Source organism: Triticum dicoccoides, chromosome 1A, assembly GCF_002162155.2.
Source record: "Triticum dicoccoides isolate Atlit2015 ecotype Zavitan chromosome 1A, WEW_v2.0, whole genome shotgun sequence".
NCBI classification, from domain to species: domain Eukaryota; kingdom Viridiplantae; phylum Streptophyta; class Magnoliopsida; order Poales; family Poaceae; genus Triticum; species Triticum dicoccoides.
In genome coordinates this window covers 260,954,753-261,026,841 of record NC_041380.1, presented here as the reverse complement: position 1 = coordinate 261,026,841, position 72,089 = coordinate 260,954,753, and the positions used below count along the sequence as shown (strand labels likewise).

Below are 72,089 nucleotides of genomic sequence, written 5' to 3'. Positions count from 1 at the left end.
GATTCTAAATCGCAAACCGGATACGTTTTTACATTAAACGGTGGAGCTGTCAGTTGGTGCAGTTCTAAACAAAGCGTTGGGATCTACATGTGAAGCGGAGTATATAGCTGCTTCAGAAGCAGCAAATGAAGGAGTCTGGATGAAGGAGTTCATATCCGATCTAGGTGTCATACCTAGTGCATCGGGTCCAATGAAAATCTTTTGTGACAATACTGGCACAATTGCCTTGGCAAAGGAATCCAGATTTCACAAGAGAACCAAGCACATCAAAAGACGCTTCAATTCCATCCGGGATCTAGTCCAGGTGGGAGACATAGAGATTTGCAAGATACATACGGATCTGAATGTTGCAGACCCGTTGACTAAACCTCTTCCACGAGCAAAACATGATCAACACCAAGGCTCCATGGGTGTTAGAATCATTACTGTGTAATCTAGATTATTGACTCTAGTGCAAGTGGGAGACTGAAGGAAATATGCCCTAGAGGCAATAATAAAGTTATTATTTATTTCCTTATATCATGATAAATGTTTATTATTCATGCTAGAATTGTATTAACCGGAAACATAATACATGTGTGAATACATAGACAAATAGAGTGTCACTAGTATGCCTCTACTTGACTAGCTCGTTAATCAAAGATGGTTATGTTTCCTAACCATAAACAAAGAGTTGTTATCTGATTAACGGGATCACATCATTAGGTGAATGATCTGATTGACATGACCCATTCCATTAGCTTAGCACCAAATCGTTTAGTATGGTGCTATTGCTTTCTTCATGACTTATACATGTTCCTATGACTATGAGATTATGCAACTCCCGTTTGCCGGAGGAACACTTTGTGTGCTACCAAACGTCACAACGTAAATGGGTGATTATAAAGGTGCTCTACAGGTGTCTCCAAAGGTACATGTTGGGTTGGCGTATTTCGAGATTAGGATTTGTCACTCCGATTGTCGGAGAGGTATCTCTGGCCCCTCTCGGTATACACATCACATAAGCCTTGCAAGCATTGCAACTAATGAGTTAGTTGTGAGATGATGTATTATGGAACGAGTAAAGAGACTTGCCGGTAACGAGATTGAACTAGGTATGGGATACCGACGATCGAATCTCGGGCAAGTAACATACCGATGACAAAGGGAACAACGTATGTTGTTATGCGGTCTGACCGATAAAAGATCTTCGTAGAATATGTAGGAGCCAATATGAGCATCCAGGTTCCGCTATTGGTTATTGACCGGAGACGTGTCTCGGTCATGTCTACATTGTTCTCGAACCCGTAGGGTCCGCACGCTTAAGGTTTCGATGACAGTTATATTATGAGTTTATGAGTTTTGATGTACCGAAGTTAGTTCGGAGTCCCGGATGTGATCACAGACATGACGAGGAGTCTCGAAATGGTCGAGACATAAAGATTGATATATTGGACGCCTATATTCGGACACCGGAAGTGTTCCGGGGAAGTTTCGGATAAAACCGGAGCACCGGGGGGTTACCGGAACCCTCCGGGGGGTTAATGGGCCTCATGGGCCTAAAGTGGAGAAGAGGAGGGGCTGTCAGGGCAGGCCGCGCGCCCCCTCTCCCCCTAGTCCGAATTGGACAAGGAGGGAGGGGCGGCGCCCCCCTTTTCCTTCTCTCCTTCCCCCTCTCCTACTTGGACAAGGAAAGGGAGGGGAGTCCTACTCCCAGTAGGAGTAGGACTCCTCCTGCGCGCCTCCTACTAGGGCCGGCCGCACCCCCCCTTGGATCCTTTATATACGGAGGCAAGGGGCACCCCTAGACACACAAGTTGATCCACGTAATCATATTCTTAGCCGTGTGCGGTGCCCCCTTCCACCATAGTCCTTGATAATATTGTAGCGGTGCTTAGGCGAAGCCCTGCGACAGTAGTACATCAAGATCGTCACCACACCGTCATGCTGACGGAACTCTTCCCCGACACTTTGCTGGATCGGAGTCCGGGGATCGTCATCGAGCTGAACGTGTGCTAGAACTCGGAGGTGTCGTAGTTTCGGTGCTTGATCGGTCGGGCCGTGAAGACGTACGACTACATCAACCAAGTTAATGCTTCCGTTGTCGATCTACAAGGGTACGTAGATCACACTCTCCTCCTCTCGTTGCTATGCATCACCATGATCTTGCGTGTGCGTAGGAAATTTTTTGAAATTACTACGAAACCCAACAAGAAGTGGTCGTGGCAGGATCCGCTACCACGGTAGAGGATTCAGCTGGTTTCGCTGGATAGGTCGGCTGGTGAAAGAAGGGAAGATGATTGTGACAAGAGGAACTAGTGGACGGCGTGGGTGAGTTGGGATCTAATTGTTGATGCTCGGAAAAGGGAAAAATGTTTTCGGCGAATGTTACATGACGAGACACATGAACACGGCCACTAACAAGATCTAGACAACGATAACCCTTGTGCTCGTCAGAAAAACCTAGATGGACACACGGGGTAGAGCGCGGGGAAAGTTTGTTAGGAGAAGTGGAGTAGGAGTTTGGGAAACAAAGACAACCGAAGATGCGAACGTCGGAGTAATTTGGATGAGAGAGAAATAAAGAGAAGTAAGTAGTTTGTGGGTTAACTTTGGATGGACGAATATTGAGTAAATATGTGGTCGTGTGGAGGGCCTCAGCCCAGAACTTCGGAGGCATAGAAGATTGAACAACCAGAGTGCAAATGATGTCATTAAGAGTATGAAGAGAATGCTCGGCTTTGCCATTTTGAGGGGAGGTATAAGGACAGGAGAAGCGCAAGAGAATTCCATATCGCAGAAAGAAATTTCGATTTTTAAAGTTGTCAAATTCACGACCATTATCACATTGGATGAATCTTATAGGGAGGAAAAAGTGGACCGAGACATAGCGCTGAAAGTTAAGGAATATATTATGAACGTCGGATTTGTTACGTAAAGGAAAAGTCCAAACATAATGAGTAAAATCATCAAGAATCACGATATAATACTTAAAACCAGATACAGTTTCTATGGGTGATGTCCAGAGATCACAATGAAGTAATTCAAAAGGAGAAGTGCTAGAGGATTGAGAGGAACTAAAGGGAAGGCGAACATGTTTGCCCAATTGACATGACTGACACATAGAAGAATTATGAGAGTCTCTATGACAAGGTATTGAAAATTCACTAAGAAATGTGGATAACACATTTTTATTGGGATGGCCGAGACGTTGGTGCCATAGATCAACAGAGGCCACCGTAGATGTTGGAGGAGCAGCGATCGGAGCACCATGGAGAGAATATAAATCACCGGAGCTATTGAATCGAGCGATCTCGGCTTTGGTCAGGTAGTCCTTCATAGACAAACCAAAGGGGTCAAACTCAACAGAAACATGATTATCAGTGGTGATTTGGCGTACAGAAATCAGATTTTAAATAAGAGCAGGAGCTACAAGAACATCACGAAGAAGCAAATGCTTAATTGGGGATTGGATTTGAGCCTGATCGACACAGTAAATACGAATAGAAGATCCATCACCGAGAGTAATAGAGGGAAAAGACGAATGTGTGCAAGAAGAAAGCAAATTAGTCGATGCAGACATGTGACGAGAAGCACCAGAATCGAAAATCCAATCCGTACCTGAGTTCCCTTGTGCAGCAAAGTTGTTCATGGCTTGTAGAAAAGCAGCTTGGTCCCAACTCGGAGTAGAAGTAGAGGCCGGTGTAGGCATGGGAGCTTGCGGGTGTGGTGGCGTCGGCAGTAGGGGCGGCATCGGCGTAAAGAGAGAGACACCATCATTCTACCGCTGCATGTAGGGGGACGATGGAGCGCCATAGGATGCATACGGACTGGTGTTGTAGATAGGTGGTGTGTAGAGGGAGCAGCATGGTAGGCGGCCGTCGGCTGTCGAGGCGTGAGGATGGGTGCGCCGGTGTGAGGGGCGAGCACCGGGCTGCCAGCCACCGGTATAGGCAGGCGGGGCACCATATGGCGTAGGGGCGGACCATGGCATAGGCCACGCCTGGACTAGCCCTGTCCATGGATCAAGAGATGGGCGCCATCTGGGCGGCGGTGGTGGTGCAGTTGATGAAGCCGGGGGCGGTGGTGGTGCAGTTGGTGGAGCCGGGGGCGGAGCAGGAGCGGGCATCGTGCGGAACTGCGGCGGCCTAGGGTTTTTGCCCCGGTAGTTGGGACTTGGACGCCAGCCGGATGGTTGAGGAGGTGTTGTTGGTGGAGGTGGCCGTGGCGGCGTCGACGCAGGCGGGCGAGGAGAAGCAATGAGGACCCGAGGACGGGAGTCCTTCGTAGTTAGGGCACGATCGGCCCATTGGAGCATCGAGTGAACCTCGGCGAAGGAGGGACGCGGATGCATCATAGGAATGAAGGAGGTCTTCTTCTCGAACCGCTCGCTAAGCCCAACGAGGAGGACGTTGATGAGCTGGCGATCGTCGATCGGATCACCAAGTTCGCGGAGTTCATCCGCGATCACCTTGAGGCGTTGGCAGTAGACGCCGACTGGTGAATCACCTTGCACCGTATTCCAAAGCTCGGTGTGGAGATTGTTGGCGCGAGCATCGACGTTGTCCTGGAAGAGCTGACGAAGGGCCGCCCGTAGATCGGCGGCGGAGGCACCGTCACAGTGGACGAGATTGAAGATCTCTGTGGAGACTCACATGTAGATCCATTAAATAATGGCGAGATCATCCTTGACCCATTGCAGATCATGAAGTTCAGGAAGAGAGTCGTCGGCAACGTGAGAGCGGAGACTGCATCGCCCAAGGTGTACGTCGACGTAGTAGTTGTGAGCAGCGAGGTCTAGGGTTACGGGGATGTAGGGGCTAATATCGGAGATGATGTCGGTGAAGGAGATGGAAGGGGGTATTGGTGGAGGTAGAGCTAGAGTAGATGTAGAGGCAAAGGAGGCCATGGTCGCGGCGACCTTGGCGGCGACGATGGTGGCGCGCCGCTCGAAGTAGCCGGGCGACGGCAGCGGTGGCAGGGCTGGCGGGTTAGCCATACCCTAGGATCGAAAGTCTGATACCATGTAGAATTATATTGAATAATTATTGATGCAATATTGTGCCGGTACAAGAAGTATATATAAGAGCTAACCCGCACCTAACCTAGCCTTATTACAAACCGAGTAGGAATCATAATCCTAATACAAGTTGTATTCTAACACATAGTCCTTTTCTTTCGAAGCTTTGGCCATGAAGCAGAAGGCTGGACACTCGTTGTCGCTCAAATGATTCTCGAAGAAGTTCATTGTTGGGCCAGAAGCACATGCTATGCCAGCCATTCTAAAGTCCAAATAATCCTCAGATTCAACAACTTCTTCGGAGTCGGATGATTCTTCTTCATCAGAGTCCATCTCCTTGCCGATGTACCCTTGGCCTTGAGAGAGGTGTTCTCGTGGTTGGACGAAGACTTGGAGGGTTTCGTGAGGAAGATCTTGACGAGGACTTGGAGTAACTGTCCTTCTTCTTGAAGAACTTCTTTGATTTCTTCTCATCATCCGAGTCGTAGTTCTTGCCCTTCCCTTTTCCATGGTTGCTGTTTCCCGAGTCAAATCTTCCACTCGCACGTATTTCAGCTCCAATCATCCGAGTCGTAGTTCTTTCCCTTCCCTTTTCCATGGTTGTTGTTTCCCGAGTCAAATCTTCCACTCGCACGTATTTCAGCTCCAATCCCAAGATTTTCCGGTGCCGCTTCCGGATGGCGAGACATGTGTTCAATTGTATTCGGGAGGGAGTGGTAGCATATGATGATTACTTTATGTGACGGTATGCTATCCAGGCAGAACAATGTGCCGGCCGGTTGGGCGCACTGCCCACGCAAACAGAGAAGAGGTCGGTCGTCGCCCCTTTGGCCGACCCAGACGGATGAAAAGCGGACAAAAACCGTGTCCATTTGCGGTCAGGCATTGGAGCTGGCAAAAAATTAAAGTTCTGGAATTGTCCTAAGTCAATCCATTAAAGTTTGACGAAGTCTATATAAAAAGTATGTCAACAACTACAAAACCGAAATTACCTCATTAGATTAATTATGGAATATATTTTCATATATGTATGCATGTATTTGATTTTATATAATTATTATATACTACATCCGTTTCTAAATATTTGTCTTTCTAGAGATTTCAACAAGTGACTACATACGGAGCAAAATAAGTGAATCTACTTTCTAAAATATGTCTATATACATCCATATGTGGTAGTCTATTTAAAATCTCTAAGGGTGTGTTTGGTTCGGGAACGAAGTGTAATGGAATGCCATGGTTTCATTCTAGTGTAATGAGTTTGTTCCATTCTCATGTTTGGTGCGGATAATTCAAAGGAATGAAATGGTTGCATATTGATGTTTGGTTTGATGGATGGAATGGAATGGATTTGTAAATGCCCATCTATACATGGAGATAAACATTTTTACTTTTTAAATCGGTGCCAAAGTTTCACGTAAAACAAAGTCATTGTACATTTAACTTTTTCTTTTCTGGATAAGCAGTTCCTGCAACTGAAGTTTGCCTCGCAGAACTGAACCGGGACAACAAAACTGCAGTATGCCTCGCTGAACAGGGGTGTGAGAATCACCGAACCGGACTCAAGCAATTTTTGTTTGAGCATCAATGAATAGAATCCATCCATCCACGCAACGAACAGGGGTGTGAGATACAAGAATCGAATTCAACCACAAGATAAACAACAGCTACAAGAGAAGAAAAACAACAGCCGAGCGTGGCGACCGGCTGGATAAGCGGCTTGGCCTTGGCGTCCCCACGCGCGACCACAGCCGGCTTCTCCGTCGAGCACGGCGGCGCGGCGCTTTTCTGACGTGTGGCTCCGCTATTGCCCTGTTGCAAGATCGACACGAACCCGCTCGCCCGCCACGCGTGGTTCAGAGGAGAGGGAGACTGTGCTTCAGAGGAGGATGAGACGAGGGAGCCGGCGTTGTAGATCGAAGGAAGAAGGCCAGTGGCGCAGACCGGAGAAGGAGGGCCGGCGGCGCAAATCGCGGGAGAGGAGAGATGGGGAGAGGAATCGTACGAGAGAGATGGGCAATTTGATTATTTGCCACCCCTTACTTGGTACATTGACTATTTGCCACTTTTTATTTTGTATTTAATCTGATGACACTCTTTACCTGGGTGTTTATTATTTGAGAGAAGTGCATATTACACCCCTCAATTCTAGCCCTAGTCTAATATACACCCCCCAATTTCAATACCGTCTAGTTTACACCCCCAACTCTCAAAACCAGCTGGAATTTAACCCTCCCCTCCCTGTTGACCGGTTTTGACCCAGTTGACTAGGTGAACAGTAAATTCAAAAGGAATATTTTTTAAAAAAATCATTCTTTTAACCGGGTGAACAGTAAATTTAGAAAAGTTTTAAATAAAAATAAACTCAAGTGTCCAAACAAGTTGAAAATTGGCGCGGACATCACGCACTGAAAATCGTCCATGCAAAAATAATTCAGATTTTTTTCAAAAATTTAGTATTTTCTTGAATTTACTAATCACCCGTTAAAAAATCAAAACTGTTTGTTGAATTTTATTTCCAACTTTTTTTTAATTTACTGTTCACCATTGAAAAAACAAAATTATTTTCTGAATTTTTTTAGGTACTGTTCAGCAAGTCAATAGGTAAAAAATCAACTGGGTCAAAACCGGTCAACGGGGAGGCGAGGGTTGAGTTCTGGCCGGTTTTGAGAGTTGGGGCTGTAAAGTAGACGGTATTGGAGTTGGGGGATGTATATTAAAATAGGGCTAGAGTTAAGGGGTGTAATATGCTATTCTCTCTTGTTATTTTGCCCTCTGTCATATGGGTCCCGTAGAAAAAGACATACTTGCTCTTACATCTCGATTGACCAGGAACAGAGGAGCTCGTTCTTATCCCCTCTCCAGCACGAACGACAACCCCGGCGGCTACTGGACGACATCGACGATGGCGGCCCTGGGGATACTCGACGGCGGCGGCCCTGGTGAGTCCCTCTCCCCCTCCCTCTTTCCTGCTCCCTCCCTCTCTTGCGCTCATCTCCCCGGCGGCGCCCCTAGGGTTAGGGTAACCATTAGGCGGAGCAGCGGCGGCCGGCCCTAGGGTTAGGGCAGGTGGCGAGGCGGCTTCTGGCTTGGTTGTGGCCGTGGTGTGCCACCGCTGCTTTGTGTGCTTCTGTTGCCGCAGCTATGTGCTGTACACGAGCAAGTTGACCCTGTTGATGTTCTAAGTCATTCTGTACACGAGCTGCTTACTTGCTGTTGTATATCTCATGATGTTTGCTTGATTTCTTGCTGTTACAGGCCACATAACTCAGATGAGCTAGGTGTTGGAGATGGCTGAATCAGAGAGGGGTGAGCACGTTGTTGCAGACGGCTTCGACTTTCCTCCTTTGTTTGTTCCCAAGCCGAGGTGAGAAAGCAAAGTAGCTTATTTTTTGTGCTCATCTGAATGCACGTTAGTGAACAAACGCTAACTCCATCGTATGTTGTTTGTTATTGGTCATTATCGAGTAGGCCGCATTGGCCGCCGCTGGTGTACACATTAACTATTAGAGTAGCTCCTTATGTCTACAAGCTTGATGATGGAAGCGAGCAAGTTGTTGACAAGCATGACGTTGTGTTTGATTTTAACATTTCCGGTATGTCATGGGTTAGCTTCAATGAAGCTGTGGCACAACATATCAAAATGGGGATTGGCCAAGAGGTGCGGTTGTTTGCATTAGACACCGTTGAGAGCACTGTTGATCTTGTACTTAATGGTCAACAACTGAGTTCGCACTTTATTGGCAATCATTGGGATTTTGAGGCTAAGAAATCGTTTCTGTTAGCTGAGGTTGTTACATTGGAGGCACCGATTGCAAAGAAAGTAGGAAAGAAGAGGGCTCCAAAAAGCCAACTGCCCCAACAAATCCCATAAAACCACCAGCTCCTAAAAAACCAGCTGCCCCCAAAAAGCCAAGTGCTCCTAGAAAACCCAAAAACCCACCAGCTCCCAAAAAGCCAAGTGTTGCTAGTAAGAAGGCAACAACAAACACTTCTGTAGAATGCAATGCTAGCTCATCTATGCTTGTTGATAATTCAAACTTGTCAGCTTTTGAGTTGGCACAGACAATGGGGAGTTAGTATAAAGTTTTTCCAGATGATATGGAGTTTTCACCGGATGATGTTGACCACCCAGCTACAATGCAATTTCAAAGTGTTTGTGATGTGGTTGATAGTAGTGAGAGATGTGAGTCCTCTGTGCTTACTCAGGAAGAACCACCCATAGATTGGAGCTTGATTGAGATAGATCCTCCCATATGTGATGACAATATGTGCGATCCTCTTGGTATTAATGATGTCGACATTCTCATAACCGAAGAGAATATGTGTGATATTCTTGGTATCAACGATGAGGCGGTCCCCGAGCCACCACCTTCTCCACCTAGTGAGGAAGTTTACATGACCGATGAGGAGGATCGTCAGCTTTTCATTGAGGCTACCATTCCTGTTGATGATAGTGTGCCACCAGAGGAGGAGATTGCATATGACAAAGAGAACCCGCAGATGTATCTTGGTGCTTTGTTTCCTTCAATGAAAGATTTTAGGATGGCTATCAGACAATATGCAATTAAAAGGGAAATTGACATTTGGGGATATAAGACTGATAAGAAAAGATATCTTGGCAAATGTAGAGCCAAGGGTTATCCATGGAGGATTACATCTAGAATAAGGACTGATGGACAAAGCATAAGGGTACTAATGTTTTATTTAAGGATTGTTATTGTTGTTGTTTTTTCTATGTTTTTCATAAGTTTTTCCTATGTTGTGATGTGTTTCTTCTTGTATTGCAGGTTACCAAGATTTCCGTGAAGCACAAGTGCTCCTCTACTGGTAGAATAAAAAGCAGCATGACATCTCAAGGATGGGTAGCACAGAGGACTGTACCCATTATACAGAGTGACCCTACTATTTGATGCAAAGAGCTGTTGGGGCATTTGGAAGATACATATGGCACAACCATTGAGTATCATACAGTGTGGAAAGGCAAAGATATAGCACAGAAAGAGATATATGGTAGCATGAGGCAGAGTTTTCAATATTTGTTTAACTTCAAAGCAGAAGTTGAGAAGAGATCCCCAGGCGGCATTGTAGAGGTGGATATGAAGATGGTTCACGGTATTGTTCGCTTTAATCGAATCTTTATGGCTCTTAAACCTTGCATTGATGGCTTTAAAGCTGGTTGTAGACCACATCTTAGTATAGATTCAACTGCACTCACCAGTAAATGGAGAGGTCATTTAGCAGCTTGTACAACATTAGATGGGCATAATTGGATGTACCCTCTAGCATTTGCATTCATTGATGGTGAAACTGATGAAAATTGGACATGGTTCATGTCACAACTAAACAGGGCATTAGGTTATGTTTCCCCTCTAGCTATATGCACAGATGCATGTAAAGGTTTAGAGAATGCAGTAAAAAAAAATATTCCCTCGTGCAGATCAAAGAGAGTGTTTTAGGCATCTCATGGCTAACTTCTCTAAAAAGTTCCAAGGAGATGTGTTTGGCATAATGTGGCCAGCTGCTAGGGCATATAGGCCACAAGTTTTTAACTACCACATGAATAAAATCCTAGCAGAAGCACCTGATGTGCATGAGTATCTCTCAAGGTACCATAGCTTAAAATGGATGAGATGCATGTTTGACCCCTCAATTAAATGTTATTACATCAATAATAACCTTGCCGAGTCTTTTAATGGCTGGATTGAAGATTACAAAGAGTTGCCACCTGATGAGCTAGCTGACACTCTTAGAGAGCTAGTCATGAAACTTCGTGAGAAAAGGAGAGAGATTGGAAGAAACTGAAAGGAAAAATTATTCCAGCCATCATCCAATAAATTCATAATAGGACAAGGGGACTTAAACATTTGAAAGTTGGGAAATCTGGAGTTGCAAGTTGTGAGGTGAGGGATACAAGTAAATACAACTTGCGACATGTTGTGAAAACTACCCAAAGCGAGTGCACGTGCTTGGAGTGGCAGCACACATGGAAGCCTTGTGAGCATGCACTTGCTTTCTTGCTAGATAGAAGGAACCCCAAATGGGAGGATTATGTGCATGACTATTTCTCTCTAGAGAAGTTTTGGGCAGCATATGCTGGAGAGGTTGAGCCATTGACAGATAGGTCTCAATGGCCACATGTACAATTTCCATTTGACATGGAGGCTCCATTAGACAAGAAAAGAGGTGTTGGAAGGCCTAGAAAAAACAGGTACAAGAGCTTCCTCGAAGGTGGAGATGGTGGTCCTAAAAAGAAGAAAGAACCAAAACAGCTAGGCAGCAAGAATAGATGCAAAAGATGCCACATTTTAGGCCACCGGCAGTCCACCTGTCCGCTGAATGGACCAAGGCCAAGGTACGTTTAATGATCTATGTTTATTTCATCACTTGTAATGATCAATGTTTATTTCGTCACTTATTTTACTGTGTACTACCTTGTGCAGGAAAAGAAAGAAGAGAGCACCAAGATATCCAGTTGATGATGATGCCTCAGCACCGGAACCTGAAGTTGCATCCCAACAACCTGAAGTTGTCACTCCCAATAGGCACATGATCACCATGCACAAAGTCTTTAAGGCAGTCCCAAACCAGTGACAAGAAGGTAACACATCCACATACTACAACAATGTCTATTTTAACTTGCACTTATTACATTTCTCGATACATGCAGCATGTTGGCTTCGGCGTTGGCTGATGAGGCAACACATGCAGCACCACAACTTGATGTGGCTGTCACTCCAACCAGGCACATGATCACTATGCCACAGAGTCTCCAAGGAAGTCCCAATCCAGTCACAAGAAGGATGTTGGCCATGGCATTGGCTGATGAGGCGTCGCAGCAACCTACCCCAACCGTGGAGGACACCATGATAACATATGACATGGCCTCAAGCTCGAAAGCTAGAAAGTTGACCCCAAAGAGAAGGAAGTACTAGTATTGTGCTTGATCTTCTCTATGCTTTTGGTTGTAATATGACAAACTTAGCATCCTTTACTTTGGATATAACATGGCAGCAACTATTGTGTTATGCTTTTGGTTGTAACATGGCAGTTACAATGGCCTCCTGCTTTTGGTTGTAAAACATGGCAGAAATTATGGCCTTATGGTAGATGGTGTATGATCATGTTAAACTGCTTTATTTTGCTATATTGTCTTGATATTGTGTCATGGTGTATGAATATGTTCATCTGGAAATATATGTTTGAATTTTCTGTTCTGTGCATACATATCTTGAAAAGTGAAATAACAAGCAAAATGCTGTCCAAATTGAGCCAATATGCTGCCTAAAATTTGAACTTTTTTTCAAACAACCCAGAAAAAATTGAAAATATTACAGTAAATCATTCATATATGTTTGACTAATCTGAGAAAGTTTCATGCAATTTGGATCATTGGTTCAACGGGAAAATGCATCTCAACTTTCAGATTAACTAGTTTGACCACATTTTGACCGAAATTTAAAAGTTGTCAGAAAAAATTGAAAAAAATACAGTAAATCATTCATATATGTGTGACTAATCTGAGAAAGTTTCATGCAATTTGGATCATTGGTTCAACGAATCTATGCATTTCAACTAGTTTGAGCAAATTTGGACCAAAACTTGACGAGGAGCAGCAGCGAAAGGAGACTCCAGTGGTAGGGGCAGCAGCGGCAGGGTAGAAGATGGATGAGGGGAGCAAGAGGGGGCGGCAGCAACATGGCAGCAAGGGCCAGCGAGGAGCAGCAAGGGCCGGCAAGGAGCAGCAGGAAGGTGCAGGAGAGGAGGGAGGTACAGGAGTACGAGTTCATCATGTGTTATGTTTGGATCAGAGAGGTACAAGGGTATAATAGTCCTCTATTTTGTTCACTTATGTTGTCTATTATTTACAAAGTTTGTTTTGTGTTGAAAAGTGGCAAACGATCAAAGTCCAAACAAAGAAGTGTCACCAGATCAATTACAAAGTAAGGAGTGGCAAATTATCAAAGTCCAAAGTAAGGGGTGGCAAAAAATCAAATCGCCCGAGAGAGATAGGGTTGCGCGAGCGCGAGGAGAAGAGCGGTTCGGCGTGGTCCGCTCGATTTGGAGGTCTCACTCCGTTCCGGATTTGGCCTGAATATTCGGTTCGTGGGAACGAGGGGATGATTGTTCCACTTGATAACCGAACGCGAGAATGAGGCCTTAGAATGGATTAAACCCGTGACATTCCGGCCCATGACTGCAACCAAGCACATCCTAAAAAAACAAATATTTAGGAACAAAGGGAGAATATATTTCTATAGATTTGATTAAACTTTAAAAAGCTTATAATTTATACCCCATTCATTCCCAAATATAAGTCTTTTTAGAGATTCCACGAAATAACTACATTCTACATACAGAGCAAAATAAATGAATCTATACTCTAAAATATGTCTACATATATCCCTATGTTGTAGTCCATTTAAAATGTCTAAAAAGACTTATATTTAAGAACGGAGGGAGTAAAATATAAAAATATCAAGACTTTAATTATTTTGAAACAAAGGGAGTAGTAGTAGAGTATATACAGAGGAAAAAAAGAGTTCTAGGACTCATTCGGTTTGGAGGATTTCATAACGTAGGAATTAGGACTAGTATAAGAATTTTACAGGATGGCACTTGCCACCCTAAAGAAATGACTCGCCTCATTCCTATGCGCAAAATAAGTTTTGAGGCCCCCTTTGGTTTAGAAGAATCTTGTAGAAATTTCATAGGATATGATTTCTATAGGAAAAATTTCTTTAGAGCCCATTGGTTTGTAGGAATGGAACCCTATTTCTATGGAGGAATTATTTCTATCCTCCACATTTTATAGGAAAATAAACATTAGCCTAGACTCAATAAAAAAAAATCCTATAATGTGAATCAAAGGGCATCTTCTTTCCTATTCCTACTCATAGGGTTTGAGATACATGTCATCTCATTTCCTATGACTTTTCTATTCCTATGATTTTTCTACCCTATGAACCAAAGGATGTCTGAGTGGATGTGTAATTTCCTTCAAAAACACAGAAAATGAATAGTATTTCTATGAAATTTCTATACACATTTTCTACAAACCGAACGTATTACAATTTTTTTTTCTCCAAGATCCTTGTTCCTATGTGTTTCTATGAAAATCCTCCAAACCGCCCTAATCAGGTCCCCAACCGAGCCGAACGTGACCGCCACGGCGCTACCTCCGCACCGGCAAGACTCGACCTAAAACCCTAAACCCAGCGCCCCCATATATACGCAACGCACACAGAAATTTGACGACTTCCCTTCCCCCCAACCGCCGTTGCCGGTGTCGCTGCCGCCCGACATGTCGCTCGACCGGAGCTTCTCCACCTCCGCCGCCCTCTCGCGCCTCCTCGCCCGCTGCCCCGCGCTCGGCGCCGACCCGTGCCTCCTCGCCCTCGCGTCTGCGCCCGCCGCACCTACCTGGGACGACGTCGCCGCAGCGCTCGCCGAGCCGCTCCTCCACCCACGCTACACCGTCCCCATCATCGGCTGCTTCCGTCCACTCGCGCCCGCACTCGTCGACCACGCCTCTGAGCTCCTCCGCACCGCAGCGCCCGCCCTCCTCGTCGACAGTGTATCCAGCCAGGAGGAGGAGGTCGGGGAGGGGGATACCCGCGTCGTTGAGTTCTACCTCTCCAGGGGAAGGGGCTTGCGGCTGCACGAGCTCGCGTGCCTCGCGCTCTCCCGGGCCCTCGACCTTGCCCCCCACTTGATTCGGTAAACTGGCTGTCGTTTCCCACGCCACTCTCGCATGATTCAATGGAATTTAAATTTCGAGTGCTACAATCAACGTGTTTATCTGTTTGCACATCTGTATTTCGGTACAAAAAATTGACTCGTCATTTAGTTCGTTATTACTCAAGTCACCGCAACACTGACCTTCTATTAGGTATGGACACACCAAAATTTCCATGCCACTAGAAATGTTTGCATTCGTTTAATGGGTCGAGTCACACAGAAGGTTTAACTTTCAATGCTTTGTACTCAGTATAAACGTCTTTTCTGTAGAATTTTGACGATGTGTGGAATCTGGCAAATCGTTTTCAGTTTTGACCTTTGAGTTCATCTGAGTCAGGCTCTGTATCAAATTGTCTTCAGTGTTCATTTGAGTTAGATTCTGTATTTGTTTATATTTTGTGGTATAATATCCCATATCGTGTACTCTGGGACCAGGTCTATTTCAACATACACGAACCCATTGACCTCCCATGTTCCTTGGGAGCGTCGCATTACATTTGACTTTACAGTTATCAGAAAAGTTAGGGGTTGCGTCACACAAAGTTCTGCATTGACACTGAGAAAGTATGTGAAGTGATATGCCATTTGCTGAGGCTATCTACAATCCTGTTAAAAGGCAACTGCTAAACACTGAAGGGCAATGGAAATCAATTTGTAGATATTCGCAGTTTGATAAATTATATTAGTGGTATCTCTTGCATTTATATAGGGAAAACAAAAATAGCTACCTTTGTGTCGTACACTACTACATTAATGAGGAAATAATGTAGAAAAGAGGTTGGCGTCACTGGTTTGAAGGAAGAATGACCCTTTGAAGAGGGTGGCAGATGGTTCTTGCTGAGGTAAAGAGGAACTACATCAAGGAGAGGCGGTCTAGACTAATAATTCATCTAATTTTCTTAATTGTAACAGGACGAGTCCTTAGTTATCTCCAATAACCAATGCAATGTTATCAAAATAGTTAATGCATCTAACATCAGGTCTTAGCTAACAATAACGATGCGGTCATTTTGATCTGCCAGTTGGACAATTTTTGCTTGACCAGGATCATTGTGTATGGTATGTCCATGCTGTCCTCAGAGTTGAATGTGCGTGAAAATTTGCTGCTTCCTTTTGTGTCACTGTCTGTGTCCTGGTTATTTCCTTTAGCAACGACCCTTGGTATTCACAACAATTAACATAGATTTATGTATGATTCAATGATTTTCATGCGGAATTTACCCTAAATGATTTCTGGTGGATCTGCTGTCTATGTTTGGCTAGTTAAACTTCATTCAGCGCTGTTGCCCCATCCTGCCATTAGCCGTTTAGCCTGGAAAGTGACATGGACAGAGGTCTTCATGAAATTCCATTTCTTCCACATATATACTTTGAAAAATATGATCAAAATCTCCTCTAAAATCTCCTCTGGTCAGAATTGAGGCAATACCACGTGTACTGTCCATGCCTGTATATAGTGAGTATGGACAATAGTTACTGCATTTGACAGTCTCTCTGGGTAGGTATTTAATGGTTCACTTAAATCTTGGAATTACATGTAGCAAGTCCAAGTCACACAGAAAAACTTTATGGCAGGCTTTATTAGTTATTTTATCTTGAGAAATCTGTAAAGCTACAGTTCACTAGTCTCAGATAGGATCAAGAATTCAAGCATGCTTACACAGGTATTGTAATTTTCAGGCAGGACTGTCAGTTTACAAGGCGTTTGCATATTCTTGGATCATCAATTTTACTACTGAAATATGTATTATATTGTACAAAACAGTACCATTCAATTTGTATATGAAAGACGTTTCTAATAGTATACTTTCGGTGGCATATAACTCACATTTCGTTGATCAAAATGATCTAGGAATACACGTGTGCCTTAACAAACCAAAAAGGAGGGAGTATGTTGTGATATTATTTCACTTGGTGCTAGAGTTATTTATTACTCCCTCCGTTCCTAAATATTTGTCTTTTTAAAGATTTCAAATGGACTACCACATATGGATGTATATAGACATATTTTAGAGTGTAGATTCACTCATTTTGCTCCGTATGTAGTCACTTGTTGAAATCTCTAGAAAGACAAATATTTAGGAGCGGAGGGAGTACATCCTAAGGACTAGTGATAAATTCATTCTATTGAAAAGTAGCATGCAGTGATTTAGTGGTCTACTTCTCAGCAAATCACATAAGCCCATCAGAGAGAACTAATGGATTAGAATTCACAAGACGTATTTGGTTTATTGGTTTGATAAATTTTATAATAACTGCTGTTCACTTATTATAAATTTCATCTTCCACAGTTACATTAACTATTTCGTGCAATCATGGCATGTAAGTGATGATGAGCTGCTCTATGTTATATAATTAGCTAAAAACTGTTATTTTTGCAGACGCGTATTAAAGTATTTCAAGTTCTCTCCACCGCCATTCCAGAGACTTCTTTGTGAAGGTGTTTCATCGTTTACTAAGGTATTAATATTCATGTGGTAAATTTGAAGCCCATGTTTTTTCTCCTTTCTGCAAAATTACCTCAGCAACTTATTTGCTTGTTCACATAATGTTACTCCCTCTGATCCATATTAATTGTCGCCTATTTAGTACAAGTACAAAGTTGTACTAAATCAGTGACAAAGTAACATTATTTTGATGAATGCAGTGTGTTAATGTGAGTTTAAAAAGTGGCAAGGTAGTGTTGCTAAAATATTTATACATTCTGTGGAGACATAATGCGATTTTTGTGCTGCATTTCTTTTTTTTTTGCATGTGGCATTACTAGCCTTTTTCTCTAGGCGCGTCTTCCGCAAAGTTCATACTAATAAACCATTTTTATCAGTGCGGTGACATGATTATTGTTATTTGCTTTCAGGGATTACATCTGTTCCTTGATGCCACCCAAGTATCATACCGGTTTCTAGAATTGGAACCCAGGGTATTTTGTGAACAATGGGACTGGTCTTGCTTTTTGGACCTTGTAAATGGTACAACTGATTATAGGCTAGCGGACGACTCACTTCATAGTGTTGTATTGGATTTAAGATGGTGTGCAATACAAATACTCGTGGTGGTTTTTAAAGCAAGTGATATGGGCAATGCAAGTTTTGGTCTTGGGGCGGATGATGCATTTACATGTTTACTGAGGTTCCTTTTCACACTCTGTTTTAATATTGTTTTCTCTTGATGTCGACTTCCATGTCTCAATGGTACACTTATTGATCTTGTAGATGGAAGGAGTTTTGCACGGACACTTCGTTAGAGAAAGCCTCTTTGTATCTGCAGACTGAGGAAGGCAATTCTAACATTGATTTAACTTCTTTGTCTGATACTTTGTTGGATTGGTCAGAGGTTACAACGGGAAAGGAATATAACATTGGATGTAACATATGGTATGAGCATTTCATTTCATCTAACTACAATTGCTCTATGGCTTGTTAGATTCATCTTGCTTATACAATTTCTAAGTGGTTTTTCTCTGTTAGTCCGTTTGTGCTCACTGCTACTATGCGCAAGAGTCATGAGGTAGCTCTGATGGCAGTTAGCCAGAGGTGGCCTGTACTTCTCTATGGTCCGGTTGGAGCGGGGAAAACCGCACTCATTAATGAGTTGGCAAAGAATCACGGGAATCGAGGTATATATCTGTAACCTGCAACTGGTATAACGTTTAGAAATCTGCTAGAAGGTTTTATGCAAGTTCAAAACTACCCTGAAGGTTCTGCCCAATTGATTTTTCTATAGGGTTATGTACTTACTAGCACAACCGCCCGTGCGTTGCAACAGGAGATGTTGTTACCTGTCTCTGAAAATAAAATTCCTCCGACTTATTTCCGTCCGTCTTCGTCTCTTTGTCCCAGTCTGTTATCAACATCTCCTAAGCCCCATTGTCCTCCTTCCCGCCTCTATTGGACGATCATGTATACTCCAGGCAACGAGCTTCTTCGCATTCATTAATGCAGCCTCTCATTGGAATGTGATGTTTCCTCGTGTAAGTTGCATGCTCAAATGAGATAGAGGAGAGCACATAGTTGTGATGGTCATTGCATGTATAAGATGGTGTGGAGAAAGAGGTTGAGAGTATGCTTTAGTAACATCAAATAGAAGCCATGCATTGAAGTAATAATTCTAATTAGCTAGCACAAAAAATCTGCCCGCCACTTAATTAGTCTGAATCATGTTTACATAACGTGCAAGTATGCATGAACCCCTTTCTTAATTATCCCACACTCCTTTGCTATTTACGCAGCATACATAACGTGTCTTAGGAATCTCTCTTAATTGTCCCTCATAATTCACAAGCACGCATTAGGAATCCTATTATATTATGCAGCAAGCATTCAAGCATGTCTAGGGAAGGAATGTTTCTTAATTGCCCCGTTTAATTGCCCACCATATTTGTCAATCATGCATTAGGAATCCTTTTTTTATTATTTCATATAGTATTGATTCCTTCCTTGCCCCATTTAATTGCACATCATATTTGTCCTTCCTTCTTTTTTGAAAATCCTTCCTTGCTTCCCTGCGCTGCAAGCTGGGCCAACATACAGCCAGAAGGGCCAAGTCTTTGACGTACCAGCAGAACCGTAATGCTTTTGACGTAGAGTACAGGAATAGTACCACCTCGAATATATTTTAAACTCAAACTGAAAGCGTAAAATCACGGAAAGAAGCGTATTGTGACGGTGAACCCACGGAGTCAATCCGTGCTTTATTATTAGGGAAAGATATATGTATAAAAGAGAGTGCACATGGAAACTGTTGCGTACTCACCTGTAGGGAGTATACATGGAAACTGTTGTATACTCACCGGTAAAGCATTCTATTGTCTGCTAATTTCTGACTTGAAATTTGTTAATATACATGTTGGCCTGTTTATTCCAGAAAAACATGTACAGCCAGTATTCAGTTTTGTATACAACACAATCTATTTCACTGTTAATGTGTTGACACTTGCACTTGACAATCAGAAAGGGGAAATAGAGGTTCGTTAGATATTTATATCATGAAAATAGCTGCATAGGAATGTTGTGTTCCAGCAATAGAGAGGTGAACTCCCTGTTTTATCATGCAGTACTTGAGTTAAGCCAAACCCATGGTCTGCACTTGTCATAGTAAGTTTGAATGAAAGTGTTCTTTCATTGTAATTTTGTCCATTGAAAACTATATCTTCTAGACACTTTTGGAACTCAACTAATCATGTCATCCCTGATACTGGTAATTCTCAGTGCATATTTTTACTAAGTTCTTATTGCCAATTATGTTTGCAGTACTTTTTATCCACATGGACGAGCAAATGGATGGCCGGACATTAGTTGGGAGTTATGTTTGCACTGAAAAACCTGGTGAATTCAAGTGGGCTCCTGGTTCTCTCACACAGGTCTGTACATGAGCATTACTCTCTCTCTCTCACTCTCACTCTCTCTCTCTCTCTCTCTCTCTCTCTCTTTATGTATGTATGTATGTATGTATATGTATATAGGTAAATTATCTGGGGCACCGGTGCCTTGGCACCTTGATTTGGTCAGACCCTATATATATTTCTGGGGGATTGTTCTCACATATTTATCTTTACCATCTTATGGGTCAGGCCATTGTCAAAGGGTTTTGGATTGTGTTTGAAGACATCGACAAGGCACCCACTGATGTGCAGTCAATCTTACTACCCTTATTGGAAGGTTCAAGCTCCTTCTCAATTGGGCATGCGGAGGTGAAATTGCCTTTTTCTTTTAATTGTTTAACGTAATTATAACTACAATGCGACTGCAAGAGGTGTATTATTTCTGTTGTTAAAAGTACCGAATATGTGTACATTTTGATGAATGCCACTTGCCTGGTGGTGCTTACCAGTTGCGGATTTTTAATTTCTAACGCAGGCAGTTGAAGTTGCCGATGGTTTCCGTTTATTTGCTACTGTCACCACCTCAAAGCATGATTTTTCACATGCCCTGGAAGGTTTGTCCATTTGATTAAAATACTGCATAATATGTCACATCTTGCTTTACTATGCACCACAAAACATTTCTGCCCATAGGTGTGTACTTGAAAATTACATAAAACCAGAGTCGTGATACAAACTATTCAACCACAGAGTGATAGTTGTACATTTTTACAACCCCACAACTTCTCATCTTCAATGAGCAAAGTAGTGACCTGTAATCTGACAATCATTCATTGTTTGAATCTTTTCAATCAGGGAGGTTAACCTATAGTGGCCTGTGGAGAAAAGTGATGCTGGGAGAACCTAACCGTGAAGACATGGTTAATATAGTTAATGGATGCTACCCAAGCTTGGATACTATCTCCTCTAAGCTCATAGGTAGATAGAATTATATTGTCGTTTTTGTTGTTGTGAATTGTGTAACTAACATATCTCCATGTAGATACCTTTGAGAAGGTCAATTCTCTGGTATCTTACCAGTTTGGTGGGCTCAACTTAGCTGGAGGTTTTTCTGATGGCATTCTACACAGATTCTCATTAAGGTGCATAATTCTTGCTGTTACAGTGTATTTCTTATTTTAACATTCGATGAGAACAATCCTTACAATCTTCATTTGTTAGGGACCTGCTCAAATGGTGCAAGAGAATAGTTGGAGTTGATCTCAACTTTGAGGGTCTGGGACTTGCATCTAGTGGTTACCAATTCATCTATTATGAGGTTTTTGTTTTCTCTTCCTTCTAATATGTATTTTGACATTCTACCTGTGGCTACCGGCCCTTGTCATTGTGGGAAGCCTGCAGTCAAATGTTGTGACTGCATAGTCAAATGTTGTGACTGCATAATCTAGATTTGTCACTTTTAAACATGTTTTGGTTTGCCCTATCTATACTCCAATACCATTATAACTAGAATTAATGTGATGAAAACCAGCTTGTTCAACTTGCATCTTGGACATGGTTGAAAGTATTTTTGTTTACGAGTATCCGAATGCGTGCGTTGAGAAGAAAAAATGACTATTTGATGATTCTGCTTTTATGAATGTAATAACACTTTGAGAACTGAACCATTGTATAATTCTTCATCATCAGACATGTATTTTACGATCACTTTGGATGCAATACTCCAAAACACTACTATTCTTGGAGTTGAATTCCAATCCCATGATACAAGGCCAATTGTTGGCAGCTAAACTTTGTCTACAGTATTTTTATTTAAGGATATAGTGTTAATGGACTTGCAGTATGGTTATGCTGTATAATGTAGAACAGTACTGCTGCCTGTGAAAAGGCACCTACATAAAGTACATGGTAGGAAAGATGATTTTTTTTTGATATGCACTCATGTTGCCATGCCATTTTCCTAGTGGGAACCAGTGATTCATAAGAAACAACTTCCCATGGGGATACCATGAGCTTTCCAGGCTCTCAGTAACCTTTGTCTTCCTAAATCCAGGCTGCTGATATTTTTGCTGCTTCCTTATCATCTCCGGATAAAAGGCAATATGTAGCAAGAGAAATTGCTAGAATATTGGGTTTATTTCATCAGGCAGAAACCATGCATCCTACCGACAAGCCCATTATTCAGGCATGTGTAGCAATTTCTTATCTATAACACATGTTTTGTTTATTTGGTTTTGACAAAATTAATAGTTCCTAAAACACAGGCTCGGCACACTGACTTGCAAGTTGGCAGAGTTACTCTGCAATGCAGCGACAAACCAGTAATTACTATTCCTTTCTTTAGTACATACTCCCTCTGTAAACTTTTATAAGACGTTTTAGGTCACTACAGAGGTGCTCCCTCCGTTCCTAAATGTAAGTCTTTGTAGAGATTTCACTATGGACAACATGTGGATGTATCTAGATGCATTTTAGAGTATAGATTCACTCATTTTGCTCCGTATGTGGTCCATAGTGGAATCTCTCCAAAGACTTGTATTTAGGAACGGAGGGAGTATTATTTTGTAAGCTTCTGTTTGTTTGCTCACTCTGGGTTTAAAAACTATGCAGGCATTAATTCAGAAGGGGCCTTTTGCTGATATTCGCAGCGCACTAGATGTTCTTGAGAGGGTTGCATGTTCAATAAAATTCAATGAGCCTGTTCTTCTTGTTGGCGAAACCGGCACGGGGAAGACTACTCTCGTGCAAAATCTTGCTTCCTGGCTTAAACAACCTTTGACTGTAGTGGTACGGACAAACAGTAATAAATTACCTTGTGTTGAAAGCATAACTTGTTTACCATTGCAAATCCATTGATTATCAAATTTGTTACCCAGAAATTGATTGTATCTGCTTATGCTGGTGCAAAAGTTTTAATATTGTGGAAAGGATATAATCTCCTAAAGCACCTCTACACCATTCAGTAGTGCTGCCCTGGCTACCATTTGCTTCACCAGTGGCCATGGTGGAAGTTGGGCACAGCAATACAGCATGTGTCAGTGTTACTGTTTGCAAATGTTTGAAAGGACAGAAGATTATCAGCTAGTGGCATAAAATCTGTATTTCCATTTTTGCCATGGCATAAAAAGTCCAAAATGTGTTTCTCTTTTGTAATTTATATGATCTAGCGGGGTCGCACAATTTTTGAGATTTGCAATATACTAATATCTTGTCTTGACATCTTTCAGAACTTAAGCCAGCAAAGTGATATATCTGATCTCCTTGGTGGATTTAAGCCTACAGATGCTCGGTCAATATGCTTTCCTCTTTATATGGAGTTCAAGGATCTATTTTTTCAAAGTTTTTCTAAAAAGGTGCGGCCATTGTTGGCTTCTTATGGTTTTGCCCCGTACTAACCTGCTCAATGTAGCTTACAGTTAGCTTGGGATCTTATTGTTTCTAATATTCTAATAGATCATAAGTTTAAGATGCGCTTACCAAGACAAATCTTAAAAATGTTATTTTGTTCAGCTTAAGACATATAAACTTTCTTTTTGTGGCTCGTGGTTTATTGCAAGGTTGGCTTAAGCTTGTGGGTGAAGTGAACGATAAGTTGCATTATTGACCAAGATTATCTTGTTCATAAGCCTAAGATTTGCATACACCATGCAAGCCATAGAGATCATCTACATTGATTTATTAATTGAATTGTTTGGTTGTTCAGGGGAATGAAGATCTTTTACGTTATTTTGATGTATATGCAATGGAGAAGAATTGGGTAAAATTATTAAATTCGTTGGCGAAGTGTGCTAAGAATGCTCATAAGCTACTTGAAGGGGGTTCCAATAAGAGAAAAAGGTCTTTGGGTGAATGGGACTCCCTTTTTTCCAGGCTAAATGTTGCCCATAGTCAACTTGGTTCAGCAAGTGGCATGTCATTTCAGTTTGCAGAGGGTGCTTTTGTTTCAGCTTTAAGAAATGGCCATTGGATTTTGCTTGATGAGGTCAACCTTGCACCTCCAGAGACTCTTCAGAGAATTGGTGCTGTACTGGATGGAGAGAAGGGCACGCTGTGCCTTGCTGAAAGGGGTGATGTGGATTATATTGAACGTCATCCTTGCTTTCGTATGTTTGCTTGCATGAATCCGGCAACGGATGCTGGGAAAAGAGAGTTGCCATATGCTTTTAGGAGCAGATTTACAGAATGCTTTGTTGATGATCTCATGGATGATGATGATCTCCGTCTTTTTGTCAGTAAATATTTGGATGGTCTGCATACTGCTAAAGGAGTTATAGATAGCATTGTTTGTTTCTATAAGGCGGCGAAAAAGGAATCTGAGGAGAAGCTGCAGGATGGAGCCAATCAGAAGCCCCAATTTACTCTGAGATCTCTTTCTCGTGCATTAGGTTATGTAAAAATGGCAGAGAAATCTTTTGGCTTCAGAAAAGCTCTTTATGATGGCTTCTGTATGTTCTTTCTTACAATGCTGGATGTCCCTAGTGCAAAAATCATTAAGAACTTAATAGTATCTCTTTTGTTGAATGGAAGAGTGCCACCAAGCATTTCTTTTGCTGACTACTTTGTTGAAAAGCCTAAGCAACTAAATGATTCCGAATCAGATGAATTTTTGTCCAGCTATGTGTTAACCAGCAGTGTTACTGAGCACATTGTCAACCTTGCCCGGGCTGTTTACATTAAAAGATATCCTGTTCTCCTGCAAGGTCCAACATCAAGTGGCAAAACTAGCTTAGTGAGGTATCTTGCTGCAAAAACTGGCCATGAATTTGTCCGCATAAACAACCATGAGCATACGGATCTTCAAGAATATCTTGGTACGTATGTCTCTGACAGTCACGGGAAGCTTCAGTTTCAGGAGGGTGCTTTGGTGAAGGCTGTACGTGAGGGGCACTGGATTGTGTTGGATGAGCTAAATCTTGCACCTTCTGATGTTTTGGAAGCTTTGAATCGGCTGTTAGATGACAACAGGGAGCTGTTTGTTCCAGAGCTTCAAGAGACTATTCCTGCTCATCCTAACTTTATGCTTTTTGCTACTCAAAATCCACCTGTGCTCTATGGGGGACGTAAAATGCTGTCTAGGGCATTCCGCAACCGTTTCATTGAAGTGAATGTTGATGAAATCCCAGAAGATGAGCTAATCACAATTTTGGAGCAGCGCTGTATGGTTGCTCGCAGTTATGCCACAAAAATGGTTCAAGTTATGAAAGATCTGCAAATGCATAGACAAAACAGTAGAGTGTTTGCCGGCAGACATGGTTTCATTACACCAAGAGATTTATTCCGTTGGGCCAATCGGTACCGAACATTCGAGGGGAAGTCATATGAGGATCTGGCTAAGGATGGGTATTTACTTCTTGCAGAGAGATTGAGGGATGACAATGAGAAAATAGTTGTTCAAGAAGCATTGGAACGTCACCTACGTGTTAAACTCAACATCCCTGATCTATATAACTTGGTAAGTTGAATCTTTCTATGGCGTATGTCTAACTATTCATTAACTTTCTTTCTTCTATTCGATGTCATGGTAGATGAAAGTCCACTTTTTTAAAAACACTTGTGGATAAATCATAATGTTGCACTGATATCATGTTATATGGGACTTGATACTAAAATAACATGATTTAAATTTCTGAAAATGCGTGGATGCTGCTTAGCAGGTATTCAATGTAAAAATGAACTGGACTGTTTTTCTAAATGTGAGGTACTAGAAGGTGTCGATTTGTAGTTGATGTACATGTATGAAATTTTGCAATACATTGGAAACTATATGCTGACATACTCTACTAGAGGACGGATGTTATTTGATGGGCGAGGATTCTCATTCTAGAAAATACTTCTTTGTTCTTTTGACATTGTTTGCTCTGCAGTGACCTTTCCCTGTTATGTTATTTATTAATGCAAAAAAATATTGAAGTAGAGTTTCTGCATGGCATATTTATGCTTTTCTGTATGTTGATACTTGTTTGATGATTGCTGCATGGCCTTTGAGCCAGTCGTCTAATTGAGTGTTTTTTTCTTTGCAGGAAAGCATCTACGGGGAGAGCTTATCTTCTCATGCTATAAGACAAAGAGTACAAGAAAGCTTTGGACAGTGAGTTCTCATTTACTTTAGGCTACAGCATGTGTTTTTGCCTTCTCCGCATCTAATGCAATATCTTTTTGAGCTTTGCAGTATCACTTGGACGAAAAGTATGTGGAGGCTATTCTTCCTCATTGAGCGTTGTTACAGGTCACGGGAACCTGTCCTCCTTGTTGGTGAAACTGGTGGGGGGAAAACAACAGTATGCCAGGTCTTGAGTGCTGTTCTTGGAGTGAAGTTACACATTTTGAACTGCCACCAATATACTGAGACATCAGACTTCATCGGGGTAGGTTTTGTTGTCTCTCAAGTTTTTACCATGAGTTGTTATTTGCTGTTGCTGTGCTTCAGATATTTGGTTCACTAGCATAATGCTGTTACTTGCAGGGATTTTGTCCTGTGCGTGATAGGTCAACAATAGCGTTGGAGTACAAGCATCTTATTTCAACATTGAAGGGAATGAAAATTTTCATTCATGTTGCTGGAGATGTGGTATGTTCTTTGTTTTTAACATGTGGTATTTCAACAGCAGATATACACTTCTCAAATTAGGTAACTGATTCTCTATTGTTCACAGCTATTTCCATCTGATATATCTGGAGCCATTAGCGTCGTGAATTGTATGAATGAAATACTTGATAGATACAGAAAAGAAAAGGAACTGTTTCCGGAGGTGCCACCTCAAGATATTGATGACATGGAGCAAATTAAGTTGAAATTGATGCATCTTCATCAGAAGTCGAAGGCAATTTTTCTTTGGCAGGATGGGCCACTTTTGCAAGCAATGAAGAGCGGAGATCTTTTCCTTATTGACGAAGTTTCTTTGGCTGACGACAGTGTACTTGAACGGCTGAACAGTGTTCTGGAACCTGAAAGAAAATTGGTATGCTTTCTTCAGTTTGCTTCTTTTACTAAAGTAGCAACTCATGGATAATTAGGTTAATAAAAAAGGAGCTGAAATTGCAAATTTAGGGGCCTAATGGATTAACTCGCAAGCTTATGGACCTAAGTGATACAACCTTGCAAATTTGGGCACCTAATAGATGATAAACGTGCAAACTATAGGGCCTAAATAACACAATTTTTAGATAACACATATACCTTTACTCTAAATGTTACTCGGGGAGTATTAATATGGGACGGAGGGAGTTTTGTGCATTTACACTGATGATATTGTTAAGTTCAGTTTCCTGGTGTAGAGGTGTTTGAGCCAGCTTTGCATTGCCGTGCTTTGCTGTGGAATCTAGTTACAGTAAAACCTTAGCAATCTGGTAAAATTTTAGGTTTTCATCCATTCATGTAACGTATAGTTTTTAAGCTACTAGTAATAATGTACGTGCAATGCACGTTTATATTAGGTAGGATATTAGTTGCACGTTATATTAGGTAAGATATATCTGTTGCATGTTGGTATTTGGTAAGATATCAATTATTTTTTCGTGGGAATGGTAAGATATTAATTACATGGCATATTTCAAGGGATAGTGTTGAGTCAAAACGTGTTTGGTGCTCAACATTGGAGCGATTTGAACCGCTAGATAACATGATTTGACGGTCGAGATAGTTTGGATCTGCCCATTTGGGTCTTTTTATATTGGTATAGATAAACTTAGGCACATGTCTTTGTTAAAATTCTTTATCGATTTCTCTTATCATGATGCAAAGGCAGATCTTATCTTGTTACTAACTACAAACATTTTTTTGCGGGGATGGTTAGATGACATGGTTTGAAGAGGATTGGGTTTTAGAAGGGATGTACATATATTTGGATGAGAGAGGGGTTTAGAGATAGCAAATACTACAGTGCAATGACGTTTCTTCTTCCTTGTTCTCATAAAAGACAGTTCCTTTCATAGCCCTGACCTGACCTATCCCATAAGGGCCAGTTCTTTTGCAGCTTATTTCAGCTTATTGTGAAAATAAGCCAAAAGCCCAAAAGAACTCATTTCAGAAGTGGAGCTTAACTTATTTCCACAGCTCTCTCCTTCACAATGGAAAAAAGCTGGGGGCAGGGCAGCTTCCCGCAGCTTCTCGCGGCAATCACTTAAAAACCAAAGTGGTATATCCCTTTGCCCTCGCACTTGAACACAATTACAGCTGAAATGCCACCGCGCCCCTCCCCTGTACCAGCCCCGAAGGAAAAAAAACACCCGCAGCGCTCTGCACCCCTGTCATCCCTCTCCTCCCGTGATTGAGAATTTTTAGGGTTTCCCCGCCGCCGTCGACCCCGCCTCCAGCCGCTGACCTCGCCTCGCCTCTCGGACGCCGGCGGTGCTGGGTAGACGCGCTCCTCCCCTGCTTCCCTCTGCTCTGCTCCACACCGGCTACCCCTCTGGCAAGCAGGACAGCTGCCCGCCTCCGGCGGCCGTGGGCGTCGGCTTCCGGGCTCGACTGGATCGACGCCGACCCCTTCCCCGCATGGATCGATGCCGGCTGCTCCTCCCCGACGCCCCACTCCGCTCACTCTCGTCCCATGGCAAAGAAGCCCCTGGTACATCGCCGCCGTTGTCGTCAACACACTGCCCCGACACCTGCACTTCTCTGGACGCCATGGCCACCCACTGCTAGTTCTCTGATTGTCCATCGAGCAGCAAATGCTTGACAATCTCACGGCGATTAAATGAAGTATTCAGTTTGCCTATTTTAAATTCTATTTCAGAGATGCATATGAATTTTCATGAGAAATTGTCAGTTACATGTCAGGTAACTGTATACATAGATATACATGTAGCTGATTTTTGTTGACAGGAAGTTTTTGGTCATGTCCAAGTTTCTACTTGTTGTAAAAAAAGGATGAATGTTGCTAGTGAATGCATTCAGAAATTTGTATGCAAGCACTAGCATTTGGATTGTTGTTTGGTTTGGTCCTGCCAGTATTTTCTGCAAGTGCAAGAGAGTATGAATGAAGTTGTCCAAGTTGCTGCTACAATATACAGAAAATTCAGTTAAATGTCATACAATTACATTTTAGGGGTATTCTACACTTTTCTCCAGAGAACTCGGAACATAAGCTGAGACAAAAGAACTGGATAGCTTATTCTCATGGACTTATTTCCACGGCAGCTTCTATGAGGCTTATTCCCATCGCAGCTTATGAATAAGCTGCACCTCAAAAGAACTGGCCCTAAGATTCATGTAACTCTACACTATTCTGTGCCTTTATAGTACCTCTTAATAGTTCTCTCATGCTTACCCCTGCTTATCCAATCATGCAATTGTTGTCTTTGATTCCAAAGGCTTGTTGAACAATCAACTATTCTCTTTTGAAATTCAGTTTTATTAATTATGATTGTGCATTTGTGTCTTCTTTATTATTTTGTAGTCACTGGCCGAGCAAGGTGGTTCTGTGCTAGAGAAGATTGTAGCACATCCAAATTTCTTTATCCTTGCAACAATGAATCCAGGTGGCGACTATGGAAAAAAAGAGCTTTCTCCAGCACTAAGAAACCGATTCACAGAATTGTGGGTTCCAGCTGTTACAGATGTTGATGAACTCAAGAGCATAGCTGTAGAGAGGTTCAGCGAAGCTGAACTCTCTTGCTTTGGAGATTGTATTGTTAATTTCTTGAAGTGGTTCAACCACCTGCACACTGGAAGAATGCTCACCATACGCGATCTGTTATCCTGGATTTCGTTTATCAATTTGACAGAGATGAAACTTGGATCACAACAAGCTTTAATACATGGTCTGTTCCTTGTACTACTTGATGGGCTCACATTGGGAATGAATCTTGCTAAATCGGAGGCTACTGAGTTGAGAAGAACATGCATGTCCTTTATTTTAGAAGAGCTGCAGAAGGTTGAGGGGAAACCCTTAAATTCAGGCTTGAATGATCTAAAGAACTATGGCTGGGGTGATGATATAACAAAAACTGATATTGATTGTAATCATCCAGATGATTTTGGCATTGCACCATTCTATATCACTAAAGGTCATTTTGCTTGTAAGCAACAGGGATTTTTATTCACGGCACCCACTACCAGCAAGAATGTTTTGCGAGTATTGCGTGGCATGCAACTACCCAAACCTCTTTTGTTAGAAGGTAGTCCTGGAGTTGGTAAAACAAGCTTAATTATGTCATTAGCTGGATTTTCTGGTCACAATGTCGTGCGAATAAACCTATCTGAGCAGACAGATATGATGGATCTTTTAGGTTCGGACTTACCACTTGAAGGGGAGAATGGAATAGAATTTGCCTGGTCGGATGGTATTCTTCTTCAGGCTTTAAAGAATGGAAGTTGGGTTCTGTTGGATGAACTCAATCTGGCCCCCCAATCTGTCCTAGAGGGTCTTAATGCCATTCTAGACCACCGTGCAGAGGTCTATATACCCGAGCTTGGCCAGACCTACAAATGTCCACAGTCCTTTCGTGTCTTTGCGTGCCAGAATCCTTCATCACAGGGTGGTGGGCGGAAAGGCCTCCCCAAGTCTTTCTTGAACCGCTTCACCAAGGTTTATGTTGATGAATTAAAAGAAGACGATTATTTTTCCATTTGTAAATCAGAATATCCATTACTCGGTGATGATCTGCTCAGAAACCTGATTTGCTTCAACAATAGGCTCTTCACAGATACCATGATACACAGGAAGTATGGCCAAGAAGGTTCTCCTTGGGAATTTAATCTACGTGATATTATGAGGTCTTGTCAGATGATAGCAGATTTGCCAGATACTTCAAAGAATGACTGCTTTCTAAATACTGTATATCTTCAACGAATGCGAACTGCGGTTGACCGCAATGAAGTTCTCAAGCTTTTTGAAGAAGTCTTTCAGATAAAGCCTAGCATTCATCAGTCGAAAATGCTTTATGTCAATGCGCATTGCTTAGTTGTTGGAAATGCGTCTATTAGAAGAAATAATTCCCGGTCATATGCAGTTCAGATTAACCAACTAAACATACTTCCTGGTATTCTTCATAGCCTTGAAGCTGCTATCCACTGTATCCATCAAGGTTGGTTGTGCATTCTTGTCGGACAACACTCATCTGGGAAAACCTCGTTAATCCGCTTGCTTGCTCAGCTGTCTGGCAATACATTGAATGAGTTGAATTTGTCATCTGCAACTGATGTGTCAGAATTGCTGGGGTGCTTTGAACAGTATAACTTCTTCAGACACTACAAAGAGGTCATATCACAAGTTGAGCGTTATGTTAATGAATATTTCAGCTTGAGTATGGATATACGTTGGAAGAAGGATTTGATTATGGTCAGAAAGGGTTTGTTTGAGAAATGGTTTAAATTTGTGGTTGCGAAAAAGTATTCTTCAATCGACACTTCCACATTTATTGAGATGGGCAGGAATGCATCTTTGCCACCATTGAGCTTGGTCATAGACATAGTTGAGCAGATGAAGAGTGATCTGGAATTGCTTGACTTGCCTATATCACTGACCAAAGATGATTTGAGTAAAACACTGAAATCCATCTACAGCTTGCAGCAGAAAGAAGCTCTATACCAACCAGTTAAATTTGAATGGGTCGCTGGAGACTTGATCAGGGCCATTGAGCGCGGTGAATGGGTTATTCTGGACAATGCGAATTTGTGTAATCCTACTGTATGTTTACTAATCTCTTGTACTCTGTCATTTATCCTACAATTTGGTTTTGCTAATTTTTGTTTCTTTGATCTTTCAGGTACTTGATAGAATAAATTCTTTGTTTGAGAAAGAAAGGTCCATTGTAGTGAATGAATGTGGTCTCGTTGATGGAAATCCTGTAGTTCTGAAGGCTCATACTAACTTCAGAATGTTTTTGACAGTTAATGCGAAGTATGGTGAAGTTTCAAGAGCCATGCGAAATAGAGGAGTGGAGATATTTCTGATGGAGCAAAGTCGGTGTCTGGAAGGGTGCCCGAATGTGCCTGAGACTAGTGAGAGGAAGGACGTGACAAGATTTTTAATTTCTTGTGGTATACCTAGAATGGAATTGATTTCATCAATGACTGAAGCACACCTCTATGCAAAAGCTGCGGGATTACGTCTTGGTATAAATATTACCATTCTTGAGATCACACGATGGGTTCAACTGTTCCAACAACTTCTTATTAAAGGAAATCAGCTTAGTTGGAGCCTACATCTAAGTTGGGAACACACTTACCTACCCTCGTTGGGTCAAGTTAGTGGATCTGATGTTGTTGAGGAGGGAAAATTAAGGTTTTTGACCAATGTTGACGGTTGTTCAGCTGGTTTGCCTTGTGATTTTTCGTTGTCCTTGCCTGGTGGTTGGCCAATTGAACTGAAACTAAGGGATTTTATTTGGTACTCGAAAGAATCTTGTGTCCAAAGAAACTGCATGTATCTACAATCATTGGGTGCCCAGTATGCTGCTTATCAACTAAACAATTTGGAAGGTAGTTCATCCTTAATAGGACCTAGTAACATCCATCCATATGTTCTTCCTGCTTCAAGCTTATATGCACTGCAATTTCCGACTTTGTCCGGTCAGCATTCTCTTAAGACTCGTGCAACTGGGGGATTTAATTCAGAGTTAGCTGATCAGATGCTTTTCATTGCCGCAAACTGGGTAATGGAGCAATCTACGAAGAGCGATCTTGATTTGTATGGGATATGGTTTAAATGGTATAATGGTCTGCTCCAGCCATACTGCAGCTTCTTTGAAAACTATGGTAATATTCTTAAGCAAGAATCCGAGCATCCTGTCTGGCATAGCATCCTCGAATGTTATGGGGAAATAACTGCTTATCACAAGGTTGATGCTGTTCATCCTATTCCATTGCTGTCGACGAGGTTGCTGGATATGGCTGGTTGTGACACCCTTAAAACTTGCCAAAAGCGGCTTCATAAGGCTCTTAATGGTTTGAACTTGTTGCGGCTTACATTATGGCAATGGCAATCTGAGACAGTTCTTCCTGATTTTGGTGTTCTAAAAGCTGCTTTGTTGCCGGCATTGAAGTCCCTCAGATGCTTGGAGGATGAGGTACTCAAGTTGATTGTGAGCTCTCGGAAGCTGCTGCAGATATACACTCGTATCCTGGATTATCACAGATCAATATGGAAGATGATAGTCTCGTCTCAGTTTGAGGGCTTACCAGTTGTTTGGAATCTTCTGAGGAAGGAAATTCTGAAGCTGCAGCCAAAATTCCCAGAAGTAGTTGGTATCTTTCTGGTAAGTTATAATCATTATCATTTTTTTCTTGGTAATATACTATGATTGTGAACTGACATCACAATCATACAGATGGAAAGCGTCAATCTGAACAACCTCCAAGATTTCAATTCACAAAATAGCAAACCAACTTTGTGGATCCATGGTGGCCATCCTCTTGTACCATCATCTGGAAGAGTCTTCTACAAATTCCAAGAAATTGTAGCATTTTCTGCAGCTGTTTGGCCATGCAAGAATCTTTCAAAGAAACAGCTTGATGGTAATATATTGCAGATTTGGCAGCTAAAAAGAATCACTTGTTCTTATCTTGGTCCCATCCAAATTTAATTACCTTTTGCTGCTTGCAGATAAGCAACAAATAATTGATGCCATGTTGTCAGCCAATCAGGATCTTAGATGCCTTGCGTTGGAAGGTACTCCTGTTATTATTCCAAGAGATCTCCTTGATGCTAATACTTTTTCTAGGGTATTATACGGAGGACTTGTAGGAAGAGCTACACTTATTATAAAGAAGAGTTTTCCTCATTTTTATTTTTATGTTCGGCAATATACTTTATCTTCTTTTTCTCTTATGTTAGTTGTGGTTTGATCTTTAGATGTAGCTGAAACACAATTTTGTTTAACTGACGAAGGTCTAGTTGCTTTCTTAATATGTATTTTCACTTCATTTGCTAAGTATAATATTACCAGTTTGAAACATTCTGACCCATTAACCCTTTATGACTATTGTTTTTGTGTCAAGGTGTTTATATAGCTTTATGTGCTGTATCTGAGCCTGAGGAAGAGGAGTCGACAGTTCTGGCCCAGTTGGATGAAATTCATAAGGTTTTTTAGTTACCTGTAGTTTTCCTAAGATGGCTTTATCCTCAACTGTTTGTCTTACTTCATTTTCCTGATGTAGAGTCTTGTTCAAAAGGTTGAGTATGAGAGGAATAATCTAGGATTATTGTTGAAGACTTCCAATGCTGAAGTTAAAGTCTGTTGCTCAGTCTCATCTGATATCTTGTGTAACACTTGTGGTTTCAATGGTTGGTTAGCGAGTCTTCCTTTGCTCAATTTGAAGAGCTTGAACTTGGACACTGCTTTACTTCAATGCCTATCCAAGTGGATACAAATAGATTCTTCTCAAATTCGCCAGGTCTCTCTCCCTCTCACTTAACTTTTGGATGATTTTGTCCTCTCCATTGATCGATCATACAATTTGTTGCTCTTGAACCCATTATATTTGTTGTCTATTCTTTCCCATGATAACTGAATAATTTCTGTGAGATATCAGTAGGAGGCAGACATTTGTAATACTATGCAGTTTTTTCTTTTGCTACACAGAGTATAGCAAACTCAGAAGCCCTGCTTACATATGCTATTGACTACTCATTGGAGTTATCGTCAAGATCTCCTTTGGAGTTTACCCAGCATAAGATCGTTTGGTGGATTCATCATACCTGGGACACAGTTGAGAATGGTAAAAATCAATATCTCTACTTTGGGTGCAACTCATATCAGTTATGTGTCTGTTTTTTGGGTTATAACTTGAAGTTGACACTTAAATGCTGTGCAGTCGATGCAAAATTTGCTAGCTCGCTTCTTGAAATATGGTACAACTATCATACGTCTCTGTGGACTTATTGCTCTGGAAGTCCAAAGGTTTTTCTCTTAGATTTTACATACAGTTCCGTAAGTATTTTAATACAACCATGATTCTTTCCTCATGATTTTATTCATTTTCAGGCCCTGTTCCCTCTTACACACGATGAAACCTCTGATCTAGCACACCTGACAAAAATGGACGCCATCAATACTATTATGTATGTCATCTCACATAGTGCTTGTTCCTTGTTTCTCATTTATGCGCTACTGCTTGGAGGTGATTATGCTGATATTTGTGCCTTAAGGGCATGCACAGTGGTTGAGAAGGCAGTCCTCTGTTTAAGCCTCCATGTCTTCATCTAGTTATGACAATAAAAGCACATTATACAATGGTTTATCTCTTTAGTGTTATCTGTTGCAGTTACTTTTTGCATGCGCCTAGAATTATGTGGTGATCAAAATTAAATAAGCAAACGTATGACTAAGAGATGACATCTGGTAGTGGTACAATGGAGAAAAATGTCTTATCTTAAGCGCTAAGAGGTCATCTCTTAGTAAAGAGAAGGGACACCCCTTATTTATTTTCTCTCTTCCAACTTAGCAGTTACCCTACGTGGCATCCCTAAGAGAAAGCTGACAACACCCCATTGTACATGCTCTACAGGATGACAATATTCTTATTGTTTGTCTGTTTCTGCAGCCGCGGTGATTTATGTGTGATGGATTATCAGAAGAACAGTTTAATGCTTAGAATGTCATCTAGAAGTCTCTGGGAAGGTGTCTCGTATGCGGGAAACTTAGTTGGTGGTCTCTATTCTGCTGCTGATTCCCTCTTCAAACAGGTAATGTTCTATCTATCCCTGTTTGGTTTGCAACCATCCCTTTTAGTTGTTGTTCTGAGTTCTGACAATCTGTTGCAGATCATATTTGCCCATAAGAAGCATTTCAAGCCAGAAGAGTACAGCCAGTTGGAGCACATCCTGTTTCAACAATCGGAACATCATCTGGAGGTTTGTGTATCATCCTTGTGATGTTGTTTAAAGTCTTGTGTACCACATTACTTGCGAGTTGCATGTACTTTATTTACATTCTTTTAATTCTAATCATAGCCACCATTTTAGCTGACACGCGGAAGTGCATTTTCTATGCCAGAGACTCCGCCAGCGTTTATTTGGGACATTTTATGGTTTAGATTTTAAGCTACTGTTGAAATTTATTAATTTCTGTTTGGAAAATTTGTGGGCACACTACATAATGAATGATAATGGTGACCTTGAATTCCTGTACACACTTGTTTTTTACTGCGATTACCAGCTTTCATGCTTGAAACCTGAACCGTGGGTTATATTTTAGCATAGAAATCTAACAAATATTATCTCAATCCAAATATATGTCATCACTGGAAGCTTTTGTTGCGAATACTTTTCGATATGTTTTCCAAGGACAAGTTTTTCACCAGATGTGCCTATTAAATTCTTATTGGTATTGGGGATTGAAAGATGGGTAGTTAATAAGGGCAAAACAAGTAAAAAACTGAAGGATTGTCTACAGTCACGTAAATGGCAAACAAGAAATCCTTTCACACCGATGCCTGTGTGCATCCAAAGCAACACAAGTTAGTATGGTTGTAGGTTTTGTTCTTAGGTGCTGAGTAATGTGAACATAATCGACCAACATTATACAGGGTAATTTCTGAACTTCATCATATTATGGTCTTTGTAATTTCTTCTTATGTGGCGTCTTCCATTGTCACTAATAATCACAGTACATCTTGGTAGATGGTACCCTTGATTGCCGACCTTTTGTTTTTCTTGAAACAATTTTCTGGCCTTGCATTCTTCTTGACATGTCGCTCTATCGCAGGATAAATGCCTCCATACTGCTTGTGCATTGTTATCTTCATCAAGTCATGGAGTACTTGCTTCATTCTCAGGGTCAAATAAACTCATAGGGTCCCTGCTTCTGGAGTTGTACTCATCGTACTCGCGTGGTATGTTCTTTTTGGATCTCTAGAACTAGAATGAATGATTTGTGATATACGCAAGTTTACCAATTCAGCCTCAACAGTGTCTAAACTTGCTGGTATGATATATGTATTTGCTTTTTTAACGGAATATATATGGATTTACATTGGTTAGCTCAATTATGTGCTGCTTTCTGGCCTGATGAGTTGTTGAGATAGTATCCTGTTTAGCACAGGATAAAGAGTGACTACGGAGAACACTTAGGCACAGCACCACCCATTACAGTTTACAAATCCTTCATACATGTTATTCCGCAACAGGCTGTCTCAACGTGAAGGGCTTGCTACAATATTTTGAATTCTGCTCTCTTTGTTGTTTCTGATTATTCATTTTAGCAGACGCTGTGCACTTATTTTTAATTATCTTTTTGGGCTTGCAGACTCTTTATTGCATCTTGGGGCTGCCTGGGTATATATTGGGATGTTGCGTTTCCAGCTATTGTTGAGCTCATACAATCCAGATCCTGCGTTCCTATCTGCTTTTATGCATTCTCAGATTCTGGAGAAGATTTCACTCCTAGATCTCAAGGGAAAGGTAAAAATCTCTTGTTTATGGCACATAGCTCCTGTAAGCTGTTTTGTGCTATACAGTATGGTGCAATGCAAGCATCGTGAACTCATATAATCCAACTTTCTATGTTGTATCAGTCATTCATATAAAGTCATTGCTATTTTGTTAGTGCTGAAACTGTATTTTGATTGTTTTATAAAATCATATACCTAGAGGGTGTTCATAAGACATTGTCTTTACTCAAGAAAAGGTCAAGTAAATTTATGACATCTTTTTTCTAATAGGTTCGTCATGAATGTGAAGAATTGGCGGGCTCTAACTTAGCAGGAGATTGTCATGATCAGAAGTTAATGCAAGAGCTGAAAACTGAAGAGAAGAATCTCCGGTCAAAGGTTCTGTTTATAATAGCATAGCACCCAGAGCTTGCAGTTCAATTCTAAGTTCTAGATGTTTCATACTTTTTTTAATCCCGTGGTATCTTGCCGATTCTACCATGCTGCTAGTTTTTTCTTTCACTTCTTAATTCTTTGCTGGTCAGGAATTGGATGCACTATTGTAAATATTCATGTTTCACAGCTAGATGAATGTCCTATCTCCGAAAGTAACATGACAATGTACATTGTTTTCTCTGTGATATGGTGCTACGGTGCTTTCTTGCCCATGGTAGTGAATTGGTGATGCTACAAGCTGTGGAAAGCCGGCTAATATGAAATTTATCTCTAAATGTTCGGATCGCTTGGCTATTGCACAAGATGAAGCATGCCAAGCCCTCAACATGATTATTCAATTTTGTATGCATGTGCTTTTTTTTATTGATAAAATGCATAATGTACATTGTTTTCTCTGTGATATGGTGCTACGGTGCTTTCTTGGCCATGGTGGTGAATTGGTGATGCTACAAGCTGGAATAGCTGGCTAATATGAAATTTATCTCTAAATGTTTGGATCGATTGGCTATTGCATAAGATGAAGCATGCCAAGCCCTCAACTTGATTATTGAATCTTGCATTATGTAATCTATGCATGCAAATGGACGAGATTCTTACTTGTCCTCATACACTATTGCAGGTTGTATTTCGACCTCGACAGTCTAAACACAAGAGTTTGATTGCAGCATGCTGTGAGTTTGAGGGACGGTTGTCTGACTGCAAGGATCTGTTAGTTCATTTAAACTGCAATGGTGCTGGGCAATTGGAGGTCAACAGAATCTGCAATTGGCAGGTGAGATTTGTTGGGACTGATTTTAATGTCTTAGCTATAGCCATGGGGCTGTTTTTATTCTTCTCTTCCACTCCTCATAACTGCAGTTAAAATTGATTGGTCGTGCAATCATTCTATGACAGATAACATCAAGAAACTTTATTAAGAGGCTGACAGAAGAGTATGGGGAATATGTGGATTTGATTCAGCCAGTGCAAGTTGCCGTATACGAAATGAAACTTGGCTTGGCAATTGCTCTATCTGGTTCTCTTGAGAGAGAATATTTGAAGAAGGTGAAAGAAGATGATATTGAAAAAGTTCTGGTATGTATATGTTTGCAGCTGAAGTTGAAATATGCAAGTTTCTTCCATGGACAATCTTTTAGAATATAATGTCTAGAGTGCACTTCATATAGTCAAATTTGTTCTTCACCAAACAATAGTTCACATCTGTTTGAAGATGTTGTGAAGCAATATAATGTCCCTGGTTAATGTTAATAGGAACACACTCAATGAATATATGGTGCTTATGGCTGTACTGTTATCATTTTCTGCTCTGCAGGGTGCAGTTTTTACTTTTATGCAGTTTCCCAATGGACATGTTGCTGGAATGACTGTAGTGGGCGTTCCAGATTTAACAAATTATTCAATGGGTGATCAATTGGAAACTCAATACAGTGAGTTCAATGATGTAGATATATTGGAGAAGCTGTCTCGTGTGTCGAGTCAGTTAAATGTTGGCGAAGTTGCAGATGAAGTGGTTAGTTAATTGAACCGTCTTCTATCCAATTTTATGCTTCTGTAGATTATAAGTATTTGGAGAATGAAGCTGTTTGTAAGTGTTTTCTGTACTGATTGCAGAGATCCCATTCGCAGATGCTAGTAACATTTCATCATGTTTCTTTAGTACGGACAACATACCGTATCTTTCATTCCCTTATCATGGATAAAACTTCTTATCTGGTATGTACTCCTATCGTCATGGTTAATAAACCTCGAATTGAAATAATGTGTGTCTTACCAGTTTCTCTTTCCAGTCTTTGAAGAAGATCTTCGATTATTTTGAAAGCATGTGGATCAATATGAAATCTAGCGTGAAGGCTAGGGAAAATGATGGTTCTCAGTATTACAAGTTCAGGTCCCGTATCATCGATATACAGGACATCTTTGAAGGAGATGTGCCTTCAATTTCAGATATAGACTCTGATGGCAATGCTGGTCCAGATAATGAAGAAAAATTGGAGCTTGAGTTTTTCAAAATTATGGTATTCCAATGTTCTGTATTCCTTACTAGTGCTTGTATTTTCATTTTATATTTTTATTGAACACTATTGTTTTATTCAGGAGAGAAGTGACGAAGATGATGGTTCTGTTGAAGACAAATGGGATCTTGTTCCAGAGTCTGCTCTGAAATGTATTATATTAACACATAACCAATTGTTTGGATCTCCTGATCTTGTTGAAAAGGTAAATAGTAACATGAGAAAGAAGATGCATCTTCTGTTAACTTTCATGATCAGTTCGAATGCCTATATGGATGCTCACGGTAACAGTAGTTGATAATTTTCTTGACCTTTGTTGGGTGTTGTCTTTCTGACCTTCTTTTAGATGGTAATTTCTTTGGCATAGGAGGCCAAGATAATAAATAAGATGAACGCAGGAACTTCAGACTGAAAAATTTGTACATTCTCATAGCTAACTAATATTTTTCTTGATGTATTTGTTTCAGACTGAAAGATTCCAAATTAGTGATCAGCAGAAACTTAAGTCTTTTGTAGATTCGTACGATTTTGGTGCAAGAATATTGAAAGGTATGTACATGGACTATGATTTCAGACAGTGGTGTATGCTGGACTCTTTGCTGATTTTTGATATCATTTTCCAGGCCTGCCAGAATTGACTTCTTCAACACTAGATGAGAAACTCATGCCTGAGCATTTACTCCGTGTTTGTCTAGAATATCAGCGAACCTGTGCAGCCTCTCTAGGCAGCAATAGTTATAATGCTTACAAGGTATCGAGTCCTGCAAGTTATACCTTTGATACCCAGTCGTTCCTTCTTACTAAGTTTACTTGCTTATTTGCAGGACCCGAATCCTCCTGTTTTATTCAAAATGGTTGAGCCACTAACTGCACTTCAAGAGAAAGTTAGGACCTTTTTAGACGAGTGGCCTGATCATCCAGGTTTACTGAAAATATTGGAGATAATTGCTTCCCTTTTAGCAATGCCCCTGAGTGCTCCACTTTCTAAGGTCTGGTACCCAATAAATTGCTTGTATAATACTAATTTGCTGCTCAATACTAAGCTATCCTTGTCTACTGCCCCCTTATTTTTGCAGGTCTTACTTGGATTGCAACTTTTGGCTGGGAAAGCTCAAACATTGCAGGAAAATGACTCCAAGTTTTTTCTTAAAGGTAAAGGCTGAATCTTCAGTAGCAAGATGAATTCTAGTTTCTCATTCCCACCTTTGTGTTCAGGTGGTAACATCGTATACTGTAAAATGTAGGACTGTTTATTTACTTGTGCTTACGTGCTGTAAAATTTTTGTGGTAAAATCGTATAATTTGTTTTGTATTACGGCCGTAACATTTCCAGCATCTCAAATCTCTGGTAAATCGAAGCTATGCTGTTCAATTGCTCTAATTCTTTCCCCCACAGATCATCTTCCACCAATATTCATGCTTCTATCTTCATGGCAAAGGCTTGAGTTAGAATGTTGGCCTATCCTGCTTGAGGAGGTCCAGGGAAAGTATGAAACTAATGCTGCAAAAGTGAGTTTGTATTTAATTTGCGTGCCATTATAGTTTATTAATAGTTTCAGTTTTGCTCAACATAATATATTGTTGGACCTGTGCAGCTATGGTTTCCACTGCGAGCATTGCTTTCAAAGTCTTGTGACATTCCAACGAATGATGATTTGTCTATAATCAAGAGGTATGCTTCAGTGCTTCTGCATTTGTTCTCTGTTCATGTCTCTGTCTATATTTTCTTATGTTAGCTTGATCCAAAATGCAGCATAGAGGAGTTCGTCCAAACATCAAATCTTGGAGAATTCAAGACACGATTGCATCTCCTCCTTGCCTTCCATGGTGAATTTTCTGATGGTTCTAGTGTGGGTGTTTATTTAAGGTGAGGTCTAGAGTTTGCTGTGTAGTTGATCTCATGTTATTTATGGAAGTTGGGTTTTTCGTGTTTTTGCATCTCTGATATTTTTCAAACTGGTCCCTTCATTCTCAAAATGTGCCTTAATATATTAATATCTTCTCTCTCTCTTGGCAGTACTCCAGTGAAGAAAATCCAGAACATTCTGTACAACGTGTTTGGTTACTACATGCAGTTTTTGTCACTGTAAGTTTTTGTCACGTGAAGTTATTGCTAGCTCATTTCTTAATGGTTGATTATAATAGGTTTTTTTGCTCCTCAGTGTTCTTCGGCAAATTGAGGTCAGTAAAGAATCAGTTGAAAAGGAGTTGAAGGATCAGGTTAAGCTTTATCGATGGGATCAAGATCCATACAGTCTTGCTTCGATTGAAAATTTCAAGAGGACGAGGCAGAAAATTTTTAAGCTTCTGCAACGGTTCAATGTATGTACTAATTGCTTACTGTGGTTATTTTCATGTGAATGAATTTGCTAGGGCAGCTTAGCTTATTCTGTTACTGTGAATAGGGCTTCTTCTGCAACCCTATTGTGCCCATCAAACAACAGTCAATTGAATTACTTAGTTACATTTCTAGTTGGAAATTTCCTCTCGAATGATCTCTAGTTGTAATTACAACAGAAACATTTTTCTGCTAGTCGTCACTTCCATTAGTCTTTTTGCCATTATCGAAGCAATCATGTATAATAGGGTTTCTAAACTACCACTCCCTCTCTTTCCGTATGCAGGGCATATTAAGTTTCGTGAATACAATGTTTTCACACCAAGAATTACTTTATGTGTTCCATAAAAGAATTATTGACATTAAATTGGTATCACTAGATCCGTTTTCAAAAGTACCTACTGGTAATTTTGATTTGTATCATATAAACATGTATTAATGGAGTAATGTCCAAAGCCTTATATTAACAAAACCTAATGCATCCTGCATACAGGAATAAAGGGTGTATTGCTTAGTGCTCCATTGTTCTGACATTTATGCTTATCTTCAATAACAATTTTGGAAAATACATTTATTGGGCAGTTTACCTTTTTATAGGATATTTTGAAGAAACCTGTTATTACCCTACTGAATGAAGAGGCTACAGCAAGAAAAGTTCCATGCTGGCTTGATCCTGAGATACCTGAATCACAGTTTCCTGTTGACACGGAGAAACTTAGTGAAAGGTTGTCCCATAAGGACCATATATTTATTTAATCTGCACCATTGCATGTTCTTAGGTTCCCCTCTTTCTTCCAGGTTTTTGTGGTACAACAAGTGGAAAAGCCAGGCTTCTCTGTCATTGCAAACATTATTGCATGCAAACGATAGTGCTGCTGCAGTTCCCAACGTGAAAGGTGATAACCCCCCACCCACCCCTCTGTGGAAACTTGTTCTTTTCCCACGTGTTTTGTCCCTTCATTTTCCTTTAGTGTGTGTTATTATTGTGAACCATTGTTCTTTTTGTTCACAGAATCTGTGTATGCTGTTGTGCACAATATGGACCACCAACAAGATGAAGCTGAACTCAACGACAAATTGAAATTCTTTTGGTATGCACTTGAGAGGATTTGTAACGCGGCTGATTTTGGTTCTATACTGAAGCATGGTAAAAAGAACCAGAAGAAAACTGCTTTGTCCAGTTTGTTCAAGACACTTGAGGAATGTGGACTCTCAAAGCACAGGCCAATTAGTCATGAGGTACTGCTAATGGCAAAAACTGATTTTCCACTTGCGCTATATGTTGTTTGGCTGTTGAATGCTGTGATGTGAAATTAAAAGAAATTTATTTATTTTAATGTTGTCTTGATTTTTGTCTGCAAAATTGACTCTGACAACTTAATGTCTTCTAGTGGGGAAACGAGTTGGATGCACCAAGCCCATTGTTTTTGGAGCAGTCATACAACACAACACATTTACTCCAAGTGATCACGCAAAAAGCGTGTGAAGATGTTAGCACTATTCATTCTACTCTATTGGGCGCAAATAACTGGAAGCTTGCAAATCAGCAGTACTTCAGATGTTTGGCAACGGTGCAACAACTTAGGCAAATTTCCTTGAAATTTAACAAAGATCTAGACTTGCAAGAGGTTAGTTCCTTTACGTTTTGTTGTTTTGATGCCACAGATGATGCATTATCGAATTCGTGTTTATGGTTTAATTGGTTGAGCCATCTTTTGCAGGTTAATAAGGCTGCGTCCTTTATGTACCATCTTTTGACTACGTTATGTGAACAAAGACATCTTGCTTATGATCTATTTGAGCAGCTGAACCAGTTCCGGCATATGATCTTATTATTAGGTTCAGGAGGTACCTCTAGATCTGTGCCTTTTCTTTTCCTGTTATATATTTAAGTAAGTGAAACTTGTGACTTATCCTAAGTGAAAACTTATGACTTATCCTTTTGTAGGGAAGAGTGAATCTCTATCATCCTGCCAAAATGTACTGCTAATTTCCATGTGGCAGCAAAAGGTATGATTTCCACTACTTCAAGCTTTGAAGTTGTATGGATTCTATGTATTTAATTGACACGTGTTTTTGCACTTTTTATGTAGCAATTTTTTGACAATGTGCTAGCTATGGCCATGGACACCAACTTGTTGCTCAAAACCTTCAAAGGTTCTCATCATGCCTCCTGTGACAACTTTGAAGTAGAAGTTGCCGCGATGTCAACTCTTGTGGGGAAGTTTATTACAAGATTTTCTGAATCCAAGGTAAGATTGTTTGTTTCTTGACACTTACAGCTTGCGTATCGTATGTGTACGAGCTAGCTGAAACCAGGAACGGTAGGGGTCCTTTTGGTTGTCATCTGAGAATTTATGCCTTATTTTTTATGCATGCTTCGAATAAGTTGATGACATTGCAATGTGCCTTTTTGGTCCAATAACTTGAGCCGGATATTCTTTGAGTACTATAACAAGTTGCTCCATCTGAGCCGAATATTCTTCGAATAAGTTAATAATTCTGTTCTATTTTTTTGCAGGATTTATTAGACAAATTCTTAGTTGGATCCAACAATATCCTTGCTGGTGCCCACAAAAATATGCCTCTTGCTACAATAGAGATGGAGCAACTTGTTGCTGCAAATTGCCAGCTTGTCGACACATTTAGAGAGGATATACAGGTTTTATGCCACCAGGATGTTTCACTGAGATCTGTGAAGAAAGTTCTGCTCTCTCGTTTCGAAGAGTTACTGGACAAGGTTCGTGTTAATTACCAGTGCAAAGGATACTTAATTTTATTCCTCTAGTATGCTTAAGACGTGTAATGCAAAGGATGCTTGGTGTTTTGATTGTTGTACTGGTGATATGCTTATTAGTTTTTCCTCTAGTATGCTTAAGACGTGTAATGCAAAGGATGCTTGGTGTTTGGATTGTTGTACTGGTGATATGCTTATTAGTTTTTCCTCTAGTATGCTTAAGAGGTGTAGGTCCTGCAAAAATGTTACTGAGAGTTATGTAACATTTTCAGTTGCCCTGTTTTGCTGGGTGACTGGTAGACTTCTTCCTATTTTATGCACTACAGAACACTTTTTTTACTATAGGCATCCCCAAAATGCAGAAAAAGAAGAATTTATGTTTTGGTCTGATGTTGCAGCAGGTGGACTAATAATATCTTGCTCCTGTATGGATATAGTTATTTCAAATTTCTGTCTCTTCATTTTGCAATCATGCTTGAGGAATTTCTCATGTGTTACTATTTGATGCATTTCATTTGTGTTGTATGGATGTTTGGTTCTTAAGCATGGGTTAATGTCGTGTAGGGGAAGATAGCAACAGAGAGTTTCTCTAGAGAACTTAAAGACAAGCATGGACTATTCTCTGATGAACAAAAGCCTGAAGATTCATACACAGAAGCTTTTAAGGAAACTTTCGCACTAGCTGTCGGTGTTGTAGGACAGCTCACTGGTCTTGGGAGATCCGTTGATGAAACTAAAGAACCCTCCTTAGAGGGAAATATTACTTCCTGGAAAGATATTTTGCATTCGTATGTCATGAATCTTCAAATGGACCATGTCTGTGACGCTGGTGAAAATCTTTCTGTTTTAGTGGTATGTTCCTTCGCCCTTTGTTTGTCTTCTTGGTGTGTGTTCCTTCACCTTTAATACCTATGGATTTTTTTGCTTTGCCATCTGATCCTTATTGTTACCCAACAGAGGAAATTGTTGGACTACAAACCTGAGATGTGTTCTATAATAGAGGCGCAGTTAATGCATCTTCGTGTTTTGCTGCGTGTGATCCTGTCATCAGCCGAAGGCATACTTTCTGAACTTTTGGAAGCTCACAGAAGAGTAAGCTTGTCTTTGGTTTAGTAAAGTTTTACTTGTCCTTTTCCCCTGCTTTGATTGTAATGATCCCCCTCCCCCCCTTCTCATTGGCTTTTTCCCCTAATGGTTCCAGACATCTGAAATGACTCATGCACTCGGGGATCTTTTTATTTATCTATGTGCGGAGGGCTTTGGTTGTGTCGAAGATGCAGCTGAAGATGCTTCAGACGGACAGAAAGATGCAACAGGAACTGGAACTGGCATGGGTGAGGGGGAAGGTCAAGAGAGTGCAAGCTCTAAAATTGATGATATATCACAACTTGAGGGCACCAATGAAATGGTTAGTGTGTTTGAACAATAGTTTTAATCTTAGATTCTTTTAGTGAAGCTAACCCGTCTGCTGATATTTAGCAGGATGCTCAGTGTAAGGCAGATCAAACTCCTAAGGATGATGATCAAGCAATTGAAATGGAAGGAGATTTTGCTGCTGAATTAGCTGATGTTTCTGAGAATGAAAGCAATGACTCGGGCAGCGAGGGTGAAGACAACTTGGATAATCAGATGGGTGACACTGGTGATGCCAGTGAAATGGTTGCCAAGAAATCCTGGGACAAGAATGAAGATGATGATTCTAAGACGTCTGACGAGAAGTATGAGTCGGGTTCATTAGCCAAGGGGGCAGATGAGAATGATAGGGAATTGCGTGCTAAGGACGAATGTCCCATGGAGACAGATCCCGTGGAGACAGATGATAACGAGCAAGGCAAGAATAATAATATGGATGATGAACCAAGTGCTTGTGAGGATGCTGATGAGAATACTGATGATGTAATGAACAAAGCTGATGCATATGATGATCGAACAGGACCTGAACTCTCTGAACTGGACAATGATGATGAGGATGTCAACATGGATGATGCAGAACAAACCGATAGCATGGGTGCTGACAATCCTGACAACGAAGATATGGGCCCAGAAGAGGGGCAGCAAGAAGATGATAGTGCAGTTGCGTCAGAAGATATGGAGGAAGACGATGCCACACATGATGGTAACAATGTGGTTGATAATGAAGGGGATCATGATGAAGATGGAAATGTCGAGCCAAACAACATGGAGAAGCAACAGTTGGACAAAATGGAGTCACTTGCACATCCTTCACAAGGTATACAACCCAACCAATTGGAAACAGACTCCAACAGAGAATCTGAAGCAAACTTGGCCAACAGCATGGACATGAGCAGTGGAGTTGCTCCTTCTGTCGATTTTTCAAGTAATGAAGTGCCTAGTCTGGAAATCTCTATGCCCAACTCTGGTGAAGGTTCAAGAAATTTGTCCAACTCCAAGCCAGAGTTGCAGCCTGATGCTCCACCGTCACACATCAAGCAGACAAATCCTTTCAGGAGCATTGGGGACGCATTGGAGGACTGGAAAGAACGAGCAAGAGTCTCAGATGATACCCAGGATCATCAACCCGAAACTGAACACCATATTGATGAGAGTGCTACTGAATTTCGTTATGTGCCTGAGGGTGAGCAGAGCACCTCTCAAGCATTAGGTGATGCGACAGCTGATCAAATCAACGACGAGCTGCAAGTCAGGCAACCTATGTTAGAAGATGAAACCCGTGCCGAAGTTGAACAACCCGATGAGAGGATACCCGGGGATGACAAGCCTGAAATGCCCCATCTTCAAACTTCGCAATCACGTGCCAACAAGTCCGAAAGTGCCAACAGATTGGAGAGAAGAGATATTCAGACTGATGCATCCATTGAGGATTTGGTTCAAGATGAAATAATTGACACTTTTGGAGATGTTGTTTCATTCAAGCAGCGTCTGACAGATGACAGGATGGTTCAGCTGGATGCCCTAACCAGTGACAGGGAGATGTCTACTCATATGGATCTGGACATAATTAATGAAGAAACTGGAAGGACTATCATGGACTGGAGAAATCTTGAACTGGCTACCATGAAATTGTCCCAAGAACTGGCTGAGCAATTGCGCCTTGTCATGGAACCAACTCTTGCAAGTAAGCTTCAAGGAGATTACAGAACTGGAAAGAGAATAAACATGAAGAAGGTACTTGTATTCTCTTTGCCCCTTGTCAGTCATTGTAACATGCTCTCCTCTTTTTCTCTTGATGTCCCTCTCAAGAATGTGCACTTATACAAACATTATTTTTTTCTTCTGTCAGGTCATTCCATATATTGCGAGCCAGTTTCGCAGGGACAAGATATGGTTGCGACGAACTAAACCCAATAAACGAAATTACCAGGTGGTTATTGCTGTCGATGACTCACGAAGCATGTCCGAGGGCAAGTGTGGAAAAGTTGCAATTGAAGCATTAGTTACAGTTTGCCGGGCCATGTCGCAGCTTGAGGTTGGACAGTTTGCAGTTGCAAGTTTCGGGAAAAGAGGGAATGTTAAAGTCTTGCATGATTTTGATCAGATCTTCAATGCTGAAGCTGGAGTCAAGGTAGGGCATCTCTTTTGCTTTCGTCAGTTATAATAGAGTAATACTAACGTCTGTCTGTCTCTGTCTCTCTCTCTGCAGATGATCTCTAGTCTGTCCTTTGAGCAAGACAACAAAATTGAGGATCAACCAGTTGCGGATCTCTTGATGCATCTGAATATAATGCTTGATGCTGCTGTGGCAAGGTCGCGCACGCCATCAGGACAAAATCCACTTCAGCAACTCATACTTGTAATATCTGATGGAAAGTTCCATGAAAAGGTATAAACACTTTTTCTTTCATATTTGCTTATGGATTAAACAATGCTTATTGTTTTAGTGCTGAAGTTTACTTTATGGGAGCAGGAAAATTTGAGGCGCTGTATCAGGAATGTTCTAAACAGAAGGAGAATGATTGCATATGTACTCCTAGATAGTCATGAGGAATCCATTATGAACTCACTGGTGTGTACTTCAATACTTTCACTGACATTGTTTTGCACAGCCATCTAACTTAGGTAGTTTATATTCTGACGGCATTTTCTTTCCAGGAAGCATGCTATGAAGGAGACAAGCTAATCTTGGGAAAATATATGGACTCATTTCCGTTCCCTTACTATGTTATGCTGAAGAACATTGAAGCGCTTCCTCGCACACTGGCCGATTTGCTTAGACAGGTATGGAGCAACACACATTTTTGGCTCATGTCATTCCTTAGTTAACAAATGGATGCTGGATTCATATCTATGCTGTTTTCTGCTGCGCAGTGGTTTGAGCTGATGCAGAGCGCGAACGAATGATCTTTGGGGACGTTGCCAGCTTGTCAAATTGCTCAGGGAACCCGATGTTGTAAACCCATGGGTGTTCTCTAGGTTCATACTGGAACAACTAGTGGTCCAAAGTCCCGAGTTTTGTACAAAATATACCACACCTGTTGTAGCTTGTTTTACACTTCGGAACAAATTGTTGTGTAAAGATTCCTTTGTACTCCCTCCGTTCCGAATTACTTGTCTTGGATTTGTCTAGATACGGATGTATCTAGACTCATTTTAGTGCTAGATACCTCCGTATCTGGACAAATCTAAGACAAGTAATTTGGAACGGAGGGAGTACGAAATATGCTACATTTCCACATAAATGACTTGTGGGAAGTCAGATTTTGAGTAAAACGCACATTGCAATACCAAGGGATTAATGCAAAATCGCTTGCCATTGTCACCATACAACACTATCTTGTGCCCTAAGAGGATTCAGGGATGACCCGGTGGAGAATTCTTGAAGGAGTGGTGGGTGGAGAATTCTTGAAGGAGTGGTGATTGTTGTAGCCCGAGGCTTGTAGGCACTTAGGTGGCCGACTTGAAGTAGTCGCCCGAGGCTTCAAACTTGTAGTAGCATGTAGCTCGAGTATAAGTGTCGTACTTGTAGGAACTTGTAGTAGCATCTACTCCCTTCGTTCCTAAATATTTGCCTTTATGGATATTTCAACAAATAACCACATACGGAGCAAAATGAGTGAATTTACACTCTAAAATAAGTGAATTTACACTCTAAAATATGTCTACATACGTTTATTTGAAATGACTAGAAAGACAAATATTTAGGAACGGAGGGAGTAGCTTGATTATAAGGTGGAGCTTATACTCAAACTTGTAGTGGAGTTAGCTTGGGCATAAGGTGCAATTGTAGGAGCTTGAGAGTTGTTGGTGAAGCTACGTATCGAAGGTGGAGTACTTATGTCATCTTCTGCTCCACCTTTGTCGCTTGGTGAGAAATAATGTTGTCTGCGGTGGAACCGAAGCAGGTCTTGCACGACCGGATGGACGGACAACGATAATCCCCGTTCGTTAATCCCCGTTCGTTGAACTATATGCGATACTCTTAAAGACTCAAATGTTCCATCAAGGATAGAACCGTATATTGACACGCTTTTGGAAAGTGGATATATACAGAACATACAAATGCCGCAAGATTACATAATATATCATACATAAGATTAACATCCGACTACGGGTAAAACACAAACATGAGCTCGAATGACATCCACCCTGCTAGCTCAGGCTGCCGACTAGGAACCTATCCCTTAAACAAAGAAGAAGCGGAACAAGAACTCCAAAACAATAAACCTCGCTCTCATGTCATGATCGTCGCATAATCTGTACCTGCAACTGTTGGAGGAAGGGGCAAGTGGTGAGGTTGCAGCAGCGTCTAAGCAATGTATTATGAACAATATTTGATTCTTCTCTGAAATCTTTTATGTATGATTGGTTATCTATGCAAGTCTCATCGAATTATCAGTTTTGTCTGGCCTACTAGATTGATCTTTCTTGCAATGAAAGAAGTGCTTAGCTTTGGGTTCAATCTTGCGGTGTCCTTTCCCAGTGACAACAGGGGTAGCAAGGCACGTATTGTATTGTTGACATCGAGGATAAAAATATGGGGTTTATATCATATTGCTTGAGTTTATCCCTCTACATCAAGAAGATGACATCTTCTACCGCAATTGAGTTCGAAAGCAAACTTAGAAGGAAAGATTGAACGGAGTTGTTGTAAATTCAACAACGAAAAGAATAAGCTTGTTGTGGCCTTATGGAAAAATATCTCAAGATTATGAGGTGGTAATCGGCCACAACCGGGAATGATTGCATAGCTAAGAAGAACGATGAACAAAACTCCACTTCAAAAGAATACGGAGAATTAATTGTACTTCGAGACGCAAGAGGAAAAGATACTTGCACTCCTCCAACAAGAATCTTAATGAACTCTTGAAGAATGAATTAAATCCTTACGAACCACCGTGAAGAACTCCGATAACAAAAGAATGATGAGATGGAATTGAAGTATGAAAAGAATAAGATTAAAGCCTTGCAATGATTAAGATGGAGGTTCCGATGATATAACCGAGAAAACTTTGAACTCTGAAAAAGAAAATATGAAACACATTGAACCGAGAATGTGATATGACGAGCAAACTCCAAAAGGAAGAGATTAAACAACTTGATGAAAGAAGAATAAGAATTGTGTTATGCTTATCCTCCACCAATTAGATTGATGAGAAGCAATGGATTTGCATACTACTTATTCGCGTTGGGAGAGATTAGGGGCGATATCGTGCAAAACTTGAGAAAGTCTTCATGAACCACCGGTAGGACTGCAAAGAACGAATGAATTGATACGATAACAAAGGAATAGGAATGTAGAACGAACCACCGTAAGAATTAGAAAATGAATTACAAAAAAGAGAATGACTCTCCAGAAAACATTACAGACGGACGAAGGTACTTGAGTGAATCCAAAAGCAAGAGAACAAAGAGATCGCGAACTGATTAAAGAATGCTTGAACGAAGCACCGGTACAAATAAAGGAACTTACGAAGCTGAAGGCTTGGAACGAAGGAATCTTCTGAAATGGAGGCCTCCAGATAATCGAAACGGAAAACAACTCCTGAAATACTCCGGATGGTTAAGAAAAGAATCGCATGATTAGAAACAATTTGAGAGGATAACATGAAGCTAGAACCATGAATCTCTAAGAGAACGGACAAGATTTAGAGGAAAAAATCTTCTTCGGTCTTCAAATGTTGAGAATGACGATGAGAAACACCACCAAAATTGTTGAGGTACTTTGGGAGAATATAAAGCGAAGAGGTTAATCCAACAATGAAAATGGTTTGAAATCAATCTTGGAAAAGCATCTGGCTGATGAAATCCATACTTACGTCAAACTTCGAAAATAATTTTGGAATAACTCTAGAAAATTAGAAGAGTCAGGTAAGATCCTGGGAAAAGACCCGTGGGTTAGGGCCCACTGAAAAGAAGTACCGTTGGAAAGGATTGCTGTGGAAGAGATAATGCACCAGTTGATTTAAATGGCTTGAACGAGATATCCACCTCGAAATAGCTTGAATCGATTAAGAATTGGAAAATGCGAATCTTTTGAGATATCTCCAACACTTCGGATATGAATAGAGAGAGGTGAATAAGTAAGACATCCATGGATAAGAAATTCCAACATGGAAATCATGTAAACCAAAAGGAAGAGTTATGAATAACAACGAAGCTTGATTTTAGACCACCGGAGAAGGAAGAGAACGAAGAATGATGAACTGGAAGCTTCCTTACTATCTTCGTGAGAGTCACCGGATAAGAACATTGATGGAAAAGAATCGAGAGACTTCCCATCAATAAAAAAATGATACTTGATTAGGAAATATGAGTCCTTGAAGAAAAGGGTGGGAGGGCGGGGAAAACAAAGACAACTAGATGAAATTCTAAGCATTTTACATATATAAAACATTTTAATCTGATGCACGGTTTGTGAGTTATTAAATGCGTGAAGTGCAAGGGCTTTTCTGTAAAACTGGCAGCCTCTGGATAATTACTAAATTCGCAGAACTGAAAAAAAGTCTACGAGCCGAATCTGCTCTTGGGCCAACAACGCATAGGGGGGTGGTTTGGGCGGCTCACCAAGGGTTGAGGCCCGTCGGTGGAGGAGGCAGGCCGGCAGGAGGGCGCACAGCTTGGCCGACTCGTGGGGCCGACGGCGCGTAGGAGGCAGGCTGACTCAGTGCTGCTCGCTGGGAGTGGTTGCTGGGCTTTGGCGCTCCTCGAGGCCCACGCGAGGCAGAGCTCGCGTGTGTGCAGGCGCGGTCCAGGTCATCGTGATGCAGGGGAAAAATGGCGGCCGACGGCGCGAGATCCGGCGTGAAGGACGATGGATCCGGGCGTTTGATGGCTGGAATGGGCGGATCCAGGGGGTTCCAGCAAGATCCGACGGGGTTGGAGCTCCAGGCGGTGACGGTTCCGTGCTTCGGCAAAACAGGGAGAGAGAGAGATGGGAGGGAGAGCGAAGGAACTAGAGGAAGGAAGAGGAGGGCAGGGAGAAGGGCGATGGGAGGCGGCGACCTGACAGAGGTGGAGGCCACGGTTGCCGATGAGGGCCAGCTTCGGTGACCCGCCGGAGGAGCGAACGACGGTGGGAGGCGTTGCATGAGGTTCAGTGATGAGGGAGCTCGAGGGAAGCAAGGCTCCTGCGGCTGCGGGCGCTCGGGAGGCGCGACGGCATGGTTCGGGCTTGCTTGGGCCCGGCGGGCCAGATTCGGCCCCCGGTGGGCCGCGCGATGGAGAGGGGGCTGCGGGGCGACGTGGCGGCCTCTGAGTGCGCAGGAGCGGTGCTGGGTGGCGGCGCGGCCACTCAGACGATGCCAAGTGGCGACGGGGAGGTGGCCGGCGCGGAACACGAAGAGGGCGGCAGCGACTGATGATTAGGGGCATGGAAATTGAGGAGGAGGGGTAGGTGGCTGCCAAAAATGGAAGGGGAGGGTTTTAAATAGGAAAGGGGGGCTAGGATTAGGGTTAGGAGGGGTTTGGAGGTGTTTCCGGACCTCCGATCGCGATCCGATGGTTCCGGTCGGAGGGGGGTTTGGTGGCTGGTTTAGAGTGGGAGTGGGCTCTAACGAGAGGCCTTGGGCTAAGAGAAGGGAAGAGAAGGAGAGGCCCGACGACAGTTTTGGGGACCGAAACATCTAACGAATAAACCGACTATAATGCCGCTATATGTTTAACGGTTGGGCTATCAAACGAGCTCCGAATGCGATGAAACTGGACAGGCGGTCTATCTACGCTATAATAAGACTGCACGCCAACTTTTGTCCCATTCCGAGAACATTTTTTGGCCACTTATAAAATAATTTTTCGGAGGTGCCGCGGGCGCGCGCAAGTGTGTCTGGGCTCAGAACGGACAATAGAAGGAACGGGGAGACTGGGACAGACGCGAGTTTTGAAAACATGCAGATGCAATGCGGATGATGACATGGCAAAATGCAACACGCAAACAAATGACATGGCAAAGACAGCGAATAACTAGAAGACACCTGGCGCATCGGACTCGGGGCGTTACAGGATGCCAAGGTCAAGCCGGTTGTTATTCCAGTCGTAGAGGATTTTTGTTTAACTATGGTTAAACTGTGTTATCAAACGCCTTGATCCAAGTAGCTCAAGATGCGATTTTCAGAAGTCTCATGAACCTTATGATCAAACTAAAACACAACCTGAAATAGGTATGAAAGATTACGTCTTATGAGCTTGTGGATCCCACGTGGCTCCGTTTGATCCAATTCCAACACTATAAATTTCTTAAAATCTAGAAACCCCTAGTGCGAGACCCGAAACAATTCTTTCGCCTCCACAAGCCTTTGTTCTTCCGCGATCCCATCTGGAGGTCTCCACCAGTACTCAGCCGGAGGGGGAAACCATTGGGGAGGCAATCTTCATCAACCATGTTGCCTCCATGATGATGTGTGAGTAGTCCCCACAAGACCTACGGGTCCATAGCATTAGTTAGATGGCTTTCTCTGTCTCTCTTTGATCTTCGATACAACGAGCTCTTCGGAGATCTACAATTCTCGCGGCACGTTTGTTGGGATCCAATGATTTATGGGTTTATGGTCAGATTCGAGTTATTTTCTGAGATTTATTTATGTGTGATTTTATAGCCTTGCAATTCTCTCCGATCTATCCATCTTCTTTGGCCAATTAGATTGATTTATCTTCAATGGGAGAGTTGGTTGGTAGTAGGTTCAATCTTCTGGTGTCCTTACTTTGGCCAATTAGATTGATTTATCTTCAATAGGAGAGGTGCTTGGTAGTAGCTTCATTATGTCATCATGCTTCAAGCATTAAGGGTAAAACGATGGGCCTCGAACATATTATTTGGTCTTTCTTTGCGTACATTATGTCATCACGCTTCAAGCATTACTCTGTTTGTTATGAACTTAATGTTGGAAATATGCCCTAGAGGCAATAATATTGTATTATTATATTTCCATTTTCATAGTAAAGAGTTTATATTTCATGCTATAACTGCTATGATCCTGCAATATGTGATATAGTGAAAAACTCATGCATGTGTGAAATGATAAACAATAAAGAACAGGTTCCTAGTCTTGCCTCTAAGACTGGCTGGTGATCATGTTTTCCGGATCTTAGAATATCGTTAAGTGTAACGATAGTCCTAAAGCAACATTGGGAGTATGACGTTAGAAGAATGATCATATTGGATCGACCCAAACTTGCTCATTATACTTTGAGGTAATATTGCCTGAAATCAATTGTTATAACACAGAGTGTTAACATGTGTTTTTGTTCCTCAGACCATGAGAGTACTGTAGTCACTTCTTACCATACGATAAGCCTCGAGGTTACTCAAACGTCATATTTGTGTGTGTGTGCGATATATTTGCCTAATCGGGCAATAAGATGGAAATAGTGCATGTGACATGAGTTGCCGCCGAACTGTGCTTGAGTTGCCTATGTTTTCCTGAAATGTCAACTTATTTCCGTTTCGGCGGATTTCGGGCAAACTCTACATGTCCTCTTTTTAGGGAAGGTCATGCCGAATTTTTGTATGACTTTGATGCATGCATGCATTTTTATAATAAATTTGTTTATTATTACCACACATGCGATAATGATGGTCAGTGGAACGAGGGTGGAAACGTGGTTGCGATCGGCGGTGTAGGACATGAATGCAAATAACCGGAGAGAGATTTTATGTCTGTGTTGAAGATGTAAAGGAGTTTGGCTCAACCCCTATAAGGATGGTCGTTTGAAGGCGCACCTGCTCATGACTGGTTTCATGGATGACTAGACTCGGTGGATAATTGAAGATGATGATGAGGACGCCGATGGGGCAGCCAATGATGACACTGGGCCAGACAAAGATATGACCGATAATGGCAACAAAGAAGGGGCTGGACATGGCAGCGGAGAAGAGGCCGAACATGGCAGCAGAGAAGACGTCGACACACTGCAACCTTCCTCGCTACTAAGTTCAATCGTGCGGGACCCTCATGTTCGAGACCTGCTTCGCAAGGAGACGAGTACCGATAGAGCTGCTTCTAGAGAGGAGGCCAAGCTAGAGCAACTGGAGGTAGACTTGAACACTCCATTGTATGATGGTTGCGATACCGAGGTGACCCACTTGAGTTTCACGGTCGAACTTCTAAAGACGAAGGCTAAAAACAAATGAACCGACATAAGCCTGGACAAGCCTCTCAAGTACCTAAAGAAGGTTCTTCCTGCGGAGAATCTATGTCCTACTAGTGTGGATGAGGCCAATAAGATCGTGTGCTCTCTTGATCTGCCGCACATTAGATACCATGCATGCATCAACGATTGCGTCATTTATCAGAAGGAGCACGCGGAAAAAACCAGCTGTCGGGTGTGCAATGCTTCTCGATACAAGAAGGCCGGAAAGAAATCTCCCCAGAAAGTTGTATGGTACTTACCGATCACTCCCCTTCTGCAACGTTATTTCGTAGATCCTAAGGAAGAAAAACTCATGCGTTGGCACGCGGAGAGGAAAAAGCCCGACGATGAAGATGATCCGAAGCTGAGACACCTCACGGATGCAAGCCACTAGAGAGCATTCAATGCCGAATATCGATATTTCGCAGCTGATGCAAGGAACATCGTGCTTGGCGGGAGTACCGATGGCATGAATCCGTTTGGCAACCAAAACACCAACCATAACACATGGCCCATGTTTGTATGGATGTACAACCTCCCCCTTGGTTGTGCATGAAGTCAAAGTACACACACATGAGCATGCTGATTCAAGGGCCGATACAACCGGGAAATAATATTAATCTGTATCTGGGGCTACTTCAAGAGGAGTTAGACACGTTATGGAAAACACCGGCCAAGACATGGGACACCAGCAAAGGCGAGTATTTCTATATGAGAGCCGTGCTGATGATGACGATGCACGAATATTGCGGATGCATGCGGTGCATGGATGATACAACATCCCAGCAGCTAACGGAAGATGGCGGGTCTTGGAAAATCGTGTACATGAGGCATCGAAGATGGCTCACGAAGGAAAACCCGCGGAGAAACCATGGAGCTCTATTCAATGGTGAGGCTGAGCATCGAGGACCTCCACGTAAGCAGAGCGGCGCTGAAATCGATGAGCTATTGAAAAACTGGGAACAGTGCCCCGCACCGGGAGAGATGATGAAAAAGGCGTCGGAGCCGCTGCTAAAGGTATGGAAAATGAGGTCTATTTTCTGGGCCTTGGAGTACCGGCCCACACTCGACATGCCTCATTGCTTTGATCAAATGCATATCACGAAGAATGTCCTTGAGAGCTCGATTGCAACACTAATGAACATGCCGGATAAGACCAAGGATGGGCCGAAGGCAAGAAGAGACTTGGAAGATTTGAAAATCAGGGCAGATCTCCACATGCCGCCCCATAAAAAGTCAGAGGAGGCGGAGACAGAGGCGCGGGAGCAGGGCAAAAAAGTGAACAAGAAGGAAGAGAATTATTTCCCCCTTCTTGCTTTACCTTAAGTCCGAAGGAGATCGATCAATTCTTCAAGTGCCTTACCGGAATCAAAGTTGGTTCCGTTTACTATGGGAGGATAAGCAGATTTCTAGACACGAAGAAGAAAAGGTTCAACGAGATGAAGTCTCATGACTGTCATGTGATGATGATGCAGATACTACCTGTTGCCCTTAGAGGGATAATGGACAAGCATGTCCGTGACATGTTTATTGGTCTCTACAACTTTTTTTGACGTTATTTCTCAAAAGTCGATCGATGTGAAGCAGCTCCGGAGGCTACAGGAAGAGATTTTTTTGATACTAAATGAGCTTCAGATGTACTTCCCGCCCGTGTTCTTTGACGTCATGGTGCATCTGTGTGTCCACATTGTGGACGACATAATAGACCCGCGGCCGGCATTCCTGCACATCATGATGCCATTCGAGAGGATGCATGGGGTCATCAAAGGATTCGTTCATAACATGTTGCGTCCAGATGGAAGCATCGCCCAGGGCTATCTGACACAAGAGTGCATCTATTTCTACGAGAATTCTCTATATGGCGGAGACCGGCCTATTGTTGGTTTGCCCATTAAGAATCACCTTGGGAGGCTTGAAGGAGAAGGTCACTCCAAAGGTCACATGGAACTGCATGTGGGTTACTCGGATCGACGCAACGACTTTGACATAGTAAAATTAGTAGTGAGACATCACCTAGACATGGTAGCTCCTTTCATGACACTGCACAAAGAAACCAACGCAAAGAAGTATCATGACCAGGGGCTATCCAGGACGAACTCCGAAGTTATTAGAGAGCACAACTCCACTTTCCTGCATTGGTTCAAAGAGCATATTCTTGCTAATCCCCTGGAAGAGGGCTCTATGGATAGATTGCTCACATATGCCTTAGCACATGGCCCCGCAGCCAACCTCGCGACCTATCAGATATATGATATCAATGGATACACATTCTACATGGAGGCCAAAGATATAAACAATGATTTTCAGAACTCAGGGGTGACGATGGAATGCATGACCGGTGAGAACGCCGCAACTGAAAGATTCTATGGAAGGATTGAGGAGATTTGGGAGCTTGACTACTTTGGACTGCACAATGCGACGATTTTCCGTGTCAGATTGGCTAAGAATGTCGAAAGATAAAACCGATATTTCACTACCATGTCTATACCCAACTCCAAGAGCGTTGCTGTGAACGCCATCACAAAAAAGAGCCATGTGTACACGCTAAGCACGTGACACAATGCTTCTTCATAACCGACCCGAGAATCCCAGCCGTGTTGTCATGAGGAGAGGCAAAAGGAACATCATCAGAATGGATGAAGTCGCCAACGAGGAAGACTATGCATGGTTCCGGCTCGGTCGTCTATCAGAAAAGAAAACTGAGAAAGGAAAGAAGAAAAGGAAAAGGAAAACAAAAAAATACAAGGAATAGAAAAGAAAATGAAAAGAAAAAGAAAAAAGGAGAAAGGAAAAAAGAAAATGAAAAGAAAAGAAAAAATAAGAAAGGAAAAAAGAAAAAGAAAATGAAAAGAAAAACAGAAGGAATAGCAGTAGCGTGGGTATGGACCCGCGCTATAGCTAACTTAGCTGTAGCGTGTGTTTGTCCTTTCTTCTTAGCTATAGCGCGGGTCCAGGCCCGCGCTACTGCTAAGTTAGAGTTAACCACTGCGTGGGCTCCCTTCCTCCTCCTTCCTCCTCCAATTCCACACTCTCTCTGTCTCCCCCCTCGTTGCCACCGGAGCCCCTGCCGTTGCCGCACCCCAGCCTCGAGCGCCGTTGGAGCCTTGCCCTTGCCGGGGCCCCTACCCTCACTAGAGCTGGAGTCTCTGCCCTTGCCGCGCCCCTACCTCCTCCCTGTCGGATCCCCTGCCCTCCACGACATCGCCCCACCCTCCGGTGCCTCGTCACCGCCTCATCACAATCTCCACCGACCTCCACCACCCCGCCACCGTCTCCCCCGACCTCCACCTCGCTGCTGTAATCACCTACCTCTCCTCTCTAGGGTTAAGTGTAGTTAACTATAGTTTAGGTGTTTAGGTTAACTAAAGTTTAATTAGGTGTATGTTTTAGTTAACTGTAGTTTAATTAGGTGTATTGTAGTTTAGGTGTTAACTGAAGTTAACTATAGCTTAGGTGTTCACGTGTTTTAGTGTAATATTAGTTAAGGTAATTCTACGGTTTATGTGTTTTAGTTAACTGTAGTTTAGGTGTTTAGTTAACTGAATTCTAGGGTTAGATATTTTAGGTGTTTAGTTATGTTAATTCTAGGGTTAGGTATTTTAGGTGTTTAGTTATGTTAATTCTAGGGTTTAGGTGTTTCTGTTAAATGAATTCTAGATATTTTAGGTGTTTTAGGTGATCAAGTGAGAGTGTGCCATATTAGTGAGTGAGAGGGGGTTAACAAAATTTTAGGTTCTTTTTTAGTGCAATGTTAGTACTTTTTGTATTGTAATTTGAGCATGATGATCTGCATTCAGTACGCGATGATGATATCCATTGAGTGATACTGAATTTGCAAGCATAACCATTTTTCTATATGCAGGGAAACTACGAGTGGCCTATGTTTCGCCAGAATGTTGATTCATTTATGTTCCGGCGAATTTCAGGCACTCGATATGTCCACCTTTTAGCAAAGGTCATGCCAAAATTTCCCGTGAATTTCGGTATGACTTGTGCTAGAAAGTAGGCATACCGAGTGCCCGGGATTTGCTGCGACGGGAATGAAACGACATTCCAGCAAACCATAGGCCTTTTTTATGTCATTACTCATTTTATTATAGTTTAAGACTTAAACGAGCAGACTCCATCGTAGGAAACATGTCGAACAACAAAGAAACCGGGGCTTCTGGCCATGCTGCAGATGACATACAATATGATTGTGAACATGACTACCTCGACTTTTTGTCTAGTCAGCACAGTCAAGGTTTGCAGGGCACCCTCGATGATGGTATTGACGCCGACATCCAGAACAAAGGCGGCGCCGAGACTGGCGCAGAAGGTACTGACGCGGAAGGTACTGATGCCGAAGCCGCTAATGAAAAGAAGAAGTAGAAGAAGAAGAGGACATGAAAACCTAACAAACTCGGCATCGGAAGACTACTGGCCACAAAGATGCACCGCAACAAATTTGAGCCATTAGAGTCGGCTGAAGCTCGCAAGTGCTACGGGAACCAAGTAGGATGCATCCTACGGGAAAGCGTGAGCATCAACAACAATGACTTAAGGAGTAAGCCAAATATGGAGCACTTGCTCCTAGCGAAGCTGCACAAGAGATTCAAGTTCCCCAGCTGGGATGAAGAGATAGAAGACCCGTGGGATGATCCTGCCATGAAAAAGATTAACAACCATGCCATGGTCATGTTCAACAATGATTTGGCCTCTTGGGAAGGGAGGGTGAAACGAGCTATTGGGGCTGACGAACCCCTGTCCAAGATTTTGGAGGATAATCCGACACTTATAAAAGAGGAGTTTGAAAAGTTCAAGGAAACTTGCGCTACCGACGCAGCCAAGGCTAAGTCTGAGAAATACAAGGAGCTTCAACAAAGGAACACATGGAACCAACGCCTCGGAAGCCGTGTCTACCTTGGCAAAAGGCCCATACAGGATAAGGAGGACGTGGAACGTGAAGCCGCAGGGATCCCAGACCCCTTCGCGCAGTTCACCGGCCCGTTGGAGCATGACTTCATGAGGGCCCTATACAAGTGGGACAAGGAAAAGAAGGTTTTTTACATGGACCCTATCACGAGGAAATTGATTAGAATACTAGTAATTATTCTTTTAGCACCTTACATTTAGCTTCTGATAAAGTCGGCCACACATTCGTAAATGATTCATGTTCCTTTTGCAGGAGAAGCAACACAGGCTTGAAGCCGAAAGCGACTCTTCGTCGATGAGGCCCAAGTGGGACACCCCTCTCAAACGGGCCTTGAATGAACTGAAGGGACTCCCTTTGGACCAGCAGCCGCAATATAGACGTGTGCATGACATCGAAGATGATGCCACGTGGAAGTTCTATTACAATGAGGGCCCAGAGGCCAAGACGCAAAAACTGAAGTTCAGTCAGGCGGACATCAACGAGAAGGTGAAGCTTGCGTTCGAGAAAAAAACAGCTAAGGAGGAGAAAAAAGTAGCTCATGCCAAAAATGAGTTGGTCCAGCAGGCAAGCGTTGCAGCTTTAGCTGCCTGCAGACATGATTTCACTACTAACTTGATCCCATCTGTCATCAACTGGACGAAGGAAAATCCAGACAAGATGGCACATAATTTTCCCATGCCTAGCTTCGTCGGGAGTAACTCAGTGAACAAAACAACCACACCTTCACCTGCTCTCGCAACAACACCTGCTCCTGCACCCGCACCCGCTCATAGCAGCCCGTCCTTTGTCTTGGGCGTGCTAGGAGGGCCTTCGTCTTTGGCTGACCTCGACACCCTCACAGTAATTACACGTCGCCCTAACATATATCTAGAATCTTACATTTTCGTTGCCTTTTGGATGTTTTACGCCACAAACATGTCTTTGCAGGCCAAAAAACCCCGTGCATCGTACTCTACGTGATCAAAGGCCAGAAGGTGGATGTGGGAAAGGCAGTGATAACGAAGCCCTTGGAACTCATGTTCCACGGCCAGCCGATCCCCGTTGGCAACTTCAGGGTTAACTTATTGAGTGTGAAAGTGGGCCATGCAGATTTGCTTCCTCCAGTATGGCTCGAGGGAGAGGAGGACGAGACTCCGATGCGGCTTGGAGACTGCAAGGGTTGGATGCTGCCGTGGCCGAAGAATCTTCTTCATCTGGAGGCGGCCGAGATCACACCAATGACGACACATCAGCAAGCAGGTATGAACACCACCACCCCTCCTACGCAATTACCAGCGCCTATAGTGTCGGATGAGAGCGGAGGACGATGCAAGGAAGGGGGTCCAATAGTGGATGACGTAATCGCCCTCGTAGAATAAAGAATGGATGATGCGATGGACGAGGAGGACCTTCTTAGGTTCCTCAATACAGGCACCATTGAGGACGTAGAAATGATGAGTTAGCCATATGACTCGGGCTATCAGCATGCGGATGAGGAGATGGATGATGTGCCCGAGCAGGAATGTCCTAGGGTTGATTGCTAGAAGTCTCTCTTCATGCAATCCTCACAGGACACGCCTCTAGATGCCGCCTCAACGTAGGGTCAACTAGCCAAGGGTTGTAAAGTGCTTAGCCCGACAACACTGGTGGCGGGGTTAAGGAAGGTTCTGGAAGGTCAGCCCAAGAAAAAGGAGAGGAAGAGACTGCCGAAGAGAGGCTCTGCTCCGCCGACCGATTTTGTAAACTATGTATCGGTAAAAGGTACGATGATGTACCATGTCGCGGGCGAGCCGATGCTATCGCCAGGTCTGCTGGAGGGCATATCAGGGGGTCTCAGGAGACTGCACGACCATGTGCTCTCGACTGAGATAAGCCTTCTCGCCTCACAAGATCTAGGATATCCGCTATACGCGGTTTGTGTGCCTGAGGGGAAGTGCTACGTCGACACACTGCCCACGAAGGTGTTCTTCCCGCGGTCTGATTATATCTTTGAGATGTTTCTCATGAGGCAGCTCGATTTTACAATCGTCCGCCTTTTTGCGCTACATATGAGCATAGCCATCAGGAGAGAACAAATCTCGCAAATCTGTGTGGCGGATCCATTCTATATGCACAAGTCCTTCTTGAGTCTCGGCGACTTTGAGGGTAAAACTGCTAGGGACTACATCCAAAACTTCATGATAATGAATGAGGACAAGGAAACGGTTCTCCTACCTTATCATCCAATGTAAGTCATTGCCGGAAAACACTTTCGTACATTTCAATCATTCCTTCTCACTAATGTGGAGAATAATTTGAGGTGTTTTCTTTTCCCCACAGCAACGGGCACGCCGTCCTTATCATACTTTCCCCGCGTGTCTGCCACACTGTCTATTTCGACGCGTCCAGAAACTATGAGAAGAAGGACTACACCCACATAATGGATATTCTGGATGATGCTCTCCACGGCTTCAGCATGAGGGGTGGCCACCTCGAGATCGGGAAACAAAGGAAGAGCAGGCCGGGTTTCTCACATAAAACTACCTTCTCCTACATGCATCAACTGACATCAAGCAAGAACAATGGATTCTACCTCATCCATCTCATGATGGAGTTCAGAAGGGATCACCATCAGCTTCACATGAAAACCAGAAACGATGATCATATCCACAAATGGGCAGAATCCTTAGGTGAAGAACCGGATTAAAAACTCAGAGATGTCTTCTTCCCATCCAAAGAGACATTGCAATGATCATCTTGAGTCGTCGAAGAGAAGGGGCTGTTCCACCATGGCCCTATATCGTGAGCTGACGTCCGGAATCACATAGGCCTACAACGTCAAGACCTGACGCCGTTCAAGAAGCTAGGGTGCATCCTCGATGATCCAGATGGATGGAACTTCTAGTAATGATTGACGATGCCGATGATGATGTGTCGGTTGAACTGGTACTTTATGTGGCGATGAAACTTTGTGATGTAAGCGGTCCCTGCCGAACTTGCGTAATGCTAGTTTGTTAGTTTGTGTACAATGACCTACTACCTCTAGTTAATTAGTTTGGGTACGATGAACCCGTGTTAATTAATTAAGTTTACTATATGTTGCATCTATTTGCTAACACCCTTTTTTTTGTGTTGCTCAATTATATTATGTTGCATATTTATGTTGATTCCCTTGATGAAGATGCATCTCTAACAGGTACATAGATCCTTGATGGCGAAGAAGTGCTATGTCATGTAAATAGTGAAGGTTCCGGGAGTGTACGACGAGTGGCCCTAGTGTCAGGCTCCTGTGGAGCGGTTCTCGAGTGTCAGCCATAAAGGGTTCGATAGCATACAAGAAGCAGAAGCTAGTTACTTGAGGTTCACACTAGCGCGATAGAGGAATCAGAACCGCCACCTCATGTACTTCATAGTTCCGCTCTCATTCATAGTGATAGATCTTCTCGTCTACATCATTGTTTAGATAGATGACGATGTAGTTGCAAGTATTCGAGACATGTCATAACTTGTATCACTATTTCGAGATGATGACGAGAGACATCATTTGTGTTGGATGATGATTATGATGATGACATGATTCTATGAGACTATTTGTATGTGTATGATATGATTAGATTTGTATGTGTATGATATGCTAGAGACTATTGTATAAAACCTGTACAAATACAAAGGAAATATGCATCAATTTTTTTCCAGAAACTAATAAAAGTAGCCCGGGGTATGATTTTAGCAGCAACGAGTGCTTAGCAGTAGCACTCTTTAAATTGAGGCGCTGCATCTATTAGTAGCAACGCGTTACTGTAACACACGCTACTGCTACCTATAGATAGCAGTAGCATGGACCAACACGTACTACTGCTAAAAGTTAGTCGTAGCACCGTAGCAGTAGCATGGCTACCCGTGCTACTGCTAGGTATTTGACCTGCGCAACTGCTAGGCTTTTCCCTAGCTAGTAGTGGTTGAAGAAAGGGGTTTCATTCATGTCTATGTTTTACCGAACCTATAGGGTTACAAGCTTAAGGTAATCACGATTTGCTTAGTGTTAGTAGGACGAGAGTATCAAGGATTTATTTGTGGAATTGTTTCATTAATATTCGGAATAGTTGTGAGAGGAACCGGAAGCGTTTTGGTGTCACCGGAAGGGTTTTAGAATTTATCAAGCAATACCATGTATTCTCAATAAATAATATATAGGTGTAAAATGTTTCAGGTGATGCTAAATTAATAATAAAAGAATCTAGTAATTGCTAGATTTTTTATATTTAATTTAATATCAACGGGCCTTAAAAGGCCAAGTGGTGGAAGGAGAATTCGGCCACATAGGTCCATGTAGGGGTGGCGCCCCCCAATTCCCTTGTAGGGAGGCCAAATTGGACATGGGGGAGGATTTCCTCCTCCCCCTAGAGCTGGCACAAGGAGGGAGGATTCCACCCCCTTGTGCGGTGCCCCCTCCCAACTTATATATACTAGAGATTTTAGGCAATTTTGAACACACAAGTTTTGGAGCCTCCTCTAGTCCTCTAGTTCTAGTTCTAATTGGTCCTGGTTCTCTCTAATTCTCTGGCGATGATTAGCTCTAATTCTTTGGGTATGGGGGATGAAAGCACGACCTCCCTCTAATTCTCTGGCGAAGGTTAGCTCTGGACGGAGAAACGCTGCCGAGTCGTGAAGACCGTACGCTTGCAACCAAGTAGAGAGGTCGTGCTTTCGATCTTCCATTCGAAGGATCGTTCGTGGGTAGTTTGTAGGATCGTGCATCTACGATTCTGGGGACTCCAAGTACGATATACACCGATTTGTCTACCTCCGTTGCTACTCGGAGTCGATAATGATCGTGATCCAAACTGTTTACGCATCTTCATATTGTTCCTGGGTGATTGTAGGGCGATTTTTTGTTTTCTACTACGTTTCCCAATAGTGACATCATGAGCGGTTCTATGAGTAGATGGAGGTTTCGATCTAGATCACATGTGGATGTGAGGGTTTGATGTTCTTGCTATAATTCCCTCGAGTGTTGTTTTGGTTCAGTTCATTGGCGGCATGATGTAGCTTTGTACAAAGTTCCGAAAATCGTTCAGCTCTGGCTATCGACGATCTGCTAATAGTTCTTTGGGCTTCATCATGCATAATCAAGAATAGCGAATCGTCGTAAACACAAGAGGGCGATGAATATGAACGATCTTCTAGGGGGTCATGCATATTTGACGAAGTTTAGTGTGGGGCTAGAGACTTTTAATTAAGTCTCTTCCCTCACACACCTCAAAAGTTAATCTAGCCACAAGCATTATCACCTTGATGGTGGGCATAGGTAGCTAGTGTCATCCGGAAACCCTAGAAGCCACATAATTAAAATTTGCCAAATCGATTAGAGGACATCTAACTTTGTTTTGCAGGATTGCATATGATGTGGTATAGCCTTTGTCATGATAATGAGTTTATGTATTAAATGGTTACATGTTGTAATGTTAAGTGGCCTGCGCGTCACGGCATGATGGCTGGAGCCACGGGATTGCCACTTTAGTGCAATAGATGTAGAGATAGCCTACATGTTACAGGTGATGGTGGCAAGTGTACGTGGAGGACCATGGCGTGGAGAGGGTGTACCAGGCGTAGGAGGAGCTGATGAAAATTTTCGTGCGGCGATAGTGTTTTCTAAAATTGGTGCCACGACAATGTTTTTGAAATGGTCACCACGGCCATGTTTACTAAAATTGCCACCACGATAGCTTTTTGAAAAGGCTACCACGACAATGATTTTTCTGCCGCCACGACGACGGTTTGACTGAAGATTCAAGAGGACTGTGAAGAGTTCCTGATGCCCAGGGCTATACCATATCATGCTATTAAGAATTGCCTGAGATGTTTATCCATTTATTATTGCACCCTTTTGCTTGCGTAGTAGTCAGTTATTAGGGTGATCTATCACAGTAAATATCAAGTTAAAAGGTGCTCTGCCCAGTGTTGCTACCATCTATGACACATAGCATTCTGGAGTGCGTTATGACCACATGAATAAAAATGGGTTCTGAGGTGTAAGACGGGCGGATGGACAGACCATGTATGTCAGTGTCAAAACCGGCAGATCAGGGGTAGGGGGGCCCGAGTTGTTAGATCGGATCGATGGGTAACAAGAGGAAGAACACATAGTAGTTTACCCAGGTAAAACTCTATGTCCTGCTCTTGCTTGTATTATGAGAGTATCAAAGTACAGAGTTGATCTACCATGAGATCGTGAGTTGTGGTCTAAACCCTAGGGGTATGACGATGGACGAATGAAGGTATGAATGTGTCTCTACAGAGTAAGCCCTCTAGTTTATATAGGCACCAAGGGTATCTAGGGTTACACATGGTCGGTTGCCATCTAGGGATTACATGCCGAATCTACACATATACTTGAAGTACATGCCAAGTCATTGATTGAGTTCAGTTGAAGGACTCCGAAGTCTCTCCTTCTTGATGGGCCGGTAGTCCGGCCCATGCATTAGTCCAACCAGGCTAGGACCCCCTATTCCAGGACACCGTCAGTAGCCCCCGAACTTGTCTTCGAGGCCGAGGTTAATAACCTTCATCGGATAATGTCTTTGGCCAGACGATGTTTGACTCGAGAGGCAAGTTGCATGTCCTCCGCCAAGCTCCATACAAAGCTTCTGGGCCCCTTAGTGCCTCCCTTCTAATAGGGGGCACAACCAATCTGGCCATGCGTTACCAAAAACACACCTTTTTTATCTGAAGTGCAGGGCTTGCTTAGCCTTAAAGATTAGCAGTGTAAGTGAGCTCGGTAGTCAATTACTGACAACGTTACCAAAGCGCGACCACCCATGACATCATATGTGTCGGTTATTACTTATTTGAATCGCGGTTTGAGGTAAACCTCTTATTGGCATGTAATATGAAAACAGAGATCGCGCCCACATTTTAGGGGATATCATCAATCAATTATTTCTCCCCAAGTGGCCATAACGACATGATAGGCCAAAACGTGGCGATTTCACGGTGCAACAGAGGGGCGCTTCGCCTTTTACTGGTTTATAAAGAGCAAGAGGGGTCGATTCCATACTCCCACGCTCTCCTTCTGCTCTAGTGCCCAAACCCTCTGAGCCTTCGCATCCCCAATCTCATTCTCAATCCCAAAGCTCTTCCCCACCTTCTGCATTTGCACCAATGGCTGATGTGGACGTGAAGGGGAGGTCGGTAGCCACCAAGCTCACCGACACCACCATTGCAGAGCTCCGCACGGCAGGGTACATCCCCGCCGATGCCACCAGCCGGGCCCCAGAGCCCGGCCAACGCGTCCCCACTCCCAATCCAGGGGAGCGGGTCATCTTCATCCCCCACCTCGTCTGAGGTCTGGGGTTCCCCCAACACCCCTTTGCATGGGCGATCATGTTCTTCTATGGGCTAGATTACCATAATATGGCCTTGAATTCCATCATGCACCTCACCACTTTCATCATAGTATGTGAGGCCTTCCTACACGTGGAGCCGTACTTCAGCTTATGGCTAAAGACCTTCTGCGTCAAGCCGAGTGGTGGCGTCGAGTTCGCTGAGTGCGACACCATGATTAGTAAGCTCATAAGTCGGTCTGGCTGGAGGAGACCTTCATCGAGACCATGAAGACCTAGTAGCGCAAGTGGTTCTACATCACCGAGCCACTCGATCCGGTCTAGGCCGCGTCTCCCACCTTCATCGGCACCCCTCCGAGGAAGTTGGTGTCATGGAAGAAGCAAGGCCTAGAGTGGGGAAATCCGAACAAAGTCGACGCTCTTCAAGAGCGGATCTGGGTCCTTCAGAAGAAGCACAAGCTGGTGGAAGTGGTGAACGTGATGCTACATCGGTACATCCTCCCACTCCAGCTCTGGGCTAGCCCTATGTGGATTTACAAGCCCAAGGACACACCAACACTACGGAACTTCTTCCGAACCAATATAGATGGCATGTGGACGGCTCTCTACAAGCCATCCCAAAATGATTTTCTGGCAGCCGGACCGGACCGCAACTACAACGCCGTATGCGGCCTCGCTGAGGTAAGCATTGCCTTATATGTTCATCAATGGTTTTGTACTCCATACTTGCCTAAATTTCCCTTCCATGCTTTTAGAAATGGGTGTCCAAGGCAGTGCTCATCACGTACTCGGCGCCATTGCCCGAGGACCGGCGGACCCCCGAGCTATAGTCTCTCTTGGCCGTGGTGCCTTTAAAGGCCCCGACCAAGGCCTAGGAACCGGAGAATAAAAGGGAGGGTCTCTAGATCTGAGATCCCGCAGACGCTAGGTCCGAAAATATCTGAATCCTCTCCTTAGACGAGGAAGAGAGGGAAGGAGAAGAAGGGGAGGAAGGTTCCTCCTGTCCGATGAGAAAGAGAGAGGCATCAGAGGATGTCACAGGGGCTCGCACCGTCCGGACACATCAGCACCTTATAATGGCCATCGACACCGTGCCCTACAAGGCCCCCGCCATAGCCAAGGTCTCCTCCACTCCATCGGAGGACGACCTCTTCATGCCGCAGCGGCCGAGGACACCACCAAGGAGGTACACCTTCTACTTATAGGCGTCGTGCACACGCTAGTTCCTTTTTTACACAGTCTCAACGGATCATCTATCTTTCACAGCATGCAGCATTCCTGTCTTAGTGATAAGACGTCGTACAGTGGGCTCCCTCCTCCCAGCACATCAGAGGAGCATCCCCCTCCCCTCCTTCCCATGATGGGCTAGGGAAGGCGACCTCCTTGTAGGTCCCACCCTCTCCCAAAATGTGGGGCGGCGCCAGTGTCTCCATGGCTGAGGCCGAGGCTGTTGGGGAACGTAGTAATTTCAAAAAATTTCCTACACACATGCAAGATCATTGTGATGCATAGCAATGAGAGGGGAAGAGTGTTGTCTACGTACCCTCATACCCTCGTAGACCGTAAGCGGAAGCGTTATGACAACATGGTTGATGTAGTCGTACGTCTTCACGATCGACCGATCCTAGTACCGAAGGTACGACACCTCCGCGATCTGCACACGTTCGGCTCGGTGACGTCCCACGAACTCACGATCCAGCAGAGTGTCAAGGGAGAGCTTCGTCAGCACGATGGCATGATGACGGTGATGATGATGCTACCGGAACAGGGCTTCGCCTAAGCACCGCTACGATATGACCGAGGTGGATTATGGTGGAAGGGGGCACCGCACACGGTTAAAAGATCAATGATCAACTTGTGTGCCTATGGGGTTCTCCCCTCCCCGTATATAAAGGAGTGGAGGAGGGGAGGGGCCGACCCTCTCTATGGAGCGCCCTAGGGGATTCCTACTCCCACCGGGAGTAGGATTCCCCCCTTCCCTAGTTGGAGTAGGAGAGGAAGGGAAGGAGGAGTAGGAGAGAAGGAAAGTGGGGCTGCCCCCCAAACCTTTTCCAATTCGGCCTCCTACCCAAGGGGGGAACACCAGCCCCTTGTGGGCCGGTGTGCTTCCTTCTTATGGCCCATAACTTCTCCCAAGGGGGTTCTGGTAACCTCTCGGTACTCCAGAAAAATGCCCGAACCACTCGGAACCATTCCGATGTCCAAACATAGGCTTCCAATATATCGATCTTTATATTTCGACTATTTCGAGACTCCTCATCATGCCCGTGATCACATCCGGGACTCCAAACAACCTTCGGTTCATCAAAACACATAAACTCATAATACCGATCGTCATCGGACGTTAAGCGTGCAGACCCTATGGGTTCGAGAACTATGTAGACATGACCGAGACTCATTTCCGGTTAATAACCAATAGTGGAACCTGGATGCTCATATTGGTTCCTACATATTCTACGAAGATCTTTATCGGTCAAACCGCATAGCAACATACGTTGTTCCCTTTCTCATCGGTATGTTACTTGCCCGAGATTCGATCGTCGGTATCTGAATATCTAGTTCAATCTCGTTACCGGCAAGTCTCTTTACTCATTCCATAACGCATCATCCCGCAACTAACTCAGTAGTCACAATGCTTGCAAGGCTTATAGTGATGTGCATTATTGAGAGGGCCCAGAGATACCTCTCCGATACTCGGAGTGACAAATCCTAATCTCGATCTATGCCAACTCAACAAACACCATTGGAGACACCTGTAGAGCACCTTTATAATCACCCAGTTACGTTGTGATGTTTGGTAGCACACAAAGTGTTCCTCCGGTATTCGGGAGTTGCATGATCTCATAGTCACAGGAACATGTATAAGTTATGGAGAAAGCAATAGCAACAAACTAAACGATCATCGTGCTAAGCTAATGGATGGGTCAAGTCAATCACATCATTCTCTAATGATGCGACCCCGTTAATCAAATGACAACTCATGTCTATGGTTAGGAAACATAACCATCATTGATTCAACGAGCTAGTCAAGTAGAGGCAAACTAGTGACACTTTGTTTGTCTATGTATTCACACATGTACTAAGTTTCCAGTTAATACAATTCTAGCATGAATAATAAACATTTATCATGATATATGGAAATAAATAATTATTGCCTCTAGGGCATATTTCCTTCATTCTCCCACTTGCACTAGAGTTAATAATCTAGTTCACATCGTCATGTTATTTAACACCAATAGTTCACATCTTTATGTGATTAGTTCACATCTCCATGTGACTAATACCCAAAGGGTTTACTAGAGTCAATAATCCACTTCACATCGCTATGTGATTAACACCCAAAGGGTGATCATGTTTTGCTTGTGAGAGAAGTTTAGTCTACGGGTTTGCAACATTCAGATCCGCATGTATT

At 42.7% G+C, this 72,089-nt stretch overlaps 1 protein-coding gene across 2 annotated transcripts; it reads left to right on the top strand.

Annotated features, from left to right (window-relative positions):
• Window positions 1–14,270: 14,270 nt before the first annotated feature.
• LOC119268039 (midasin-like) lies at window positions 14,271–49,620 on the top strand. Of its 2 annotated transcripts, none has more exons than XM_037549542.1 (66): window positions 14,271–14,719; window positions 17,122–17,200; window positions 17,598–17,869; window positions 17,953–18,114; window positions 18,208–18,356; window positions 19,990–20,099; window positions 20,310–20,429; window positions 20,596–20,674; window positions 20,916–21,038; window positions 21,103–21,202; window positions 21,282–21,378; window positions 22,114–22,245; window positions 22,325–22,381; window positions 22,671–22,847; window positions 23,288–23,413; window positions 23,764–25,512; window positions 26,081–26,148; window positions 26,230–26,425; window positions 26,524–26,628; window positions 26,714–27,019; window positions 29,459–31,690; window positions 31,770–33,260; window positions 33,333–33,519; window positions 33,608–33,673; window positions 34,003–34,085; window positions 34,162–34,398; window positions 34,587–34,722; window positions 34,819–34,904; window positions 34,989–35,065; window positions 35,548–35,689; window positions 35,768–35,857; window positions 36,711–36,837; window positions 37,251–37,405; window positions 37,666–37,773; window positions 38,450–38,602; window positions 38,725–38,904; window positions 39,143–39,340; window positions 39,442–39,543; window positions 39,618–39,845; window positions 39,925–40,047; window positions 40,310–40,391; window positions 40,466–40,593; window positions 40,667–40,831; window positions 40,919–40,994; window positions 41,239–41,351; window positions 41,438–41,514; window positions 41,596–41,709; window positions 41,860–41,928; window positions 42,005–42,164; window positions 42,778–42,905; window positions 42,979–43,076; window positions 43,193–43,419; window positions 43,572–43,808; window positions 43,902–44,028; window positions 44,129–44,190; window positions 44,274–44,432; window positions 44,702–44,920; window positions 45,482–45,769; window positions 45,875–46,009; window positions 46,119–46,325; window positions 46,400–48,064; window positions 48,180–48,461; window positions 48,540–48,719; window positions 48,804–48,902; window positions 48,989–49,114; window positions 49,205–49,620. In XM_037549542.1, exons 1-66 carry the CDS (start codon window positions 14,304–14,306, stop codon window positions 49,235–49,237), a joined length of 16,080 nt encoding a protein of 5,359 aa, XP_037405439.1. In that variant the 5' UTR covers window positions 14,271–14,303; the 3' UTR covers window positions 49,238–49,620. The 2 variants fall into 2 exon arrangements, with proteins under 2 accessions (XP_037405439.1, XP_037405432.1); XM_037549535.1 differs by having other exon boundaries at window positions 46,397–48,064.
• Window positions 49,621–72,089: the final 22,469 nt, after the last annotated feature.

Excerpts from the sequence above, each read along its gene's own strand:
- LOC119268039 (XM_037549535.1), top strand. The coding sequence starts at position 14,304 with ATGTCGCTCGACCGGAGCTTCTCCACCTCCGCCGCCCTCTCGCGCCTC. Across the intron at positions 34,086-34,161 it reads AGTTGGATGAAATTCATAAG|AGTCTTGTTCAAAAGGTTGA; the intron begins GTTTTTTAGTTA and ends TTCCTGATGTAG. Across the intron at positions 43,809-43,901 it reads AAGATCTAGACTTGCAAGAG|GTTAATAAGGCTGCGTCCTT; the intron begins GTTAGTTCCTTT and ends CATCTTTTGCAG.